Source organism: Pelophylax lessonae (genome assembly GCF_965119305.1).
Source record: "Pelophylax lessonae genome assembly, chromosome: 12".
Classification (NCBI taxonomy): domain Eukaryota; kingdom Metazoa; phylum Chordata; class Amphibia; order Anura; family Ranidae; genus Pelophylax; species Pelophylax lessonae.
Genome location: NC_138779.1, coordinates 197,823,635 through 197,884,582, shown reverse-complemented (window position 1 = coordinate 197,884,582; position 60,948 = coordinate 197,823,635). Strand labels below are relative to the sequence as shown.

The 60,948-nt window shown below is 44.4% G+C and overlaps 1 protein-coding gene across 1 annotated transcript; it reads right to left on the bottom strand.

Annotated features, from left to right (window-relative positions):
• Positions 1 to 1,508: 1,508 nt before the first annotated feature.
• On the bottom strand, positions 1,509 to 50,078 carry LOC309567691 (phospholipase A2 inhibitor gamma subunit B-like). The gene is made up of 5 exons (XM_082273128.1): positions 49,903 to 50,078; positions 12,885 to 13,004; positions 7,614 to 7,766; positions 4,600 to 4,743; positions 1,509 to 2,607 (listed from the first exon to the last, which is right to left on the bottom strand). The coding sequence occupies exons 1-5, from the start codon at positions 49,952 to 49,954 to the stop codon at positions 2,411 to 2,413; spliced, it is 666 nt and encodes a 221-aa protein (XP_082129254.1). The 5' UTR covers positions 49,955 to 50,078; the 3' UTR covers positions 1,509 to 2,410.
• Positions 50,079 to 60,948: the final 10,870 nt, after the last annotated feature.

Here is a 60,948-nt window from a genome sequence, read left to right as displayed (position 1 = left end):
GAGACTCTGACAGTAGCTAGTTTCCATGAAAAGATATATGTAGACGTTCTTTAAAAATGTATTTAATTAATAATTTATTGTTTCCAGAAGGAAAAGAAAGAAAGCAAAATGCAATTGCAGTCACATTTCAGGAATACGTTGTTACCCTCCCCCTTATATAACCGTGTGTAAAGGGTGAGGCTGATTATAATCGAATGTGAAGATCAAAGACCTTGGGTTGTCTTGGTGTTAGAAAAGCCAGAAGTCCCAGCATACTCAGCCATTAGGAAGAGCAGAGGTGACTCCAGCATGACCGGAGTGACGCTATTGCATCTGTAAGGCCTCGTTCACATGGGCGGACCACTGCCTATGCCCGTGCGAGCGCTATATTTGCTTGCAGGGGGACCATGCAGGCAGTCCCATTAATGTCAAATGAGACTTGGCGGTTGCACAGACACAGCCGCTGCTCCCAATTTGTCAGCCATGTGGGTGCGCACTATCTGCGTTCAGGGCTGTGCATGTACCCGGCTGTCAAATTGGGAGCAGCGACTGTGTCTGTGCAGCCACTGCATCTCAATTGGAATTGATGGGACTGCTGCCACAGGTATGCACGAAACACGTGTGCATCCCCTTGTGGGCAAACGCATCACTCGCTGTGGTCTAAGAGAATAGGTGCAGGAACTTCCTCCTTTTTGAGTCATCTTTTATTTTCTCCGCCCCTACCCACCTCCGAGCACCATTCCTTGGTTTCACCCCCCTATTCACCTCCCAGTACTGCCCCGTTTAGAGAATACAGAACCAAGTATCATTTTTTGGTGCTAAGTAATTTGTATGGAATATAGTAATGATAACAAGGAAAGCAGTAAAATAGATCCCTTGCAGCCAGTAACAATAGGGCCCCTGCAAGCAACAATAGATCCCCTAACAACAGTGGACCACCCGCAACAAAATTTCCCCCCTAGCAACAATAGACTCCCTGCAGCAACAACAGATCTCCCCACAGCCAGCATCAATAGATTCTCTATCAGCCAGCAATTATAGACCCCTGCCTTAACAGTATATCTCTCCCAGCGACAACTGACCCCCCCCCCCCCCCCCCAGCAATATAAGACCCACCGTGACTGATTTGTACTAAGTGCGCTGCTTAGGCTCGATAGATGGGGGGGGGGGGACCAAACTGGTGCATCTGCTACTGCTGCTGAGAGTGCTGGCAGGGGTTGAAGCCCATCATGGCTCTTGGAAATGGCTCAAAAGAGAAATGGGGTACCCCTGAAAGCCCCACATCTAAGTTGTCCTATGGATGTAGGTAGAGTGGCAACCTCAGCTTGGGCTCTGACCAGGCCACGCCTCCAACGTGTATTGCTCCGCCCCCTTGGAGCTTAGTCAGGGGGGGAATATAAGAGCCACCCCCAGCAGCAGTAGGTCCCCCACCAGTAAATATAGACACCCCCGCAAAAATAGATCCCCTCCAGCTAGAATAGATCCCACAGCAGCCAGCATCAATAGACCCTGCAGCACACCCCAGCACCCCTTCCCTTTAAATACAATCAGTGCTGGAGGTGCCAGAACTGCATTCCTCTGCGTTCCCGTTGAGAAAAAGCCCTGGGTACGCCCATGCAAACGAGGCCTGAAGCCCCAGTTTGTTTAATATTTCTTTAGGCCTCACCCTATTGTATACAATGTGCCGAAATTCTACAACATTCCAATCCCTTCCCAAGAAAACATACGCAATGCACTTTATTTAATAAGGCAAAGAACGGTATGCAAGGAGCACTTACCCTTGGTAACCATCATCTTTTCTTGGGTTGTCTTCCTTTGGTGGTTATGGATTACTACACAGCTTAGCTATTTGCGTTATGCTTATTTTTACATGTATATGGCAGGTTTTTATGGCTACTTTTGTACTGGCATTGAGAAATTTCAATAAAAAAAAATAAATAAATTTGACTTACATAATGATAAAGAGCTAACCCATCAAAATGAACCCCTATCCCGAATGTTTCCTTCACCATCCAAGATGACCTCCGGCCTTTCATTGTATGTGTTGCTGTGTAATGGATCATGTCATTTACTTATTTATTTATTCTTTTTGTTACTAAGGTAGCCATGCATTGCTGATACACACATACCCTATCGTATTTTCCCTTTTTTTCATTGTGTATGAGATATACAAGGTTTGGTTTTTTTGTTTTTTGTTTTTTTGTTTTCTGCCTGTGGATATAGGTAAATATTAATTCTGCACATGATGAACATACATACATAAATTAATCGGAGCTGTTATATAGATAGACATGGCTCTGGAAATATACAGTGTAGAAACATGCATTGCCCTGCGTGTAGACGGTCGGAATCATCTCTGCAATGCATCGCGGCTGGTCCAACCCCCCCCTGGGGAAGGATCGGGGTCTCCAGACGTCCCCTCTGATGGCAACTACAAGAGGAGCTTCAGCATGGCTGGGCCGAATGCCACTGGGAGTAACAGTCCGGGCAGCAGAGACGGAGCGTGGCTGCAGTCGAACTTTGTCCCGACAACTTGGTTTTTTGGCAGAGTGGCCACAGAATTCACTGAACACAAATTATTTGTCGCGCATCCCTTCCATTTGTAGATCTTGCTTGAGGTTACATTTGCTGAAAACAGAAAGAATAGGCTGAATAAGAAGAAATCATGATTAAAACAGACCAGCCCCCTATCCAATAATACCACCCATGGCCCGGGACAAGGAGAGGGCAGGAGGGGGCGGCTGTCCTGGGCGCAATGGTTTGTTGCAGGGATGGGGGCACCCTGTGCCAGTTGGTTCTGTTACAGGGCTGACAGGAGTAGTGACAGTGACATCACTGCTAACCCTAAGGGAAGGAGGGGGTTGGGGGCAGTTTGGCATCTTTGCCCTGGGCGCTGAATGACCTTGTCCCGGCATTGACGCAGATATTGTACTGTACATATATAGTATGGATAACCTTACAAAAGGCATAATTACCAAAAACCCCAGGCACATTGCAATGTAACTACCAACCAAGCTTCCTGCTCGCAGGTTCTGACTTACCCCTTTAGTTGGGAATTACTTTAAAGGTTCAGTCAGCAGGAAAGTGACGTAGGATCACAGGATCCTCCAACATGAGCACAGTAGTGTCACCAGAGACAAGGAGGATTTGTTTCATCCTCGTATATCACCTAGTCACTTCACTGGGTATCAGTGGTGGCTGGTGCTCTATGGGCCGGGGGCGGCAGACGGAGCACACCAGCCCGCACACCATATCTCCCCCCCCCCTCGGTTGCTCACTCACCATGAACATGTGGAGGGCAGGCAGGCAGAAGCAGCAGCGGCGGCTTCTGCTCAGTCTCCTGTGTCTCCTCCCTCCTCCTCGGCTAATGGCATGGCTTCTCCTTTCGGCCAATCAGGAAACGAGTCATTCGATATTGTCACACATTTGAGTGGGCTTGGGGCGCAGTGCTCTGCGCCCTGAGCCCTCCCTTTTTTGAAGCCTACTCTAATCACGTGCTTCAAAAAACCCCATTGGAATCAATGCGTCCTGCGCCCTGCATGTAGATTAGGGGGCCGGACGCATGGATAGGGGGGGCGGCGCCCCTGCGCCCCCAATGGACAGGCCGCCACTGCTGGGTATACTGTATGTAAAGCTAGGTTCACACTTATGCAATGCGGGAAACGCTACAAATCCTGTGTGTTTGCCGCATTACATTGCAATCGCACGGCGTCCATGCAATCTTTGGTCTGTCTACTTGGTACATTACATTAGAAAACATGAAACCTTGTGCAGTTTTATTAAAATTAATAAAATTTGGTACTTCAAAGTCTAAACCAGCGAAAACGTTTTACACGCAACATTAGGGAACCACAGATTTTGCTCAGGGCTCACGATTTTTATCGGTTTTACAAAATAAAATTGATAGACAATGTTGATATACTTAAAGTTTTTCACTTGGGGGCTAAGAATATGCATGCATCTGTAGCACTGCCCCCTAGAGGACTGCTGGATTGTTCACCTTGGGATCCCCCTGGGCTACTGTTAGCAACTGCAGCATGCAGAATTTAACTCTTTACTCTGGCTATGTCAATGAATAGTCTAGGGGTTGTAGTTTTTTTTTTGTTTTATTTAAATTAGGGATGGGAGAAGGGAAGAATGGGATACTCCAATTTGAATTATTCACAGTAGATGAGGACTCCTGTCTGAAGATGCAGCCAGGCTGCTAATTCACCTTGCTATTTAGATGAATTTAGGGTTAAGCCTCTATGTAGATGACTTGTTAGGATGAATTATCTTTGGGATACACACCTAGTACCCCCGTTCACTCGAGCTGCTGACACCTGTCCTCTGACTATCCTACACCGGGGTGGCCCCCCTCAGGTCAGGCCCCTAGACACGATCCCCTATACTCACGATACTGTTTTTTGAGGGTCTCCAGTGTCTCTAATCCTCCAGCCAGCTCTCATGGACCTCTGGGTTCAGCTCCTTCCTTCTGGTCCCCAGACCGACTGCCTGTGACTGCGTGCCACTGCTACAGAGGAGGAGGCCTCCGGGACTCTGCTGTGTCTTTTTTTTAAACCTGCCTAACTATGTAGTAGGGCCACAAACATCTGGACAAGGTGCTGGCATTGTACCTACCTTCTTTAGACGTGAAGCTCACACATTTGTCCTCTTTTCCGTAGCACTTGGCTTTGTCTGTGTCGCTGCACTTAGCGATAAACTCGTCGCAGTAAGGGCAACTGAGACTGTTCTCCTTGTCCTTCTCCTTTCTAAGATCTTCGACTGAAAACAAAATACAGATAGATATAGTATGCCAAGAGAGGTCCACTTATTTCCACCCTACTATTGTACGGACAAAAGAGGAACCATCTGGCCTACTCATGGCAACCATGTGCTGCCCACATCTGATTCCCCCCTGTGCGCCAAGGTCCCCCTTTGTCCTCCCCTCACCACCCCCCTGCCCCCCCCCCGCAGCGCCATCGGCTTCCCTCTCCTGTGGGTTGCTGCGGGCACACAGGGGGGATGGAGAGTGGAGAAAGGGGCCGGTAAATGTCATTTACCTTTTTCTGAACTAGACATAGTGAGCAATAGGTACAGATCACTGCTGTGTCCATTCATAACTGTGTCTCCTGTTTATTTCTCTTCAGTGCAACTGAGGCTACAGGGAAAGGAAATGAATAATTTATGTCCTCAATCCCTTTCTCTCTAAGGTCTGAGGTCTGATCTGAGGTTTAAAGTGCATGCACGGAGGCTGGTCTGAGGTCTGACTTGCATGTATTGTGGGTAATCTGAAATCTTACATGAATGCATTGTGGGTGATCTCAGGTTTGATGACATGCATTAGGGCTGATCAGAGGTCTGACATGCATGCATTGGGGCTGATCTGAGGTCTGACTTGCATGCATTGGGGCTGATCTGAGGTCTCACATTAATGCATTGTGGGTTATTTGAGGTCTGATGCACATACATTGGTGTGAATCTGAGGTCTGAGCTGTATGCATGGTGGCTAATCTGAGGTCTGATGTTGCATTAATTGGGGCTGATCTGAGGTCTGATATGCATGCATTGGGGCTGATCTGCGAGCTGACATGCATGCATTGCGGCTGATCTAAGGTCTGATGTGCATGCATTGGGGCTGATCTGAGGTCTGACATAAACACATTGTGGGTGATCTGAGGTCTGACGTGTATGCATTGGGGTGGATCTGAGGTCTGATATGCATGCATTGGTGGCTGATCTGAGGTCTGACATGCATGCATTGCGGCTGATCTAAGGTCTGATGTGCATGCATTGGGGCTGATCTGAGGTCTAACATGTATGCATTGGGGCTGATGTGAGGTCTGACATGCATGCACTGTTGGTGATCTGAAGTCTAAAACACATGTATTGGGGCTAATATGAGGTCTGATATGCTTGCATTATGGCTGATCTGAGGTCTAATGTGCATGTATTGGGGCTGATCTAAGGTCTCACATTAATGCATTGTGGGTGATCTGAGGTCTGATGCACATACATTGGTGTGAATCTGAGGTCTGACCTGCATGCATGGTGGCTAATCTGAGGTCTGATGTTTAGGTCTGACGTGCATGCATTTTTGAAGATCTGAAATCTGACACGCATCCATTTTGGTTTATCTGAGGTCTGACATGCATGCATTGTTGGTGATCTGAGGTCTGACACACATGAATTGTTGGTGATCTGAGTTCTAACATACATGCATGCATTGTTTATGATCTGAGGTCTGACATGCATGTATTGGGGCTGATTTCAGGTCTGACATGCATGCATTGTTGAAGATCTGAAGTCTGACATGCATGCATTGGTGATGATCTGAGGTCTGACATGCATGCATGTATTGTTTATGATCTGAGGTCTGACATGCATGTATTGGGGCTGATTTGAGGTCTGACATGCATGCATTGTTGAAGATCTGAAGTCTGACACACATCCATTGGGGTTTATCTGAGGTCTGACATGCATGCATTGTTGGTGATATGAGGTCTGACACACATGAATTGTTGGTGATCTGAGGTCTGACGTGCAGGCATTGTTGGTGATCTGAGGTCTGACATGCATGACATGCATGAATTGGGGCTTATCTGAGGTCTGACATGCATGCATTGTTGGTGATCTGAGGTCTGACATACATGCATTGTTGGTGATCTGAGGTCTGATATGCATGCATTGGTGGTGATCTGAAGTCTGACACACATCCACTGGGGTTTATCTGAGGTCTGACATGCATGCATTGTTGGTGATCTGAGGTCTGACGTGCATGCATTGTTGGTGATCTGAGGTCTGACACACATGAATTGTTTGTGATCTGAGGTCTGACGTGCAGGCATCGATGGTGATCTGAGGTCTGACGTGCAGGCATTGATGGTGATCTGAGGTCTGACATGCATGCATTGTTGGTGATCTGAGGTCTGACACGCATGCATTGTTGGTGATCTGAGGTCTGACACACATGAATTGTTTGTGATCTGAGGTCTGACGTGCAGGCATCGATGGTGATCTGAGGTCTGACACACATGAATTGTTTGTGATCTGAGGTCTGACGTGCAGGCATCGATGGTGATCTGAGGTCTGACATGCATGCATTGTTGGTGATCTGAGGTCTGACATGCATGCATTGTTGGTGATCTGAGGTCTGACACACATGAATTGTTGGTGATCTGAGGTCTGACGTGCATGCATTGTTGGTGATCTGAGGTCTGACATGTATGCATTGTTGGTGATCTGAGGTCTGACACACATGCATTGGGGCTGATCTAAGGTCTGACACACATGTACTGAGGCTGATCTGAGGTCTGACACCCAAGCATTGGGGCTGATCCTAGCTATCAGGTTCATACATTGGGGCCTGAACATGTTTGTTGTTTGCACCGGTTATCAGTTTCTGTTCCCATAGTTGCACTACTAGTGACACGTAAACTCATTCCATCGTATAAAATAATGAATGAGTAGAATTTGCCATTAGCAGTAAAATGCTGAACACAATGTAAGACTGCGACACGCTATGGTTCACCGATGCTTGTGAATGAGACACTTCATCTGGAAAAGGTTGCTCTAATATTTTGAATTCTTTAAGGGAGAATTTTTAGGAGAACTAAAAGAGCTTAAAGAAATAAAATCCTTCGGGTCAGACTTACCTGACGGCATGTTTGTTTTGCATTTGTCAGATTCGCAGCATGTGACTGACGCATACAACTTGGTGGCGTTGAAAGACATGCTGTAAGTGCTATTGCAGAGCTTCTTTTCTCCGCATGATTTCACCAGGTATTTAGAAGGCAGCTTTTGTTTGTCTGTCAAAACACAGAACAAGAAATATTTTATTACAAAAACCAGGGGCTACATTTATAAAACAAAAAAATTATTGTAATGTGCCTAATATGTTTATTTCCTTCCATCATCTGCTCCATCTAGTGGCCATAAATGGTATTTTCTTGAAATACCTCAAATTAAGAAAATACCGCATTATGGCCACTAGATGTAGCTGACGGTCATAGGACATAAATGTATTAGAAACATTATGGCATTTTATGACTTGCTTGAGGCATTCACACAGCAGTTTTTTTTTTTTTTTTATTTACCCTCAAGATCTTAGTTGCAAACTCCTCCTTTTACGCTCCCTAAAGCCCCTCCTTCGCCTGGAACATTTTTTTTTTTAAATTACAGTATACATACCTTAAAGTGGAATTGTAGTATGGCTAAGGGTAGGCAGCTCTCTCCATATACATACCCCTGAGTGTGCCCATTTTACAGCGCCAGGTACATGCATCATGTATGATATTATTAACCACTTGCTGACCAGCCGCCGCATATATACGTATATATGTGGCAAAGTGGCGCTATTGTGCGAAACGACATACCCGTATGTCGTTTTGTTCGATAGCTACTAGATGGCGCAATCACGTATTTTGATTGGTTTGCACAAAAGTTATTGCGTCCACTAACTAAGGGAAAGATTTATGTCATTTTTATTGATTTTTTATTTTTTTAAAGTAATGGCAGCGATCTGCGATTTTTAGCGGGACTGCGACATTGCGGCGGACAGATTGGACCCCAACATTTTTGACACTTTTGGGGGTACCAGTGACATTACTACAGTAATCAGTGCTAAAAATATGCACTGTTACTGTAGTAATTACACTGGCAGGGAAGGGGTTAACATTGTGGGTGATCAAGGGGTTAAATGTGAGCCTAGGGGAGTGATTCTAACTGTGGGGGGGGGGGGGGGATGTGGCTTGTGAAATGACCATAGAGACATGTGATCCTATATAGAAGGATCACAGGCGCTCTGTGATCATTCCAGGGAGAAGAACGGTCAGCTGTGTTTACAACAGCTGACTGTCCTTCTCTCTCAGCGGGGAACGATCGCTGCCGCTCCGATTGCCGCCTGCCCGCAGCATCAGCTTCCCCGCTGATGAGCGGGAGCGTGCGGCCGGCGGTGTGTGCTTGCCCCCTAGCCTCCTGCTCACGATCGCCGTACAGTTATGACGGTTTGCACATGATTGGCTGCCTGCCGCAGTATATCTGCGGCGGGCGGTCGTAAAGAGGTTAAGGGTAGGCACTGATGTAAATGTACAGTATGCATAAAATGACAATACATTATATAAATATCTGTAATAAAAATAATACAACTATCATTGCAATCCGAGTTGGGTCTAGACATTTTTGAGGTTCCCTCATACATTGGCCATGATGGAGGAGAGTTTGAACTCCCGAAATGTGCTGGCTCCCCCATTGAATATAAAATAAATTTATGAAAACAAAATATAAAAAAAAAATAAAAAAAGTTGGCCTCTTCAAGCATTGTTGTGGCCCCCCTAGGCTAAAGTGGGGTACACACTATAAGAAAATTGGGCGTACGATCGTCCGATTTTCCTCGTTGTTTCAGAGCAAATCGGAACCGATGAACGAAAATTCGTATAAAAATGCTCATACGACAAAGGCTTTTTTTTTTTCGTTGTTTATTGTTTCTGATCATGCGTAGTCTTTCTTTTCTGATTTTTCTTGTACAAAATTCGTACGAAAACGGTACACATTAAACTAAAATTGTTTGTTTTTTCCCATACAAGAAAAATTTTGGAGTTTGTCCCTTCGAGAATTTTCGTACGAAAATTCTGAATCGTCTGTAGAAAGTTCTGTGCACACTATACGAAAATTGTACATAGTTAGATAGTTACATAGTTACATATAGTAGGTGAGGTTGAATAAAGACAATAGTCCATCTAGTTCAACCTGTACAGGTATGTGTGGCCGTAATCATCTCGCATACCCCTGAATGTTCAGATTCTTGAGATGTACGTCTAAGAGTCTTTTGAAAGTCACCATACTTCCCGCAGAAACCACCTCTTGTGGTAGAGAATTCCACAATCTTGTAGCCCTAACAGTAAAGAACCCCCCATGTTGCCTGAGGTTAAAACGCTTCTCCTCTAATCGCATTGTATGCCCTCGTGTCCTCATGCAATCCTTCTGACTGAATAGCTTTTTTTCTATGCTGAGATCACCATTGAGATATTTATAAATTGCTATCATGTCCCCTCTCAGGCGTCTCTTTTCCAGGGAGAATAAATCAAGCGATTGCAGATGCTCTTCACAATTAAGGTCCTCCTTGTTGCCCGAGGTTAAAACGCTTCTCCTCTAATCGCATTGTATGCCCTCGTGTCCTCATGCAATCCTTCTGACTGAATAGCTTTTTTTCTATGCTGAGATCACCATTGAGATATTTATAAATTGCTATCATGTCCCCTCTCAGGCGTCTCTTTTCCAGGGAGAATAAATCAAGCGATTGCAGATGCTCTTCATAATTAAGGTCCTCCAATCCCCTAATTAGTTTAGTTGCCCTTTTCTGGACTTTCTCCAGCTCCAACACATCCCTCCTGAAGACCGGCGACCAGAAATGGACAGAGTACTCCAGATGTGGTCGGACCAGAGTTTTATAAAGTGGAAGGATTATAGTCTTATCTCTGGAATACTTCCCTTTCAAGCTGCCGCTTGACATTGCATGCTATTGCTTAGTCTATCCTCTACCAGGACTCCCAGATCTTTCTCCATTTTTGATTCCCCCAAAGGTTCCCCCCCTAAAGTGTATTGTGCTTTTATGTTTTTAGTCCCCAAGTGCAAAACCTTACACTTCTCCACATTAAACCTCATTTGCCATGTCGTTGCCCACTCCGTTATTTTGTCCAGGTCATTCTGTAGGATATCTGCTTCATGCTGTGCAGTTATTGACCTGCCCAATTTTGTGTCATCTGCAAAAACTGATCTACAGAATCCCGTCCTCAATGCTGTTTATGAATAAATTGAACAGGGTTGGTCCCAAGACTGAGCCTTGGGGGACCCCACTTACCACCTCAGTCCAGTCTGAGTATGCGCTATTTATTACCACCCTTTGGACACGCCCTTTTAGCCAGTTCCGTATCCAAGAGCAGACCTTGCGGTCGATGCCTGCAGACCTTATTTTATAAATTAAGCGCTTGTGGGGAACTGTATCAAACGCCTTAGCGAAATCCAGGTACACCACATCCACTGGTCTGCCCCTATCTAGCTCACAGCTCACCTCCTCGTAGAATGCTAAGAGATTGGTTTGACAAGAACGCCCATTTGTAAACCCGTGCTGGGTACTGCTGATGATGTTGTTGTCTTTAGCAAACTCTACAATATAGTCCCTTATCATCCCCTCCAGAAGTTTACATACTATCGATGTCAGACTGACAGGCCTATAATTTCCCGGGATATGCCTCTGCCCTTTTTTGCATATCGGAATCACGTTAGCTTTCCTCCAATCCCCTGGTACCATCTCCTGTCCTAATACTGTCAGCAAAGATCAGGAACAGTGGTCTAGATATAGTCTTACTAAGTTTTGTGAGTACTCTCGGATGTACGCCATCCGGGCCTGGTGATTTATTTGTGTTAATTTTATCCAGCCTTTCCCTGATTTCACCCTCTGTTAGCCATAGTGGCAAGTCCTGTGTATTACTACTAACCATATAGTCGTGTACGAAAATTCTTTGGACCAAAATGTTTGCCTGATTTTCTTATAGTGTGTACGAGCCTTAACGTCCCTGGCGGCATTCCTGAGTGTGGCTCGGGGTTATTTTTCAGTACCAAAAGTGGTAACCCTGAGCCACACTCAGGATTACCCCACAATGTTACTCACCTTCCCTACGATCCCCCGCTGTCCTCCCCGCCATCCTCCCCGGCGTCCTCACAGTCTGTCCCCGCTCTGTGCACGCCCGATGCCGGCACTTGCCTTCCGGTTCGCTTCCCTGTGAGCGTTGTGACGCAGGGTAGTGGAACCGGTGGCAAATTCAAAAGTGTAAATACACCAAATGACATGATACAAAGCTGTGATCCTAGCGGATTACACTGTATCATCCCATTTCACCACAGGATTTCACCTGGTGACTTTTCCAGTGCCCTGCCTGTGCATTTCCAGTGCTTTGTGCCTGGAAAATTTTGAACGACCATGGCGTCCAAAAAGTGTTTTTTTTTTTTTGCGCAAAAGCGCTTTTAGATGAGCTGGAAAAAAAATGACAGTGAAACGGAGTTACTTGAAGAACTGAGCGATAGCGATTCTTGGGAAAATTCGTCATCAGGTACGGAAAGTGACGACAGCGACGATTCTGATGTCTCTTTCTGGCACATAGCTTGTGGAATTTGGGAAGTACATCAAATGATTCTTCAGAATTTCCAATGTTCCTAAATAGAAGGCGCACAGGCGCTCTGAGAGAGAGAACAACGGTCTGCCGTGTTTACAATAGCTGACCGTCGTTCTCTCTCCATGGGGAGCGATCGCGGGTGCCTGGCAGCAATCGCGGGCACCGGCCCCGTGGAACGGCATCCTTGCTGCCTAATGGGGGCACCCCCAGGAGCGCTCCCGCAAACGCCGTACAGGTACGGCGGTTCATGCAGCCAAGCCAGCCTGCCGCAGCCTGCGGTGGGTGGTCGGCAAGTGGTCAAGGTGGCAATTAAACTCACTTAGCGCCTTATGTGTATAATATCAGCCTCAGAACCTGTAAAATACGTGCCCTGGTTTAAAGGGATGGTGTGGCAACCCTAGTCTTCTCCCCTCAGCCGTCCTCTTTGAGGAGAAGATCAGAAACCTTGCTGAATATTTTGGTGTCCTCGTCCTCTAGGGTTGCCATCTCATCCCTTTAAACCAGGACACACATTAATTACACAGGTTCTGAGGCTGATTAAGGTGGTAATTAAACTCACTTAGCGCCTTATGTGTATTATATCAGCCTCAGAACCTGTAAAATAGGATGTGGCAACCCTAGTCTTCTCCCCTCAGCCGTCCTCTGAGTAGAAGATCAGAAACCTTGTTGAATATTTTGGTGTCCGTCTCCTCACAGTCACAAATTATACCGTGTGTGTTTTCGATGGGGGGGGGGGGGGGGTGCAGGTCAACTTACCTGTCTGAATCTCGGTGAGCGTAGTAACACACGTGTCTTGCGGCGGTACACAGGGCCTCTCCTTTTCTTCACAGTTGTCTCCATTGTTGTTGTTACAGTGAAAGCAAGTCAAGGAGAAAGCTGAAAAACAAACAAAGTTGGTACATGTGGGTCACTGTTATGGCTCTTAACAAGAAACAGGAATGCTCTGTCCCATTGGTGGGATTTCCCCTCACTTCCTGTCCCATAGCCAAAACAGGAAGTGAGAGGAAATCCCTCCAAAGAGAGGTGATCCCTGGTTGTCACCAGAACTAGTGTCTCCATTGGAAGATTGCCCCTCTATTCCTGTTCTGGTGACAACCCAAATTTTGGTATTTTCTTGATCACAGTCACCATTCAGAGGGTTAATCACAGACAGCAATAAAACCCTTGACAGGTGTTCTAATCCCTCTCCACTCCATCCAAAACAAAAATAAAATAGTTTTGTCTTTAATACCTTCAGCGCCGGAAGGTTTACCCCCCTTCATGACCAGGCCATTTTTTTGTGATACGGCACTGCGTTTCTTTAACCCTTTGCAGGCTAAACCTTTTTCTGACATTTGATGTTTACAAGTTAATATCAGAATTTTTTGCTAGAAAATTATTTAGAACCCCCAAACATTTTATATATATATACATATATATATATACTGTATATATATATATATATATTTAATATATATATATATATATATATATATATATATATATATATATATATATATATATAATATATACATACAAATAAACATGAATATATATATATATATATATATATATATATATATATATATATATGTATATATATATATATATATATATATATATATATATATATATTAGCAGACCCCCCCAACCAAATAAATAAATAAATATATTATAGCCTTTTACTGACATTTGTTGTTTACAAGTTAATGTCAGTATTTTTTGCTAGAAAATTATTTAGAACCCCCAAACATTTTATATATATATATATATATATATATATATATATATATATATATATATTTAAATATAAATAAATATATATATATATATATTTTAATATAAATATATATATATATATATATATATATGAATATATATATATATTTTAGCAGACCCCCCCAACCAAATAAATAAATATATATATATATATATATATATATATATATATATATATATAATATATACAGTAAAACCTTGGATTGCGAGCAGAATTCGTTCTGGAAACATGCTTGTAATCCAAAGCGAATTTCCCCATAAGAAATAATGGAAACTCAGATAATTTGTTCCACAAGTCCTTTGGTTTATAGTCTATATACAAAGATTATAGCAATATGATAGGTTGAGTAACCATAAAATGTCCATCCACAATATGCAGTCTTCCCAAGGGGACTAGAAGCAAAATCTAGCAGAGCTACAGAATATAATAGAGATGAGAGGCACCTCTAAGTGTAGCAATATGGTTACATTTAATGAAGGTTCAACATTTAGCAACTCACATGGTTGATCATTAAAATAGGCACACCTAAGTATGCAGGCATCCGGGGTAAAGCTGTCCACATAGACCATCTTCTGAATCACCGGCTCTCACCACTGTCAGTCTGCAATCCTGACCGGGAAGAATAGCCTGCAGTAGAGTGATCTGAAAGTGAGGCTTTGAATCACTCGTGGAGTGCAGCGGGGAAGGGTGTGATGAAGATGGCTGTGCAGAGGATGGGTATGTGGACAGCTTTACCCCGGATGCCTGCATACTTGATGTGCCTGTTTTAATCATCAAACATGTGAGTTGCTTCACTTTAGAGACTCCTCTCTTCTTTTTTATACATGACGCTACTTGTATATCAAGACATCGCTTGTATATCAAGTCAAAATTTGTTTAAAAAATTTGCTTGTCTTGCAAAGCGCTCTCAAACCAAGTTACTCTCAAACCAAGGTTTTACTGTATATATTTTTTATCAGAGACCCTAGAGAATAAAATGGCAATTGTTGCAATATTTTATGTCACACGGTATTTGCGCAGCGGTCTTTCAAATGCAATTTTTTTGGGTAGAAATACACTTTCATGAACTTAAAAAAAAAAACAAAGCAGAAAAGTTAGCACAATTTTTTTCTACAATTTGAAAGATAATGTTACACCAAGTAAATAGATACCCAACATGTCATGCTTTAAAATTGCGCACGCTTGTGGAATGGGGATAAACTACCGTATTTAAAAATCTTCATAGGCGACATTTTAAAAAATATTAACAGTTACCAGTTTAGAGTTACAGAGGAGGCATTGTGCTAGAATTATTTCTCTCGCTCCAGCGACCGCGGTAATACCTCACATGTGTGGTTTGAACACCGTTTACGTATGCGGGCGCAACTTGCGTATGCGTTCGCTTCTGCACAGGATGGGGCACTTTAAATTTTTTTTTTTATTATTTTATTATTTTTTTTTTTTATTTTTACACTGTCCATTTAAAAAAAAAAAAACGTATCACTTTTATTGCTGTCACAAGGAATGTAAACATCCTTTGTGACAGTAATTGCACTTTTCCACTGCAAGTACCGGCTAGTACCGGCTCGGCTCTACTCGGCCCTGCTTGGCCCGGTTTGCTTTTCCACTGCGGTACCGCATGGTATAGTGTCGGAACGGTTCGGTACGGTACGGCATAGGTTTGCTTTTCCACTAAAGTAGTACTAAAGTTAAGTGGGTGGGATAACAACGGGGTGGGTGTGATTCTCTGACCAATCAGTGGCTAGTAGTGACTGCATGCAAAGGATTGTGGGATATGGTACCAGTTTGGTACCTGTTGGAACCACAATCGAGTAGGTACTGTTTTTTCAGAGCCGTACCGTACCGTTCGGTTCCATGCAGTGGAAAAGCAAACCTATACCGTACCGTACCGAACCGTTCCGACACTATACCATGCGGTACCGCAGTGGAAAAGCACAAAAGCGTGCCGAGCCGGTACGGTTCTATGCAGTGGAAAAGCGCCATAATAGGCAGTGACAGGTACTCTTTATGGAGGGATCGGGGGTCTAAAAGACCCCAAATCCCTCCTTTGCACTTAAAAGCATTTAAAACGCCAAGTTTAGCTGTTTTGAATGCTCTCATTTAAAAAAAAAAAAAAATCGGGTGCCTTTAAGGCTCCAATACCCGAAAATGATGTCATAACATCACTTCTGGGTTTTTACATCGGAGACCTGTTCAGAGCCGAATTTGGCTTTGTTCGGGTCTATAGCCAGCCAGCAGACGTGGCGACTTTGCGCAGACAAATTAGACACATTTGTGACACTTTTTGGGGATCAGTGACACTAATACAGTGATCAGTGCTAAAAAATATGTGCTGTCACTGTACTTATGACACCGAAAGCTCTATTTGTGGGAAAAAAGTGATCAATTTTGTTTGGTACATCGTCGCACGACCGCGCAATTGTCCGTAAAAGTAATGCAGTGTCGAATCGCAAAAAATGGCCTGGTCATTAAGGGGAAAAACCTTTCCGATCCAGAAGTGGTTAGGTACCCAGGTGGGATTTCATGTCATTATTCAAATCCCATTTTTGCAGATGGGACCTGTTTTTGCATGCACACTATTGTATCATGCAGGTGTCGGAAGATGCGTTTCACCTCTAATGTCCTTGTATCATGTTTGGTAGATCTGGTGTACAATTACTATTTTTAGAGGATAAATCAGGAACAGGCTGTGATGTCCTCCGTCCTTGTGATCTGAACACACTGAACTAAGTCAGCACCAGAGGGAGATCCAGATTGTGGCGTATTAGTAAACTAATTGTTATAGAGGACAGGAAATTTCCACTATGTTCCACCCTTCATTTATACAGTATGCAGATATCATTACAGTGGGAAAAATAACCATTTGATCCCCTGCAGATTTTGTAAGTTTGCCCACTTACAAAGAAATTAAGGATCTATATTTTTTTTTTTATCAGAGGTGTATTTTAAATGATACAGACAGAATATCAACCAAAAAACCCAGAAAAAACACCTTACAAATGTTATAAATTAGGTTGCAGTTCAGTGAGTAAAAGAAGTATTTGATCCCAAAGCAAAACATGACTTAGTACTTGGTGGAGAAACCCTTGTTGGCAAACACAGACGTAAGACGTTTCTTGTGGGGATTGAACGATTATCGGCAAAGCCGATATATCAAGGGCCGAAATGCCCTTTCCCCAATATATCGGAATCGGCCCCTGAGGTTACCGATATTTCGGGAAAGTGCTTGTACCGGAGTAATGCCTGCAGCTAGAGTCATCACCCCGGTACCGGTGTCCATAGCCGATGGTGGGCTGTCTTGTAATGACAACCGATGCGGCTGAGAAGCCACTCAGATGGCATTACAAGGAGCGGCAGGGGTTGCCCCCCCCTTCCCGCTGCCTTACGCGCAGAGTTGTATAAAGTACTCGAAACCCATACTTGAGTAAAAGTACAAGTGCTCGATCAAAAAGTGACTTGAGTAGAAGTGGAAGTGCTCGATCAAAAAGTGACTTGAGAAGAAGTACTAAAGTATTCAACATTTTTTGTACTTAAGTATTGCAAGTAGTTTTTTTTTTAATTTTGCTACTCAAGTACTGAAAGTAAAAGTACCAGTAGTTTTTTTTTTTTTTTTTAATTTGCTACTCAAGTACTGAAAGTAAAAGTACAAGTACTGTGTTATGTAGTTATTAAAGAAAGAAGTCAAAAGTTTATTAAAGTTAAAGTTATTAAAGCAAGAAGTCAAAAGAAGTCAAAAGTCAAAAGTACACATGACATTATACACATTTTTTTGAGCTTCATGAAACCTGCCATCTACTGTTCTGGCAGTGGTAATTTTTATAATTGTAACGAGTAACTATGCAGCGCAAAAAATAAATATCGGAGTAGAAGTATTGAAATAATTGAAAAAATGTAGTGAAGTAAAAGTGGAAGTAGGAGAAAAAAATTCTACTCCAGGAAAGTACAGATGCCGCCTTTCGGTACTTAAGTACAGTAGTGAAGTAGTTCTACTTAGTTACTATACATCTCTGCTTACACGGCTCGCCCGGGGCTCCCGTCCCATCAGGAGACTCGGGCAACCAGCCTGCACGGCCGCCGATGAGGAGACCCAATCAAAGCCGCATTCGGCTCTAATCAGGTGTCCATTTAAAAACCCAGAAGTGATGTCATGACTTGGGTCATGTTGGGTACTCTGCGCCAAATTCAAAAAAATTACAGCATTCAAAACAGCCAAACTTGGCGCTTTGAATGCTTTTAAGTGCAGAGAAGGGGTTTGGGGTCTTTTAGACCCCCAGATCCCTCTACAAGAGTACCTGCCGAAATTTTTTTTTTTTTTTAATGTACGAAAATATCGGCCGATACCTATATGCGATTACCAAAATATCGGTATCGGCAATAAAAAACTATATCGGTCGATCACTAGTTTCTTGTAGTTGGTGACCAGGTTTGCACACATCTCAGGAAGGATTTTGGTCCACTCTTCTTTACAGATCTTCTCTACATCCTTAAGGTTTTTTGGCTACTCGAAGTTTCATCTCCCTCCATTAATTTTCTACAGGATTAAGGTCTGGAGACTGGCAAGGCCACTCCCGGACCTTAATGTGCTTCTTCTTAAGCCACTCCTTTGTTGCCTTGGCGGTATGTTTTGGGTCATTGTCATGTTGGAAGACCCATCCACGACCCATCTTCAGTGTTCTGGCTGAGGGAAAAAGGTTCTCCTCCAAATTTTACAATACATGGCCCCATCTATTGGCCCATCAATGCGGCAAATTCGGACTGTACCTTTAGCAGAGAAACAGCCCCAAAGCATAATGTTTCCACCTCTATGCTTGACTGTGTGGATGGTGTTCTTAGGGTCCTAGTCAGCATTTTTCTTCCTCCAAATACAGAGAGTCGAGTTAATGCCAAAGAGCTTAATTTTGGTCTCATCTGACCACAGCATTTTCTCCCAATCCTTCCCTGGAATATTTAGATGTTCATTGGCATGACTGTACATGTGCCTTCTTGAGGAGGGGGACCACCATGTTTGGAGAAAGAAAAATGATGACTATGATCTCAAGAAGCCATCCCTACAGTCAAACACGGAGGTGGAAACATTATGCTTTGGGGCTGTTTCACTGCTAAAGGTACAGACCAACTTTGCCACATTGAGGGGCCAAGTATTTTAAAATCTTGGATTAGAACCTTCTTCCCTCAGCCAGAACATTGAATATGGGTCATGAATAAGTCTTTCAGCATGATAATGATCCAAAACCTACCGCTGACTGCTAAGGCCGACACCTGACCCTTGATAGTACTCAAGACCTTTTCGTGCTTGGTTGCAGAAGCGGAGGAATCATCCTCACTATGATTCAGGGCGTGTGGTTGCAGACCCAGCAGGGTGACCCACGTCTGCAGTGGCCGAATCAGATTAAGGATCTGAAGAGACTGATGAGGCAGGGGAAAGCGGGGGCGCTTTATGCCAGCTCATCGCCCAACAGCCACCTCCTACCGGAGCACAAGGGACTCCAAAACCGCCGTAAGTGCATCGATAGATGGGTGGCACCTGGAGGGCCCCGAAGCCCCAGAGAGGGGATCAGGTGGGGAGATGTGCTTCAAAGACTCCATGAGTCACCAGAGAGACTCCACAAAAAGCGTAAAACACTGCTAAGGGACAACCCCCACTGCCCTGGCAGCACCACCCGGGTGCCAGTCACAGAGCACCAATTGTTCCTTAGCAGAGAAGGAGAGAATTCCACCAGACTCACTACACCGCAGAAACCAGTCACCGCAGCCACCAGGAGAATCTGCACTGCACGAGCGGTGATCAGGAAATGAAAGGATCCAGGAGTAAGCACCAGGGGATGGGGTGGGGCTCCCACCGCCGAAATTGCCACCCAGAGGGCTCCACTGTCATGGCCGCCACTATTTTCAATGGCAAACCACCCCAAAATGGCTGCTGTGCATTGAGCACACAAGCTACAAGAAAATGGCAGCCCCGCGTGGCACCACAAGGTTTCCAGGGACCCAGGAGGGATTCCAGGCCTCAAGGACAGGCCGAGGCCGGAGCCCCCACCAGGTACAACTCCCCCCCACACAGCCAATCGTCTGGTCGCCAGCGGCGAACCGCCTATATTGCCAGCATAGCACCCTGCCCCCACCCCAGGAGGTGGACCAGGCCACCACACAGACCCAGCATAATGGGAGGGGGGGTAGCATGGGGGGAGAGATGAAGGGGGTGCCTGATGGGAAGGAGGGGAACCTGGGGGTCCGACCGTCCCAAGAAAGAGCCCACGTCCACCCCAAAACCCATCATGGGGAGAGGGGGGACAGCTACATAACCCCTCGCCATCGAAATGGGGGGGCTTCGGCCAGGAGAAAAGCTGTGACTCGGGCCGAGACACGGTCGTATGCGACCTCGCAAAACATTTAACTTGCGGCCGACCTAGCGCTTAGCTGAGGTCTGCACGCGCTTCCTGGCCAGACTGGGGTAACCACTGGATTTAGATTATCCAGCCCGTCGCCCAGTCTGGCAGTTGATTGTAGACCTCACAGGAAAAAAACAGGAGACAAATTCTATCTAAAAAGAAAAAATTGCCAGGACCCCAGAAGGAACTAGGTCCTTACTCCTGACTAGGCATGACTGCCCATAGGTGTAGCCAGACTTTTTTTCTGCCTAGTGTCCTACTTCTGTAGGGGGGCAACATAACCCAATGGTTAAGAAGATCAGGAGCTGTGTCCGTCACTGAACGAAAGAGAAAATTATTTTTCCTACTCTCTACTATAATAATGGTGAATAAACGTAATAAAAAAGTCCCAAAACGTGAAAAACATAATATTGGGTGAATATGATAATAATTCAAATAAACACGTGCTGTGTTATCCTCCTACTGCTGTGCAATGATCCACCACCGCATGCAAATCTGCTTACCAGATGGCACAAGAAATAGGGCCAAACAACCACTAAAGTGGTATGCCAATGTTCAACGGCCTCAGCAGGACCACCAACAAGATGGAGATATAGGGATTATCCCAGAGGAGTGCCCACTATCAGAGGAGGGAAGGCAGTATGTATCACCTCACCAATAGGCTAGCACTCATCCCACGCTCACGGATCCAGAGGGCTCCAGACATCTGCCATAAAAAGAAACAATAGGGGCTCCATAGTGTAAACCAGTTAAAACATTTATTAGAATTAAAGGAAAACCACTTACAAACTGCAGATCAATAAGCGCTAAAAGAAACAAGCCGACCAGTTTAACACTGGTTTTATATCCTTCCGGGTAATGCTTTTGACGTCAGCACGCCGTCATCCAACGGGTTTCGTCACAGATGACGTCTTCCTGGGGTGTCAGCAGTGTGTCGAGTGAAAGGGGGTACTAGGTGTGTATCCCGAAGATCATTCATCCTTACAAGTCATCTGCATAGAAACCTAATCCTAGATTAATCTGGTAGCAAGGGGAATCTGCAGCCTGGCTGCATCTTCAGACGGGAGTCCTCATCTGCTGTGAATAGATCAAGTTAGAGTATCCCACTCTTCCCTTCTCCCATCACTAATTTAAATAAAACAAAAAAAAACCCACTACTGTACATACCCCTGGACTGTTCATTGACTGAGCCAAAGAGTTAAATTGTGCATGCTGCAGTTGCTATCGGTAACCCAGGGGGATCCCAATTTGAACAATCCAGCAGTCCTCAAGGGGGCAGTGCTACATGCATTAGAAGCTGCAGCAAGTCAGATAGAGTCCGCCTCATTTCCTGGCTGCAGGATGTGCCGCATTATCTCTTACCTGTATGCTAATGCCGCCTGCCTAGGAATGCCGTATGCTAATGCCGCCTGCCTAGGAATGCCTACTCCTCCAGACTGACAGCCGCCCATCAAAACATTTTGATTTTTGCATAACTCCTCCCAAGAGCCAACCCACTGATTACATCACAGCTGAGGGCTCTTGGGAGGAGTACTGAGGCAGGGTGCTTTGATGTTATCAGGAAGCTTTGTACAGCACCCTGCCAGGCCCATCCCACCAGTAATGATCTGCCTTCATTGCACAGATAATCACAGAGACCCAGTGATGATATCACTGGAACTAAAAAAAGGCATGTAATGTAAACGGAAAGGTTTTATTTTACATTTTCATTAGCATGTTGGGGAGAGGAACCAGGGAAGGCAAAATATAAGCAGATCAAAATTTTAAATCTGATCGCTTCCAGAACTGTCACCTCGATGAAAGGCTTTGTTGGTGAGTGCGGCACAAACTGTCCTTCACACAGCGATCGTCCGCTAATGCTGAAAACATGTAAAATGAAGCAGCTTTGAGGTCCGATGGGGATTTGGAAAGAGAACGCAGAGAACTGACATCACATTCCTTTTAGCAGGGTATTGATCTCACTTTGAAGAGGCGCTCTCCATCTGGCGAATGTAGATCACAGCAAGGCATTATGGGTAGATGTACATATCATTGGCTCTCTTATTATTAGTGGGGGGGGCAATTTTGGATGGACTTGCACTGTGTGAAATGACTAGCTTGTAGTCTAGAGCAGAGGTCTCCAAACTTTCTAAGCATGAAAGGGCAAGTTTATCATCAATCAGGCTTTAGGAGACTGGACTGTGGCCAGTGTGAGTAGAAAATGCTTGGTGGGGGCAATGGCAGTAAGTAAATTACACAGCCTCTGTAGTCAGTAGAGAAAGAAATCATGCCCCATCATTGGTGTCAGTGGGAGGAATAGTGCCCCATCATTGGTATTGGGGGGGGATAGTGCCCCATCATTGGTGTCAGTGGGAGGAATAGTGCCCCATCATTGGTGTTAGTGGGAGGAATAGTGCCCCATCATTGGTGTCAGTTGGCGAAATCATGCATCATCATTGGTATCAGTGGGAGGAATAGTGCCCCATTATTGGTGTCAGTGGGAGGAATAGTGCCCCATCATTGGTGTTAGTGGGAGGAATAGTGCTCCATCATTGGTGTCAGTTGGCGAAATCATGCATCATCATTGGTATCAGTGGGAGGAATAGTGCCCCATAATTGGTATCAGTGGGAGGAATTGTGGCCCATCATTGTTGCCAGTGGGAGGAATAGTGCCCCATCATTGTTGTCAGTGAGTGGAAAAGTGCCCCATCATTGGTGTCAGTGGGAGGAATTGTGCTTCATCATTGGTATCAGTGGGAGAAATCATGCTTCATCATTGGTATCAGTTTGAGGAATAGTGCCCCATCATTGGTGTCAGTGGGAGGAATTATGCTTCATCATTGGTGTCAGTGGGAGGAATAGTGCCCCATTATTGGTGTCAGTGGGAGGAATTGTGCTTCATCATTGGTGTCAGTTGGAGAAATCATGCTTCATCATTGGTGTCAGTGGGAGGAATAGTGCCCCATCGTTGGTGTCAGGGGAAGGAATAGTGCCCCATCGTTGGTGTCAGGGGAAGGAATAGTGCCCCATCGTTGGTGTCAGGGGGAGGAATAATGCCCCATCGTTGGTGTCAGTGGGAGGAATAGTGTCCCATTGTTAGTGTCAGTGTTAGGAGTCATGCCCTATTATTGGTGTCAGTGGGAGGAATAGTGCCCCATCATTGGTGTCAGTGGGAGGAATAGTGCCCCATTGTTGGTGTCAGTGGGAGGCATTGTGGCTGATTGTTGGGGTCAGTGGAAGGAACAGTGCTTCATATCAGTGGGAGAAACAGTACCCTAGAGGCCAGATAAAGGCAAGCAAAGGGCCACATGTGACCCACGGGCTGCAGTTTGAAGACCTAGAACATACACAAACTCCCACAAGTAGACTAAGGCTAAGTTTAAAAAGAAAAGAGCGACAATTCTGAAAAAAAAAAAAACTATATTTTTCACTTTCTGTTATATAACATTCTCTTTAAAAATCAAAATTTTTTAACCTTCCAGGCCAATTTGTTTTCTGCTACATATTTTTGTTTAAAAAAAAAAAAAAAGTGACAATTCTGAAAAAAAAAAAAAATATTTTTCACATTCTGCTATATTACATTTCCAATAAAAAATTTAAAAATCAAAATTTTTCATCCTTTTAGGCCAATTTGTATTCTGCTACATTTTTTTGGTAAAATAAATCCTAATAAGTGTATTTTAATTGGTTTGTGCAAAAGTTATCGCGTCTATAAACTAGGGGAAAGATTTATGTCATTTTTATTTATTTATTTATTTTTTTTACTAGTAATGGCGACGATCAGCGATTTTTAGTGGACTGTGACATTGCGGCGGACAGATCGGACCCCTAACTGACATTTTTGACACCTTTGGGGGGACCAGTGACATTACTACAGTAATCAGTGCTAAAAATATGCACTGTTACTGTAATAATGACACTGGCAGGGAAGAGGTTAACACCAGGGGCGATCAAAGGGTTAAATGTGTCCCTAGGGGGTGCTTTCTAACTGTGGGGGGGGGCTTTGTGCATGAACGGAGAGACCTGTGTTCCTAAATAAGAGGAACACAGGATCCCTGCGTTCATCACTCACAGAACAGCGGTCTGCCGTGTTTACATTGGCAGACCACCGTTCTGTCTCCACGAGGAGCGATCGCGGGTGCCCGGCGTCAATCGCGGCCACCGGACCCGCTGATCGGCTTCCTCTGTGGGGAATGGGGGCATGTGCGTCCCGCGAAGCGACATACAGTTAGGTCATTTTGCGGGACAGACCCGACCTGCTGCAGTTAAACTGCGGCGGGCGGTCTTTAAGTGGTTAGCGTATATCTAAACCTAATGTAATATAATGCAGCTTACCAGTTCTAATTGTGGTGACTGCATTGCATTACTTTAGTTTTTTTTAGCATCTTTTTTTTCCTTTACAGTCCACTTGGTGATCCTGCCAGTAACACACTTCCTGTCAAACAGGACCGCAGAACCCCCCCTTCTCTTAACCGTTTGCCGACCGCCACACGACTATTTACTGCGGCAGTCAGCCCCGTACAGGCAAAGCGACGTAGGGCTACGTCGCTCGCCTACGAGCCTCTAGGGGGCGAGCGCACGCCGCCGGATGTGCGCTCCCGCCCCTGCTCGTTCCCTGACATGTCCGCGCGAGTGACCGGCGGCTCCGATGTCCCCTTGGAGAGGGAGAAAGGCAGGCGGCTGATGTAAACAAAGCCGCCTGTCATTCTCCCTGGTGTAACTGCAGAGACTATATGATCCTGCTATGTAGGATCATATCTCTCTGCGGTTACATCACAAGCCACGCCCCTTTACAGTTAGAATCACGCCCCTAGGGACACACTTAACCCCTTGATCACTAATAAAGTTAACCCCTTCCCTGCCAGTGTCATTTTTGCAGTAACAGTGCATATGTATAGCACTGATTACTGTAGTAATGTCACTGGTACTCCCAAAAGTGTCAAAAATGTTAGTCAGGGGTCCGATCTGTCCGCCGCAATGTCGCAGTCCCGCAAAAAAAATCACAGATCGCCGCCATTACTAGTTAAAAAAAAAAAAACAATAAAAATTACATAAATTTCCCGTAGTTAGTAAACGCGATAACTTTTGCGCAAACCAATCAAAATACGCTTATTGCGATTTTTTTTACCAAACATATGTAGCAGAAAACAAATTGGCCTAAAATGTTAAAAAAATTTATTTTTTACATTTTTTTGGGGAATTTCATATAAAAAAATGTGAAAAATATTGCTATTTTTTCAAAATTGTCGGTTACTTTTACTTTCTGTTATAAAACATATCCAATAAAATAATTTTTTTCATAAATGTAGGCCAAAATGCATTCTGCTGCATGTTTGGTAAAATAAAATCCCGGTAAGAAAAGGGCGATTGAACAGCGAGGAACCCATGAAGGTTATCCACTTGCCGACCGCCAGCAGTCCATATACTGCTGCAAGTCGGCACTGTCCTGCGAAACTACGTAACTGTACCACTAGAGGGGGCGCGCGCCCGCTGCCAGAGGTGTGCACACAGGGGGAGCCAATCAGTGGGTCCGGCAGGCACTCGCAAATGCGCCCTGTGGAGACAGAATGGCGGTCTGCCGTTGCAAACACGGCAGACCGCTTTTCTGTCAGTTATGAACACAGGAAGCCTGTGCTCCTCTTATTTAAGAACACAGGTCTCTGTGTCCATGTAGCAAACCCATCCCCCATACAGTTAGAAAGCACCCCCAGGGGACACATTTAACCCTTTGATCGCCCCTGGTGTTAACCCCTTCCCTGCCAGTGTCATTATTACAGTAACAGTGCATATTTTTAGCACTGATTACTGTAGTGATGTCACTGGTCCCCCCAAAAGTGTAAAAAATGTCAGTCAGGGGTCCAATCTGTCCGCCGCAATGTCGCAGTCCCGCAAAAAAAATCGCAGATCGCCGCCATTACTAGTTAAAAATATAAATAAATAAACATGACATAAATCTTTCCCCTAGTTTGTAGACGCGATAACTTTTGTGCAAACCAATCAAAATACGCTTATTGGGATTTTTTTTTACCAAAAATATGTAGCAGAAAACAAATTGGCCCTGGTGTTAACCCCTTCCCTGCCAGTGTCATTATTACAGTAACAGTGCATATTTTTAGCACTGATTACTGTAGTAATGTCACTGGTCCCCCCCAAAAGTGTCAAAAATGTCAGTTAGGGGTCCGATCTGTCCCCCGCAATGTCGCAGTCCTGCGGGAAAATCGCTGATCGCCGCCATTACTAGTTAAAAATATAAATAAATAAAAATGACATAAATCTTTCCCCTAGTTTGTAGATGCGATAACTTTTGTGCAAACCAATCAATAAACACTTATTGGGATTTTTTTTTTACCAAAAATATGTAGCAGAACACAAATTGCGCCAAAATTATGAAAAAATTAGATTTTTTTACATTTTTTTTATTGGAAATATTATGAATGTAAAAAAATATTGTTTTTTTTTTCCAGAATTGTCGCTCTTTTTTTGTTTATAGCGCAAAAGATAAAAATCGCAGAGGTGATCAAATACCACCAGAAGAAAGCTCTGTTTGTGGGATAAAAAGGACATCAATTTTATTTGGGTACAGCATCGCACGACCGCGCAATTATCAGTTAAAGTAACGCAGTGCCCTATCAAAAAAAATCCAGTGGTAGTAGGTTAAAGGAGCGCCCCGATGTCAAAAAATAAGAATGCAACTTGGATCAAAAGATCATCATTTTAATGATAGTAACAGAACATGCCAACACGTTTCGGGTGAACAGAAACTCCCCCTTCTTCAGGGCTATTGGAGACAAAATTAAAAAAACATACAAAAAGGTATACAGTAACTTGTATATAAAACATGGTATACATAAATTAAAATACAGATAAAAGCCTATAAAAGTCAGACAATTGCGTAAAAAAATTGCATAAAGAAAACAGTTTCCATATCCTGTATCTTGGGGGGGGGGGGGGTCAAAATATAATTCTAATAAGAAACACACTCCTTATAAAAAAATAAATATAAATAATAATAATAATAATAAATAAAAATATAATATAAAATTAATAAAAAAATAAAAAAAGAATTTGCAAAAAATTTCCTGGTCATTAAGGAGGAAAACCTTTCCGGTCCAGAAGTGGATATAGTCAAAAATAAGAATCCAACTTGGATCAAAAGATCATCGTTTTAATGATAGTAACAGAACATGCCAACGCGTTTTGGGGGCACAGAAACTCCCCATTCTTCAGGGCTATTGGAGACAAAATTAAAAAAACATACAAAAAGGTATACAGTAACTTGTATATAAAACATGGTATATATATATATTAAAATACAGATAAAAGCCTATAAAAGTCTGACATTTGTGTAAAAAAATTGCGTAAAAAAAAAAACGGTTTCCATATCCTGTATCTTGGAAAGTCTTGGGGGGGGGGGGGGGGTCAAAATATAATTCTAATAAGAAACACACTCCTTATAAAAAATAAATATAAATAATAATAATAATAATAAATAAAAATATAATAAAAAATTAATAATAAAAAAAAAATCTTAAAAAATTGCCTGGTCATTAAGGGGGAAAACCTTTCTGGTCCAGAAGTGGATATAGTCAAAAATAAGAATCCAACTTGGATCAAAAGATCATCGTTTTAATGATAGTAACAGAACATGCCAACGTGTTTTGGGGGCACAGAAACTCCCCCTTCTTCAGGGCTATTGAAGACAAAATTAAAAAGACATACAAAAAGGTATACAGTAACTTATATGTAAAACATGGTATACATATATTAAAATACAGATAAAAGCCTATAAAAGTCCGACAATTGCGTAAAAAAAACTGTTTCCATATCCTGTATCTTTAGGGGGGGGGGTCAAAATCTAATTCTAATAAGAAACACACTCCTTATAAAGAAAAAATATATAAATAATAATAATAAATAAAAATCTAATACAAGATTAATAGAAAAATTTAAAAGAAATTTGCAAAAAATGGCCTGGTCATTAAGGGGGTAAACCTTTCCGGTCCAGAAGTGGATATAGTCAAAAATAAGAATCCAACTTGGATCAAAAGATCATCGATTTAATGATAGTAACAGAACATGCCAACGCGTTTCGGGGGAACAGAAACTCCCCCTTCTTCAGGGCTATTGGAGACAAAATTAAAAAAACATACAAAAAAGGCATACAGTACCTTGCATATAAAAAATGGTATACATATATTAAAATACAGATAAAAGTCCGACATTTGCGTAAAAAAAATTGCGTAAAAAAAGCGGTTTCCATATCCTGTATCTTGGAAAGTCTTGGGGGTAAGGGTCAAAATCTAATTCTAATAAGAAACACACTCCTTATAAAAAAATAAATATAAATAATAATAATAATAATAAATAAAAATATAATATAAAATTAATAATTTAAAAAAAAAAAAATTGCAAAAAATGGCCTGGTCATTACGGGGGGAAAACCTTTCCGGTCCAGAAGTGGATATAGTTAAAGCAGTAGAATACCGCTGGAAAAAAAAAACTTGCAAGACAATAGCATAATGTGCCAGTGTGTATCGCATACTAGCACATTATGAAATACTTACCTTAGAACGAACCCCCCGCACTGGTTTCTGGTCACTGCTGAGGAAGCTGACATATTCCCTCGGCGTTCGCAGGCTCTGGCGTTGTAAGTGGCCCCAGCCACGATGACGTCACCTCGCACTTGCGTGCGGTAGCCCTTCGTTCCGGCAAGGAGCCCTTCGTTCCGGCAAGATACGCTGGACCTTCAGAGCGCATGCATACAGGGCGAATATCTCCTAAACCGTGCAGGTTTAGGAGATATTCATTTTACCTACAGGTAAGCCTTATTATAGGCTTTATTATAGGTTTACCTGTAGGTAAATATCACCAAGCGAAGTATACTACTGCTTTAAAAAAAAAAAAAAAATTTGAAACTGTGAAAAAGTAAAAGGATTTTTAAAATGAAAATGAAAAGCAAATCATATTTCCTAAAATTTTGTGATGGTTCTTGAAGAATGCTTCACAAGACGTCTAATTGCAGTCCCGGAGAAAACCATGCGTAGGCGACACCCTATGGCGGCGCTTTCATACAAGACAGCCACAAAGTGATGCTATTTTCAGACTGTACCGCAACGCCCATAAAAGAGAAGATAAAATTAGATGTTTTTCAGCCTTTTCTCCCCACTAAAGAAGAAACAAGCTTCTCCATATCCAGGCTGACTCTGATAGGAATCTCTTTCCCTTTCTACAAGGGCTGTACCCAAAGTAATGCAAAAGCGGGCATAGCTTCTTTATTAACCACTTCTGGACCGGAAGATTTTCCCCCTTAACCACTTAAGCCCCGGAGGATTTGGCTGCTCAAAGACCAGGGCCGATTTTGCGATTCGGCACTGCGTGACTTTAACAGACAATTGCGCGGTCGTGCGACGCTGTACCTAAATGAATTTGACGTCCTTTTTTTCCCACAAACAGAACTTTCTTTTGGTGGTATTTGATCACCTGTGCGATTTTTTGATCATGCGCTATAAACAAAAAAAGAGCGTCAATTTTGCAAAAATAACAATATTTTTCACATTTTTTTATATGAAATTCCCCCCCAAAAAATGTAAAAATCAGAATTTTTAACATTTTCAGCCAATTTGTTTTATGCTACATATGTTTGGTAAAAAAAAATCGCAAAAAACATATTTTGATTGGTTTGCGCAAAAGTTATCGCGTTTACTAACAAAGGGAAAGATTTTTGTCATTTTTTTTTTAACGCGTAATGGCGGCGATCTGCTATTTTTTTTGCGGGACTGCGACATTGGGGCGGACAGATCGGACCCTTGACTGACATTTTTGACACTTTTGGGGTTACCAGTGACATTACTGCAGTAATCAGTGCTATACATATGCACTGTTACTGTAAAATGACACTGGTAGTGAAGGGGTTAACTGTATTTGAGAGGGAGGGGCTGTGTGTGTCCCTAGGGGTGTGATTCTAACTGTGATTGGCTGTGGCTTGAGCTGTAGAAACAGTGATCAACGGTCCTACATAGTTGAACCGTATGATCACTGTTCCTACACAGGGGAGAATGACAGGCGGCTTGTTTACATCAGCCGCCTGCCTTTCTCCCGCTGTCACGGACGATCGTGAGTGAGCGGCGGACATCCGGCGGCGCGCGCTCGCTCACCAGAGCCTCACAGGCTACGTCACTTTGCCTGTGAGGGGCTGACCGCCGCAGTATATGTACTTGCGGCGGTCAGCAAGTAGTTAAACACTTCTGGACCGGAAGATTTGCCCCCTTAATGACCAGGCCATTTTTTGCAAAATGGCACTGCGTTACTTTAACTGACAATTGCGCGGTTGTGCGACGTTGTAGCTAAATAAAATTGATATCCTTTTATTCCCACAAACAGAGCTTTCTTTTGGAGGCATTTGATCACCTGTGCGATTTTTATTTTTTGCGCTATAAACAAAACAAAAAAACTAAAAAATATTATGAATATGTTTAAATATGTATGTATATATTTTTTGTACATGCATGAAATGTCCTTATCCATGCACATATATGAATGGCCATATTTATGCAGGTGTATGTAATTGTTACCATTTATGTTAATGTTAAACAAATATTTCATAAATAATAAAAATCCATTATCTTCATTTTTATTTATTTTTTCCATCATCGACTGCCTCATATAAAGTCCCAACATCCCCTCATGTGTTCTATAGGAACTTAACTATTTTATATGCATTCATTTTACTACTGCCAGTACCATGGCAATTATGTAATTTTATTAACCCCTCCTTTTTAACATATATATTTAGTTGCCATTACCATGGCAACTTTGCATGAATATGTTATTTTTCCTTTTTATTATTTTCATACCTAACTTATCCCCCCCTTATACCACATTTACAATTTTAATTTTTCCCTTTTCCCCCTTCCCCCATTTTTTGATTTTATAAACAAAAAAAGAGCGACAATTCTGGAAAAAAAAAAAAACAATATTTTTTGCTTTCTGCTATATAACATTCCCAATAAAAAAAATTAAAAATCCAATTTTTTTTCATAATTTTTGGCCAATTTATATTCTGCTACATATTTTTGGTAAAAAAAAATCACAATAAGAGTATTTTGATTGGTTTGCGCAAAAGTTATCGCCTCTACAATCTAGGGGAAAGATTTATGTAATTTTTTTTTTTTTTTTTACTAGTAATGGCGGCAATCTGCGTTTTTTATCGGGACTGCGACATTGCGGTGGACAGATCGGACCCCTAGCTGACATTTTTGACACTTTTGGGGGGGCCAGTGACATTACTACAGTTATCAGTGCTAAAAAAAATATGCACTGTTACTGTAATATTAACACTGGCAGGGAAGGGGTTAATACCAGGGGGCGATCAAAGGGTTAAATGTGTCCCTAGGGGGTGCTTTCTTACTATGTGGGGGTTGTATTTACTAAATGAACACAGAGACCTGTGTTCCTAAATAAGAGGAACGCAGGATCCCTGTGTTCATAACTGACAGAACAGCCGTCTGCCGTGTTTACAACAGCAGACCGTTGTTCTGTCTCCACGGGGAGCGATCGCAGGTACCCGGCGGCAATCGCCGCCGCCGGACCCGCGAATTGGCTTCCCCTGTGGTGAATGGGCGCACACGCGCCACCACCAGAGGTCCTGTGAAGCGACGTACAGTTACGTTGTTTTGCTGGACATAGCCGACCTGCCGCAGTATATGTACTACTGGCGGTCGGCAAGTGGTTAACCAATTCTGGGCCACCTCCTGTTGAGACCCCCCTGTGATCCTGGGCCCCCTAGAAGAGGACTGACTGTCCCCCTCCCTATCAGTGGCCCTGCTCACAGGTAAGCCTTAGATTGCCCCTAGATGTTAACCCCTTCCCAGCCAGTGTCATTAGTACAGTGACAGTGTACTCATACAGTACCTCCCAACTCCCTGATTTTGAGGGACTGTCCCTGATTTGAAATAAAGTCCCTCTGATCCGCTTTCCTCCTCATTTGTCCCTCATTTTTGTATATTGTTAAAAGATTACCACTATGTGTGGTCCCGCAGGGATCTCCAAACTACGGCCCTCCAGCTGTTGCGGAACTACACGTCCCATGAGGCATTGTAAAACTGACAACCACAGACTGACTAGGCATGATGGGAATTGTAGTTCCTGAACAACTGGAGGGCCATAGTTTGTAAGGCATAGCTCCTGACTGTCCCTGATTTGGAACAAAGTCCCTCCTTCCTCTTCCCTTGTCCCTCATTTTGGTCTGATCTATATACTTGTATATAAAATGCACTATTTATCTTTCAAAAAGTGTTTCCCAGTGCTAAAAACTTTCATCCAATTTCTATATTGCTACATTTGCAATGTTCAAAGAAGAGTATAAAGGAATAGTAGTGGTATAAAAAAGGACTTGTGGGTTTAACCACTTCCCACCCTATAGGCAAATGACGGGGCGAAGGTGGTTACATTATCCTGACCGGACGTCATATGACGGCGGCAGGATAATGCGCCCCTGGGGGCGCGCAGAGCGGCGATCGGTGATGCGGCGTGTCATCCTGACACACCGCATCTCCGATCTCGGATGTAGGCTCTTTACCATGTGACCAGCTGTGTCCAATTACGGCTGGTCACATAGTAAATAGGAAGAGCCGTTGATTGGCTCTCCTCAGTTCGTGCCTGACAGGCACGAGTAGAGGAGAGCCGATCTGCGGCTCTCCTGACGGGGGGGGGGGGGGGGTCGGTCTGCACTGGTAATCAGAGCATTGATTACCAGTGCAGACCCTTGGGGGGGGGGGTGCCACTAGAACCACCAGGGATGCCCACCCATGACCCTAGGAATGGCCACCCATAACCCCACGGATGCCCACCATGGCCACCAGGGATGGCAATCAGGGCTCAGGGAGCCTGTCAGTGCCCTCCCTATCAGTGCTGCCCACCAGTGCCCATCATTGCCATCTATCAGTGCCGCCCACCAGTGCCCATCAGTGCCGCCCATCAGTGCCGCCTATCAGTGCCCATGATTAGTGCCCATCAGTGCCCATTAGTGCCGCCTATCAGTGCCCATCAGTGCCGCCCATCAGTGCCGCCTATCAGTGCCCATGATTAGTGCCCATCAGTGCCCATTAGTGCCGCCTATCAGTGCCCATCAGTGCCGCCTATCAGTGCCCACCAATGCTCCATATCAGTGCTACCTATCAGTGCCACATATCAGTGCCCATCAGTGCCGCCTATCAGTGCCCACCAATGCTCCATATCAGTGCTACCTATCAGTGCCACATATCAGTGCCCATCAGTGCTGCATATCAGTGCTGCCTATCAGTATCGCATATTAGTGCAACCCCATCAGTGCCTCCTCATCATTGCCTGTCAGTGCGGCCTCATCAGTGCTCATCAGTGCAGGAAAAAACGTATCTATTTACAAAATTTTATAACATAAACAAAAAATCTTTTTTTTTTTTCAAACTTTTCTGTCTTTTTTTATTTGTTTAGCAAAATAGAAAAAACCTTGCGGCGATCAAATACCACCAAAAACCGATCAAATACGAAAACTCTATTTGTGGGGAAAAAAATTACATAAATCTGATTTAGGTAAAGCGTCACACGACCGCGCAATTGTCATTCAAAAGGCAACAGCGCTAAAAGCTATAAATTGGCCTGGGCAGGAAGAGGGAAAAGTGCCCGGTATTGAAGTGGTTAACTAATAATTTTTGTTGTATAATTCTCCTTTAAGGGGGCGTGGCAGGGGGGTGTGCCCTATGCCTACATACCATCTAAAAAAGTTGGAAGGTATGATGTATAGCAGGGATCCCCAAACGACGGCCCTACAGCTGTTGCAGAACTACACATCCCATGAGGCATAGTAAAACTCTGACATTCACAGACATGAAGAGGCATGATGGGAATTGTAGTTCCTGAACTACTGGAGGGCCGTAGTTTGAAGACCCCCTAAATAGTATTAGCACTGTTCACTGTATTAGGCTCCGTTCACATGTGAGCGTATGGATCGCGGGCAGAACCGCCGCGGTTCCGCCCGCGATCCGGAGACTTATTGCAAATCGCGGGACGCTTAGCACAAGAGCTTCTTTGGAGCGTATTGCGTCCCGCGATTTTGTTTGCGCGATGTTGCCGCGATTCGGCAGGCGGAAATCGCGGCAACATCACTCGGCGTTTGGGGGGCTATTGCAAATCAACGGGCAACGCTAGGCCACGCTAGGCAAACGCTGACATGTGAATGCAGCCTTAGTGTCACTTGTGATGTTAGTGTCATTTAGTCAGTTCCTACCCAGTGTCAGTTAGTGTCAGAGTTTCCGCCGCACTATCACAGTCCCACTATAAGTCACTGATCATCGCCATTACTAGTATGAAAAAAAAAATAAAAATAAATTCCAGTATGTATACCATCGTTTGTAGACACTATAACTATCACGCAAATCAATTGCTGATCACCGCCATTACTATTATAAAAAAATAAATAAAAAAAAATAAATAAATAAATAAAATAAATAAATAAAAATTCCAGCATATATACCATAATTTGTAGACGCTATAACTTTCACACAAACCAAATAATAAATGCTTTTTGGGATTTTTTTTTTTTTTCAAAGAAATGTAGAAGAATACATTGTGGTTTAAATTTATCAAGAAATCTTATTTTTAAAATTAAATTTTTTTTTTATTGAATATGTTTTATAGCAGAAAGTAAAAAATATTGTTTATTTTCAAAAATTTTGTCTTTTTCTGTTTATATAATACAAAATAAAAAAACTCAGGCTGCATTCACATGCCGCGGTTCCGCCCGCGATTCGGAGATTTATTGCAAATCGCGGGACGCCTAGCGTTGCCCGTTGATTTGCAATAGCCCCCCAAACGCCGAGCGATGTTGCCGCGATTTACGCCCGCCGAATCGCGGCAACATCGCGCAAACAGAATCGCGGGACGCAATACGCTCCAAAGAAGCTCTTGTACTTTTTTGGAGCGTATTGCGTCCCGCGATTTTGTTTGCGCGATGTTGCCACGATTCAGCGGGCGTAAATCGCGGCAACATCGCTCAGCGTTTGGGGGGCTATTGCAAATCAACGGGCAACGCTAGGCGTCCCGCGATTTGCAATAAATCTCCGAATCGTGGGCGGAACCGCGGCGGTTCTGCCCGCGATTATACGCTGACATGTGAATGCAGCCTCAGTGTTGATCAAATACCACCAAAAGAAAGCACTATTTGTGTGAAAAAAATGATATAAATTTAGTTTGGGTGCAGTGTAGAATGACCCTGCAATTACCAGTTAAATATAGCGCAGTGCTGAATAGTACAAAAATGGCCTGGCCATGAAAGGGGTAAAACCTTCCGGAGTTGAGTTGAATAGGTTATTCAAATTTCACGTGTTAGTAGAGTGACTTTTCCTCCTATTTGCTGCACCAAGGAGAGGAGGAAAATCTAAAAAAAAAAGGAAAACTACGTAGGTAGTCCTTATAAAGGACCTTTAACCACTTGTCGACCGCCCTGCGCAGATTTACTGCGGCAGGGCGGTTTAGCTGCGCATAATCAAATATTCATCACATAATCACATATATATATATAATAAGTGCATATTATTTAGCACTGATTACTGTAGTAATGTCACTGGTATCCCCAAAAAGTGTCAAAAATGTCAGTTAGGGGTCCGATCTGTCCGCCGCAATGTCGCAGTCCCACTACAAATCGCTGATCGCCGCCATTACTAATAAAAAAAAAAAATCTATCCCGTAGTTTGTAAAAGCTATAATCAATTAACCACTTTCCAACCACCCGCCGCAGTTATACTGTGGCAAGGCGACCCTCCTGCGCAAACGGACGTAGGTATACGTCGGTCGCACGCCTGCAGCTAGGGGGTGAGCACGTGCCGCCGGCGGTGCGTTCCTGCCCCGACTCGGCAGCGGGGATGCCGATGCACGGGCCAGGTGGCTCCGATTGCCGCCTGACACCCACGATCGTTCCCCGCTGAGAGAGAAGTACAGTCAGCTGTTGTAAACCAAGCTGACCGTTCTTCACCCTGGAATGATCATAGAGCTCATGTGAACCTTCTATATAGGAACACAGGTCTCTGTGATCATTTCTCAAGCCCCGCCCTCATACAGTTAGAAACACGCCCCTAGGTACACATTTAACCCCTTGATCACTTACTGTGTTAACCCCTTCCCTGTCATTATTACTGTAACAGTGCATATTTTTAGCACTGATTACTGTAGTAATGTCACTGGTACCCCCAAAAGTGTCAAAAATGGCAGTTAGGGATCCGATCTGTCCGCCGCAATGTCCCGCAAAAAATCGCAGATCGCCGCCATTATTAGTAAAAAAAAAAAAAAAAAACAATAAAAATGACATAAATCTTTCCCGTAGATAATAGACGCGATAACTTTTGCACAAACCAATCAAAATACGCTTATTGGGATTTTTTTCTTTTACCAAAAATATGTAGCAGAAAACAAATTGGCCTAAAATGTTAAAAAATTTTGATTTTTAAATTTCTTTTTTTTTGGGAATTTTATATATAGCAGAATGTGAAAAATATATATATATATATATATTTTTTTTCAGAATTGTCCCTATTTTTTTGTTTTATAGCGCAAAAAATAAAAAATCACACAGGTGATCAAATACCACCAAAAGAAAGCTCTATTTGTCAGAAAAAAAGGACGTCAATTTTATTTGGGTACATCGTCGCACAACTGTGCAATTGTCCGTTAAAGTAACGCAGTGCCGAATCGCAAAATATGGCCTGGTCATTAAGGGGGAAAATCCTTTCCGGTCCAGAAGTGGCTAAAATACGCTTTTTGGGATTTTTTTTTTTTTACCAAAAATATGTAGCAGAATACAAACTGGCATTAACTGATAAAAAAAAATAGTAGCAGAATGTAAAAAATATTGGTTTTTTTTTTTCAAAATTGTCGCTCTTTTTTTGTTTATAGCGCGTGGTACAGCGCCGCACGATCGCGCAATTTTTTGTTAAAGTAACACAGCGCCGAATCGCAAAAAATGGCCTGGTGATTAAGGGAGCAAATCCTTCCGGTCCAGAAGTGGTTAAAATACGCTTTTTGGGATTTTAATCATAATTTAATCAAAAATATGTAGCAGAATACAAATTGGCATTAATTGATAAAAAAAATGAGTTTACATTTTTTTTATTGGGAATGTTTTATAGCAGAAAGTGAAAAATATTGTGTTTTTTTTTCAAAATTGTCGCTCTTTTTTTGTTTATAGTGCAAAATCTAAAAACCGCAGAGGTGATCAAATACCACCAAAAGAAAGCTCTGTTTGTGGGGATAAAAAGGACATCGATTGTATTTAGGTACAGCGTTGCACGAATGTGCGATTGTCCGTTAAAGTAACGCAGTGCCGAATCGCAAAATATGGCCTGGTCATCAAGGGGGCAAATCCTTCCGGTCCAGAAGTGGCTAAAATATGCTTTTTGGGATTTTTTTTTTACCAAAAATATGTAGCAGAATACAAATTGGCATAAACTGATAAAAAAATTCGATTTTTAAATTTTTTTATTGGGAATGTTTTATAGCAGAAAGTAAAAAATATTGTGTTTTTTTTTTTAAATTGTCGCTCTTTTTTTGTTTTTAGCGCAAAATCTAAAAACTGCACAGGTGACCAAATACCACCAAAAGAAATCTCTATTTGTGGGGATAAAAAGGACATCAATTGTATTTGGGTACAGCGTCGCACGATCGCGCAATTTTTCATTAAAGTAATGCAGTGCCGAATCGCAAAAAATGGCCTGGTCATTAAGGGAGCAAATCCTTCCGGAGCTGAAGTGGTTAAAGTCCCACGACTTCTGTTCTCTGTTTGCATAAACCAATAGGGATGGAGGCACGTCATTGTGTTTGCTTCGGATCATATTCTTCTATCTTTGCATAACTTTTTTTCATTACTCACGTAGGTCATTCAAATTTTCACATGTTGGTAGAGTAACTCTTCCTCTACAGGATCGCTTATTCTTCATTGCAGGTAAATCATGGATTCCAAGCAGAAGCAACATGCCGTCATTGAGTTCTTGATGAAGGAGGGATGTAGGCTGGCCAACATCCATAGAAGGCTACAAAATGCTTACAGAGATGACACCATTGACAAGAGCAATGTCTTGTCATTAGTGGCTCTTGTCAACGGTGACATCTCTGTAAGCATCTTGTAGCCTTCTATGGATGTTGGCCAGCCTACATCCCTCCTTCATCAAGAACTCAATGACCGCATGTTGCTTCTGCTTGGAATCCATTAATTTACCTGCAATGAAAATGAAGAAGAAGATACCAAACCCATCAGGAGCCTTACTTAATTGCAAACCTGATGGGATCTCTAAAGCTCAATTTTCCCTAATGATTGATGTCCTCATGGCTGCAAAACAAGTAGAGTCAAAGTCCTGGCTAACAAGAAACATACCTTTTGCTGAGGTCAAATCTCACATGCATTGGACCATGGTCAACGAAAACTAACGACAGGTCTCCAAAACTACATGGCCAAATTCTGTAAAATCTAGGACCCCACAAGGCCTTCCATCCAACATCCTATGACCATCGCTTATTGGACCTTAAGAGCCGGTTCACACAGGCGCGACCCGACTTGCCGGGGCGACCTGTGAAGACCTCGGAGCGGCCGGCACGGACTTCATATCATTGAAGTCAATGCAGGTCGCTCCGGGTCGCCCCAAAGAAGCTCAGGACCCTTTTTCTAAGTCGGAGCAACTTGTGTCGCTCCTATTAGAACGGCTCCTGTGCTACTCTATGGCAGGCGACCCACGGCGACTTGTCAGACGACCAAGTCGCCTGGCAAGTCGCCCCAGTGTGAACGGGGTCTTAATGATCACTTATGGCATCCAACAACACAAGCCGCTGAGCATTGACCCCCCCCCCCGGTCAACCACCCGTTTCCCACCTTTAGTCCCCTAAACTTTTGCTTTCTTCCCTCCCCTCTTGCGTTCCATCTCTATCTTCTCCCCTCTTCTTATATCTTTAGTCTTTCTTCCCCCTAAGACCCCGTTCACACTGGGGCGACGCTACTTGCCGGGGCGACCTCACAGGTCGCCCGCGACCTCGGAGCGGCCGGCACGGACTTCATATCATTGAAGTCAATGCAGGTCGCTCCGGGTCGCCCCAAAGAAGCTCCGGACCCTTTTTCTAAGTCGGAGCGACTTGTGTTGCTCCTATTAGAACGGGTCCACAGCTACTCTATGGCAGGCGACCTACAGCGACCTGTCAGGCGACCAGGTCGCCTGAGAGGTCGCCCCAGTGTGAATGGAGTCTAAAGGGTAACTCCACTTTCGTGGGGAAAAATAAAAGCAAAAAAATTGTAAATAAAAAAAAAATATTATAACATATATAACTGCTACACAAGTCAAATTGTAAGTCCCCGTTCACACTGGGGCGACCTGGTCGCCTCACAGGTCGCCGTAGGTCGCCTTCCATAGGGAAGCTGCGGACCCGTTCTAATAAGAGCGACACAAGTCGCTCCGACTTAGAAAAAGGGTCCGGAGCTTCTTTGGGGCGACCCGGAGCGACCGTCATAGACTTCAATGTTATGAAGTCCGTGCCGGCCACTCCGAGGTCGCGGCGCGCTGCTCGCACCGCGACCTCGGAGGTCGCCCCGGGAAGTCGGATCGCCCCAGTGTGAACGGGGCCTTAGAGTCGGTTCACACTGGGGCGGCACGATTCTGTATTACTTCGGGGGCGACTTGTGAAGTCCTATGCACCGCGACTTCGGAGCGACTTGCACGGACTTCACATAATGGAAGTCTATGCAAGTCGCTCCGAGGCCGCCCCGAAGTAGTACAGGACCCTTTTTCTAAGTCGGAGCGACTTGTGTCGCTCCTAATAGAATGGGTCCTGTAGCGGTCAATGGACCGCGAGGGAGCGCGACTTGTTAGGATGACCAAGTCGCGCTAGTGTGAATCGAGTCTTATTGAATGTTATTAAAAATTTGTTTTCCTTTTCAATCTGCAGCTGCTGTAATTTTTTGTAAAATGCAATATCACAACCTGGAGGTGACATTACTGTGTACAGAACGTGCCCCCCCCCCCCCCCGAAATGTAATTTCCTGCTTGTGTGATTGGCTCACTGATTTTCTCAGAAGTCTTCACGAAGATACAAGTCATATTTTTGGGCATCCCCTGCAACAATCATGTCATTTTTGGTGAGATACTCCCAAAGGAAATCAGGTCTAAGGAGATGCAGACCCTGGCACTTTCCTCATTAGAACACTGCAGGTTCAGCAGCTGATTGATAATTATAACATCACTCCTATACAGGTTCCCTTGGCACATGGACACATACAAACAAACAGCTATTTCTTTAGAATAATAAAAATTAGGAATCTGCAGCAAAGTTTGTTAAAATCCTTGTAATGTACAGAAATCACCCAGAGGGGAATGTTTTATGTTTTTTTTTTTTTTCAGAATTGTCGCTCTTTTTTTTGTTTATAGCGCAAAAAATAAAAATCGCAGAGGTGATCAAATACCACCAAAAGAAAACTCTATTTGTGGGAAAAAAAGGACATCAATTTTATTTGGGTACAGCGTTGCACAACTGCGCAATTGTCTGTTAAAGTAACGCAGTGCTGAATTGCTAAAAATGGCCTGGTCATTAAGGGGGGAAATCCTTCTGGTCCAGAAGTGGTTAATGCACATTATCCTACTGCTATGGTTTGTTATGAATTTTCTGTACTGTTTCCTTTGAGACCTAAAAAAAATGATTGAGCAAGAAAAAGAAGAAGAGTTCATAGGCGTGCGCACAGGGTGTGTCGGGTGTGCCTGGGCACACCCTAATCACCTAGGGCACATTAGCATTATCGCTCTGTTTGCCAGTCTGGAGATGGGAAAGATCTCCCTCTGACCTGCTCTGCCATAAGAGAAGTGCCACGCACTTCTATTTCACTGTGCCAGCAGGGAGCGCAATGTACCAGGGCCATATACATGTAGGCACACATATGCATGTGTATTTAAACTTTGGGGTGCACACCCTAATGCAATAGGCTGGGCACACCTATGGAAGAGTTACTGTAAAAAAGGAAGACTTACTCTACCAACATGTGAAATTTGAACAACCTATGTAAGGTAATAAGGAAGGTGTGCCCACTTTTGTATATGTCTGTTGGGAATTGGTTGCTGAATCATTGATTAGCTTTTGCCGACCGCCCCATAATAGATTTACTGCTACAGGGCAGCCGCTGTACATATTACATGGCTGGCTCTGCACTCTCGGGTAGGGAGAGCGCTGCTTCTGCTGCGATTAGTCACAGCAGAAGCCGATCAGCGGGTGCCGGCCAATGGAGGTCCACCGGCACACGCTGATCGGTTAGGAGACACACTGGACCGGAGCTCTGCCTATGTAAAAACAATACAGAGCTCCATCCTGTCAGCAGGGATGTGCTGGATTTTGTTGCCCTCCAAAGCAGGGAGTAAAATCCAGCACATCCCTTAGAGAAAGCACCACACATACTACACAAAAAAACACTGGCTAGGCACACAGTTAACCCTTTGATGCCCCTAGATGTTTAACCCCTTCCCAGCCAGTGCCATTAGTACAGTGACAGTGCATATTTTGTTTAGCACTGATCACTGTATTAGTGTCACTGGTTCCCACTAACTGTCAAAAGTGAAATTATACTTTTTTTTGTTTTTTTTTTCTGGAGTGGGGTGGTGGGTGGTGGTGGTGGGTGGTGAGGATGGTGGTGGGTGGTGGTGGATGGGTGGGTGGTTATGGTGGGGGTGGGGTGGTGGTGGTAATGGTGGTGGATGGGTGGGTGGTGGTGGGTGGTTGTGGTGGGGTTGTGTGGTGGTGGACTGGTGGTGGTGGTGGATGGGTGAATGGGTGATGGTGGTGGTGGGTGGTTGTGGTGGGGTTGTGTGGTGGTGGACTGGGGGTGGTGGTGGTGGTGGATGGGTGGGTGGTGGTGGTGGTGATGGTGGTGGGTGGTAGTGAATGGGTGGGTGGTGTGGTGATGGTGGTGGTGGGGGTGGGAACTTATACATTTCAAAGCTGAACTCCAGCTAAAAACAAGATAAAGATGAATAGACCATTACAACTAAACCATCTTTCGCTGAAAGATTCACCTTTAATCCGGAGCTTTCCTCCGCAATACTTTTTCTCTGCCACTAGATGTCCTCAGTCTGAAGGTCAACCTACAGTAGTTGAACTTGCTTCCCCTGAGCCCAGGCTTTCCTGGACCCGCCCCAGCCTGCAACTGGGCAGTGATAAGCAGCCCATCGATGATGTCATCTCTATATCGCTGTATTTTCTTCTCCTATCAGCAGGTTTCTTGACTGCACACAACCTCCCCTTTGTATTGGAGGTTGTACCATCTCAGTAAAGCCCTGTGCAAATTATTGGTGCTATATAAATCTTTTATAATAGTGAACTGATTGGCTCCTTGTGCTCCCTCTCCCTCTTCCAGTCTGAGCTCTGCTGTACAGGGACTATAATGCCCCATACACACGTACCGATTGTCGGCCGTAAATATTCGGCCGACGACCGATCGGCCGATTGTAGGCTTGTTAGTATGATGCTTCCGACAGCCGACAGCGCATTTTCGGCCGAACAGAATCTGTCGTGCAGGCATTAAAATTTTTGTATGCCGACACCAGAGCGGCGGATTGTTCGCCAGTCAGTACAGAATTCGGCCGACAATCAGCAGATTTGCAAGACTGGGCATGCTCATAGAAGAAAAACACATGGAAAGTTAACCATCACATGACATCACTTCTGCAGTCGGCTGTTGTTGGCCGAAAAAATTAGTGTGCAGTCTTTTGCACTTTTCAACCGACAGGACAGCCCTGGACAAAAGACGGCCGATCGGTCGGCCGACGACCGGTACGTGTGTACGTGACATAAGTCCCGGTTCACACTACCGCGACTTTTCAGGCGACTTGGCCGCCTGACAAGTCGCGGTCCATTCAGTGCTATGGGAACCGTTCTAATAGAAGCGACTCAAGCCGCTCCGACTTAGAAAATAGTTCCTGCACTACTTTTGACCGAAGTTGGAGCGACTTGCATTGACTTCCATTATGTGAAATCCGTGCAAGTCGCGCCGAAGTCACGGTGCACGGCGACTTCACTAGTCGCCCCCCGGATCGCCATAGTGTGAACCGACACTAAAAGGCCGATGCAGGTACCCACTTACTCTCTTTGCATTCATTCTTGTGTTTTTTTATATCAGCACAGGAGTTCAGCTCCCAAACAATTTCTAAATAATTGAATTAAAACAGTAAAAAAAAACGAAAAAAAAAAAAGGAGTCAAGTAGCAAACGCAGAACAATAAATAATAAAATAAGCCGGTCTGCAGCTGGAACAGTTTCAGCAAGTCAATTATTCTATCAGCCTGACGGGGGTTTATTGCCAAATGACTTTCCATTTGCTATCTCGCTAATGGCTGTGAGGTCAGCGGGCTGTCTATTGGGGGATGAGATCTCAATTAGATGTTATCGTCTACCTGCAGTCCCCAAGGAAAAAAGGGGGGGGGGGTGCTGTACTTCATGTACTTGGCACATCCGGAACAGGGACGGGAACCTTGGCTGTATGGAGGTTGCATATTTTTGCATTATATTATATAATGATATATATATATATATACACACACATATATACAGTATATATATAGAGAGAGAGATAAATTAGATAGATAGATAGATAGATAGATAGATAGATAGATAGATAGATAGATAGATAGATAGATAGATAGATAGATAGATAGATAGATAGATAGATAGAGCTATCTATATCTATAAATATATACTATATAGATATATAGATCTATATATCTATAGATATACAGTATACTATGTCTAATTCTGTATGTCTGCCTCTAGAATTTTCTTTGTCTCTCCCTATCCCTGTCTGTATCTCTCCCTATCACCCTGTCTGTATCTCTCCCTATCCCTGTCTGTATCTCTCCCTATCACCCTGTCTGTATCTCTCCCTATCCCTGTCTGTATCTCTCCCTATCACCCTGTCTGTATCTCTCCCTATCCCTGTCTGTATCTCTCCCTATCACCCTGTCTGTATCTCTCCCTATCCCTGTCTGTATCTCTCCCTATCACCCTGTCTGTATCTCTCCCTATCCCTGTCTGTATCTCTCCCTATCCCTGTCTGTATCTCTCCCTATCACCCTGTCTGTATCTCTCCCTATCCCTGTCTGTATCTCTCCCTATCCCTGTCTGTATCTCTCCCTATCACCCTGTCTGTATCTCTCCCTATCACCCTGTCTGTATCTCTCCCTATCCCTGCCTGTATCTCTCCCTATCCCTGTCTGTATCTCTCCCTATCACCCTGTCTGTATCTCTCCCTATCCCTGTCTGTATCTCTCCCTATCCCTGTCTGTATCTCTCCCTATCCCTGCTTGTATCTCTCCCTATCACCCTGCCTGTATCTTTCCCTATCACCCTGTCTGTATCTCTCCCTATCACCCTGTCTGTATCTCTCCCTATCACCCTGTCTGTATCTCTCCCTATCCCTGTCTGTATCTCTCCCTATCACCCTGTCTGTATCTCTCCCTATCCCTGTCTGTATCTCTCCCTATCACCCTGTCTGTATCTCTCCCTATCCCTGCTTGTATCTCTCCCTATCACCCTGCCTGTATCTCTCCCTATCACCCTGTCTGTATCTCTCCCTATCACCCTGTCTGTATCTCTCCCTATCACCCTGCCTGTATCTCTCCCTATCCCTGTCTGTATCTCTCCCTATCACCCTGCCTGTATCTCTCCCTATCCCTGTCTGTATCTCTCCCTATCACCCTGTCTGTATCTCTCCCTATCCCTGCCTGTATCTCTCCCTATCACCCTGTCTGTATCTCTCCCTATCCCTGTCTGTATCTCTCCCTATCACCCTGTCTGTATCTCTCCCTATCCCTGTCTGTATCTCTCCCTATCCCTGTCTGTATCTCTCCCTATCCCTGCTTGTATCTCTCCCTATCCCTGTCTGTATCTCTCCCTATCACCCTGTCTGTATCTCTCCCTATCACCCTGTCTGTATCTCTCCCTATCACCCTGCCTGTATCTCTCCCTATCCCTGCCTGTATCTCTCCCTATCCCTGTCTGTATCTCTCCATATCCCTGCCTGTATCTCTCCCTATCCCTGTCTGTATCTCTCCATATCCATGTCTGTATCTCTCCCTATCCCTGTCTGTATCTCTCCCTATCCCTGTCTGTATCTCTCCATATCCCTGCCTGTATCTCTCCCTATCCCTGTCTGTATCTCTCCATATCCATGTCTGTATCTCTCCCTATCCCTGTCTGTATCTCTCCCTATCCCTGTCTGTATCTCTCCCTATCACCCTGTCTGTATCTCTCCCTATCACCCTGTCTGTATCTCTCCCTATCCCTGCCTGTATCTCTCCCTATCCCTGCCTGTATCTCTCCCTATCACCCTGCTTGTATCTCTCCCCCTTCTCTATTTCTTCCCCTCGCTCTCCCTGTGATAATCTGTCTCATTTTCTGTATCCCTGCAGTGAGGACATCCAGCAAGCCTGTTCGATGTGCGTCACAACCAGACATAACCCAGACACTGAAAACTGCGCACTTACAAACTTGGAAGCAGGATTGGACCCAGCTATTCATATCATAACCCATCCTATAGATCCACTTTGGCTCTTGCTGTCACCTGTTCACCTGTTAGATTGCAAGCTCCTTTGACCGGTTCACTCGATCCTATTGTACATTTCTCGATCCTATGGTGCATTCATTGATCCTGTTTTTTTCAATACCTGAATAACAACTCTAAACCTCCTGTCGTCACCCATCCTACAGATCCCTATGGCTCTTTCTGCCACCTGTTCATCATTTTAGATTGCAAGCTGAGCGGGTCACTTGACCCTATTGTACAGTCCTTGATCCTATTGTATCTTCCTTGATCCTATTTCTTTCAAAACCTAAATAATAACCCTAAGCCTCCTATCATCACCCTTCTTACAGATCATTTTGCTTCGTCCTGTCACCTGTTAACGCTTTAGATTGCAAGCTCCTTTGGCTGGTTCACTTGATTCTATTGCACAATCCTTGATCCTATTGTATCTTCACTGATCCTATTTCTTTCAAAACCTAAATAATAACCCTAAGCCTCCTATCATCACCCTTCTTACAGATCATTTTTCTTCGTCCTGTCACCTGTTAACGCTTTAGATTGCAAGCTCCTTTGGCTGGTTCACTTGATTCTATTGCACAATCCTTGATCCTATTGTATCTTCACTGATCCTATTTCTTTCAAAACCTAAATAATAACCCTTAGCCTCCAATCATCACCCTTCTTACAGATCATTTTGCTTCTTTCTGTCACCTGTTAACGCTTTCGATTGCAAGCTCCTTTGGCCGGTTCACTTGATCCTATTTTACATTCCTTGATTCTATTGTAGATCCATCGATCCTATGTCTTTCAATACCTGAATAGCAACCCCAAGCCTCCTGTCGTCACCCATCCTACAGATCCCTTTGGCTCTTTCTGCCACCTGTTTATCATTTTAGATTGCAAGCTGAGTGGGTCACTTGACCCAATTGTACAGTCCTTGATCCTGTTGTATCTTCCCTGATCCTATTTCTTTCAAAACCTAAATAATAACACTAAGCATCCCATCGTCACCCATCTTGCTGATCCCATTGCTTCTTCCTTTCACCTGTTCATTGCTCTAGATTGCAAGCTCCTTTGGCCGTTTTACGCAATCCTATTGTACATTCCCTGACCCCATTGTAGATTTATTGATCCTATACCTTTAAATATCTGAATAGCAACCCTAAGCCTCCTGTTGTCACCCATCCTACAGATCCCTTTGGCTCTTGCTGTCACCTGTTCATTGCGTTAGATTACAAGCTCCTTTGGCCAGTTCACTCGATCCTATTGTACATTCCCTGACCCCGTTGTAGATTCATTGATCCTATTTGTTTCAATACCTATAAAATAACCCTAAGCCTCCCATCGTCACTAAGCTTAAAGATCCCTTTGCTTCTTCCTGTCACCCTATTCATCGCTTTAGATTGCAAGCTCCTTTGACCAGTTCACTCAATCCTATTGTACGTTCCTTGATCCTAGTGTTGATTCATTGATCCTATTTCATTCAGTACCTGAATTATAACCCTAAGCCTCCAATCATCACCAATCCTACTGATCCCTTTGGCTCTTCCTGTCACCTGTTCATCGCTTTTGATTGCAAGCTCCTTTGGCCAGTTTACTCAATTCCTTTGTACAATACCTGAATTATAACCCTAAGCCTCCCTTCGTCACCCATCCTACGGGTCCCTTTGGCTCTTCCTGTCTCCTATTCATTGCTGTAGGTTGCAAGCTCCTTTGACCAGTTCACTCGATCCTATTGTGCATTCATTGATCCTATTTCTTTCAATATCTGAATAATAACCATAAGCCTCCCATCATCACCCATCCTACAGACCCCTTTGGCTCTTTCTGTCACCTGCTCATCACTTTCGATTGTAAGTTCCTTTGACCGGTTCACTCGATCCTATTGTACATTCCTTGATCCTATTGTAGATTCATTGACCCTTTTTCTTTCAATACCTGAATAATAACCTAAAGCCTCCCATCCTCACCCATCCTACTGATCCCTTTGGCTCTTTTTGTCCTCTTTTCATCGCTTTAGATTGTAAGCTCCTTTGACCGATTCAGTCAACCTTATTGTACACTCCTCGATCCTATTGTAGATTCATTGACCCTTTTTCTATTAGTACCTGAATAATAACCTAAAGCCTCCCATCCTCACCATCCTACTGATCCCTTTGGCTCTTCCTGTCCCCTTTTCATTGCTTTAGATTGTAAGCTCTTTTGACTGGTTCACTCAATCGATCCTATTGTACATTCCTTGATCCTTTTATACATTCCTTGATGGTATTGTAAATCCCTTGATCCTATTGTAGATTTCTTGATCCTATTTCCTTCAACTGTTTTATCATGTTGCTGTAAAAAAAAAAGAATGGGGATGGCCCAAGCAACAAGATGCCAACTGCTATTTTACATTCCAAGATACAATAGGGTAAGGTAGAATATGCTTCAGGCAACACCCAGTTATCATTTCCCTTCCATTTGTCTGGGTGTTTTTGGGGAGGTACTACAGGTAGCAGCATGCTGGGTGGAGCAGGTCTCCAGCTACAATTCCTTGTACAAACCTTACTATGTGTAATATATTAATATAAAAAAAAAATGGCAGTTATATTCAGCAGTTATTCCAGCTGCAATTCCTTGTACAAAACCTTACTATGTGTAATATATTAATATAAAAAAATGGCAGTTAAATTCAGCAATTATTCCAGCTACAATTCCTTGTACAAACCCTACTATGTGTAATATATTAATATAAAAAAAAATGGCAGTTATATTCAGCAATTATTCCAGCTACATCTTCTTGTACAAACCTTACTATGCGTAATATATTATTATAAAAAAATGGCAGTTATATTCAGCAAATATTCCAGCTACAATTTCTTGTGCAAACCTCACTGTGCATAATATATTAATATAAAAAAATGGCAGTTATATTCAGCAATTATTCCAGCTACAACTTCTTGTACAAACCTTACTATGTGTAATATATTAATATAAAAAATGGCAGTTATATTCAGCAATTATTCCACCTACAACTTCTTGTACAAACCTTACTATGTGTGATATATTAATATAAAAAAATGGCAGTTACGGTATATTCAGCAATTATTCCAGCTACAACTTATTGTACAAACCTTACTATGTGTAATATATTAATATAAAAAAATGGCAGTTATATTTAGCAATTATTCCAGCTACAATTTCTTGTGCAAACCTCACTGTACTTAATATATTAATATTAAAAAATGGCAGTTATATTCAGCAATTATTCCAGCTACAACCTCTTGTACAAACCTTACTATGTGTAATATATTAATATATAAAAATAGCAGTTATATTCAGTAATTATTCCAGCTACAATTTCTTGTGCAAACCTCACTGCGCATAATATATTATTTTAAAAAAAATGGCAGTTATATTCAGCAATTATTCCACCTACAATTTCTTGTGCAAACCTCACTGTACATAATATGTTAATATTAAAAAAAAAAAAAAAGGCAGGTATTTACAGTGATTACCCCCCCCCCATGCAACAAATTTGCCAGTTTTGCCCCCTTTTTTTTTTTTTTGCACTGTCCCTGTCCCAACGATATAAAGAACGCCGCCCATAACCGCTACCGTTTTCGTAGGGAATGAGGAACAATTGGCGCGGTCGCAAGATGTGTTGCCAATATTACCCCTCATGCTGAAAAATGTCTGCAGCCAAATTTTTGCTCAAAATTGAATGAATGGCCCTTTAAAACTTTGGGAACAGTCGTTCCTCTGCGATCCTTTATTCAGTTTATGTAATCATGCCGAAATATAATTATCAGTTCTATAAAGAACCTTTTTTTTTTTCCTTCTGCATTAATAGTGGCTTTGGGTCGAGGACACTGAACAACGTATGCAGGGGGTTACCTGTTGTTTTTTTTTTTTTTTTGTTTTTTTTTTTGGGGGGGGGGGGGGTGGATTGGAGGTTGACTCCTATTGTGGATGCATTAATCAATAATACATACAGATTATTTTAAGATACCTTGGTAATTTATAAGGTAAGATGCATGCAGGTGCCTATAGAGGGAACAGACATGAATGGATGGATGGATGTTCAGCTAGCAGAGAAAGTCCTCACCTCCTCCCAGAAAGGCAGCTACCAGCCAGAGCACGGTGACAGACGCAGCCATGGTGCTTGCAGAGCTTTGGGTTACTGCGAAGCTGCTTCAATGCTCTCGATCATCCCATCCTAAAGGGTGTGGCATTTTATACGCAGAATGCAAGGGGGGAGATGGAACAGATTTTGTACAGGCAGAACAGGGGAGGGTGGGGTGGGGGGGAGCAGACCAATAAGATTTCGGCCAGAGGAAGATTTGTGCGTCATTTTACAAAATGCAAAACCGTCTTAGTAGCAGAATCATCGGGCCTGGATCACTTTACGACCCCCCACCCCCCCCCGAGACCCTCCGGATTTTGTCAAGGCACATTAAAAAAAAAAAAGGTGGGGGGACCTGCCCCATTTTTAAGAACCGTAGACCCCCTTATTTTTATGCGCATTTGGATAATAACTCTTTCGCTGCCGCGCCCGTTCAATGGCTGTCAGGAGGACTTTTATTTTATTACCAAAAAAAAAAAAAAGTTAACGGTTTCAGTGCCTCTGTTAGCACAGAGGAGCAGTCTCAGAATTCTGCTGAGCAATGAGATGAAATGGCGGGTTTACCCCTTGCGTGAAAATGGCAATGGAGGCGGCAGTCAGCTGCAAGGCAGTTTAAAGGGGTCCTGTCTAGATGAAGAAAATAGAATATAAAAGAAGCCCTTCCTTAGGGCTCATTTATTTTATTTATTATTGGTCCTTACACTCATCGGCCACTTTATTAGGTACACCTTGCTAGTACCGGGTTGGACCCCCTTTTGCCTTCAGAACTGCCTTCATTCCTAATGGAATAGATTCAACAAGACAAGGGGTGGGCAGGAGGGCCAGTTGCCCTGGGTGCAATGGTTTATTGCAGGGATGGGGGGGCATCTTGACCCTAACCCTAAGGGAAGGGGGGCTCAGTTTGGCATCCTTGCCCTGGGCGCTGGATGACCTTGTCCCGGCACTGTAACAAGGTGTTGGAAACGTTCCTCAGAGATTTTGGTCCATAGTGACATGATAGCATCACGCAGTTGCTGCAGATTTGTCGGCTGCATCCATGATGCCAATCTTCTGTTCCACCACATCCCAAAAGTGCTCTATCACAGGGGTCTTCAAACTATGGCCCTCTAGTTGTTCCGGAACTACAATTCCCATCATGCCTATTTTCATGTCTGTGAATGTCAGAGTTTTACAATGCCTCATGGGATGTGTAGTTCCGCAACAGCTGGAGGACCGTAGTTTGAGGATCCCTGCTCTATTGGATGAGATGTGGTGAGTGTGGAGGCCATTGGAGTACATTGACCTCAGTTCAGGAACAGTGGCGGCTGGTGCTCAAAATTTGGGGGGGGGGGGGGGGCGCAAACAGAAAAACGGAATAGGCATTGCTTTGCGGCAAAAAACGCTGTAATTGCGTGACTTTGAGGTCGCAAGAGTGTGAAAGGGGCCTTCAGTAAATAAAATATAGTGTGCCCCCTTTCAATGCTGAGAGACCAGCGTGCCCCCTTTCAATGCAGAGAGACCAGCTTGCCCCCTTTCAATGCAGAGAGACCAGCGTGCCCCCTTTCAATGCAGAGAGACCAGCGTACATGCCCCCTTCAATGCAGTGACCAGCGTGCATGCCCCCTTTCAATGCAGTGATCAGCGTACATGCCCCCTTTCAATGCAGTGACCAGCATACATTCCCACTTTCAATGCACTGACCAGCGTACATGCCCCCTTTCAATGCAGTAACCAACGTACATGCCCCCTTTCAATGCAGTGACCAGCGTACATGCCCCCTTTCAATGCAGTGACCAGCATACATGCCCCCTTTCAATGCACTGACCAGCGTACATGCCCCCTTTCAATGCAGTGACCAACGTACATGCCCCCTTTCAGTGCAGTGTCCAGCGTACATGCCCCCTTTCAATGCAGTGACCAGCATACATGCCCCCTTTCAATGCAGTGACCAGCTTACATGCCCCCTTTCAATGCAGTGACCAGCGTACATGACCCCTTTCAATGCAGTGACCAGCGCGTACATGCCCCTTCAATGCAGAGACCAGCGTGCACTTCAATGCAGTGTGGGCCCCCCCCCGAGACCAGTGCACTTACGAGGAGCCCTGGAGCAGCCACGGCGACGGCTTCTCTTCAGTCCCGGCGGCTTCTCCTCACTGTGTCCCCCGGCGGTGCGGCTCCACTTTCCTCGAGTCCTCCCGCTCCCGCCTCCTCCTCGGCCAATGGCATGGGGTTTGCCTTGCGGCCAATCAGGAAGCCGGTATTAAACCGTCTTCCTGATTGGCCAGGAGGAGGATCGGTGTGACAATAGCGAATTTTCATTCGCTATTGTCACACAATGGGTGGGCTCGGGGCGCACTGCTCTGCGCCCCGGAACCACCCTTTGCATCACCCTATTAGAGCCTCTGGCTCTAATCAGGTGATTTAAAAAAAAAAAAAAACCCATTAAGCTCCATGCGTCCGGCGCCCCTGCATGCAGATTAGGGGGCCGGATGCATGGATGGGGGGGGGGGGGGCGGCGCCCGTGCGCCCTCAATACACCGGCCGCCACTATTCAGGAAACCAGTGGTGAGATATTTGAGCTTTGTGACATGGTGCATTATCCTGCTGGAAGGAGCCATCAGAAGATGGGGACACTGTAGTCATAAAGGGATGGACATAGTCAGCAACAATACTCAGGTAGGCCGTGGCGTTTAAACAATACTCAGTTGATACTAAGGGGCCCAAAGCGAGTCAAGAAAATATTCCTCACACTATTGACCACCACCAACACCACCAGCCTGAACCTTTGATACAAGGCAGCATGAACCTGTGATACATGGCAGGATAGATCCATGCTTTTATGTTGTTTACACTAAATTTTGACCCTACCATCTGAATGTCGAAGCTGAAATCAAGTCTCATCAGACCAGGCAACGTTCTTCCAATATTCTATTATCCAATTTTGGTGAGCCTGTGGGAATTGTAGCCTCAGTTTCTTCTGCTGTAGTCCACTTCAAGGTTCGATGTGTGTGTATTCTGCATACCTCGGTTGTAATGAGTGGTTATTTGAGTTACTGTTACCTTTTTATCATCTTAAACCAGCCGAACCACACTGGCTCAGAGACAAGCCCAACTCTCTGCAGATACCTCACAGTTCAACCTACCAGTTAAACCACCATTAACTGGTATTCCACATGGGACTCCATACCTTAGATGGGTCCCAAATATGATAATCACAGAAGATTTTACAATGCCTCCAAAGACCCCAGTCCAAAGACCCCAGTGTAGGGTCGGGAGGGTGGGAGCTTTCTTCTCCAACGTTCTTCCTCCAATGGCTGAACTTTGCAATCCCACCTTGAAGACCCCTTGGTGTCCCATCTTCCACTGTGTACCCTCCCTTCACTGTACGTGTAACCTCCTATCCTCATCTTATAAAATTAACCCTCTCTATCCATGATTCCCCTGCTTGCCCAGTCATGTTAGCCCTTCACTATTTTTTTTTTTGTTGCTTCGGGCTTCTCTTTCTCTGTAAACCCTAGAGTTGTTTGTGCATGAAAATCCCAGATGATCAGCAGTTTTTGAAATACTCAGACCAGCCCGTCTGGCACCAACAACCAAGCCACGTTCAAAGTCACTTAAATCCCCTTTCTTTCCCATTCTGATGCTCAGTTTAAACTTCAGGAAGTCGTCTTCACCATGTCTAGATGCTAAAATGCACTACTGAGCTGCTGCCATGTGATTGGCTGATTACCAATTTGTGTTACCAAGCAATTGAACAAGTGTAGCATGTCCAGAACCAGAAAAAAATGATTATTTTTCTTAGAATTTCAGTAGCGCAGGGATGGTGTTACCCTTCTTTCACACCTGGGCTTTTTTGTTTCAGGCGTTTTTCAGGCGTTTTTTGAAGGCGTTTGGAGGCAGGCATGACATCTGAACTTCTGTATAGGGGGTATATATATATATATATATATATATATATATATATATATGTGTGTGTGTGTGTGTGTATGTATATATATATATATATATATATATATATATATATATATATGTGTATGTATGTGTGTATATATATATATATAAATATATATATATATATGTGTGTGTGTGTGTGTATATATACATATATATACACATATATATATGTATATACAGTATGTATACCCCTAACCCAAAACCTGCATAGTGGGGTCACCCTGACATGGCAGAGTTCGGTCACCCTGGTATGGCAGGCAGAGTCAGCTTAACTACACTACGGTCACCCTGACATGGAAGAGTTCGGTCACCCTGGTATGGCAGACAGAGTCAGCTAAACTACACTACGGTCACCCTGACATGGAAGGGTTCGGTCACCCTGGTATGGCAATTGGCAGGCAGAGTCAGCTAAACTACACTATGGTCACCCTAACATGGAAGAGTTTGGTCACCCTGGTATGGCAATTGGCAGGCAGGGTCAGCTAAACTACACTACGGTCACCCTGACATGGAAGAGTTCGGTCACCCTGGTATGGCAATTGGCAGGCAGAGTCAGCTAAACTACACTACGGTCACCCTGACATGGAAGAGTTCGGTCACCCTGGTATGGCAGGCAGAGTCAGCTAAACTACACTCAATGTGGCCCAGAGAAGCCAAAAGGTTGGACACCGATGGTCTAAACTGTGTCTGAGCAGAAGCCGGTTCCATGTCCCACTGGAGACTGGCCTCAACCAAGCTGCCCCAGCTCCCCCCAACTGCTCCCTTCGGCCAGTGGGTAGAGAGTACCTGGAACCAGTGGCGGCTGGTGCATAGGGGGCGCCAGGGCGCCGCTCCCCCTAAAAAGAAGAAAAAAAAAAATTACAAAAAGAACAAATAAAGTTTATAAAAAAAAATTGCGTTCGCCGGCCTGTGGTGGCTATGGGGGGGGGGGGGGGGGTGGGGTTTACGACCCAGAAGAGGCGCCGATTGGCTGCCTTCTGGGGGCGTAACCTGGGCGCAGGTCATTGCGCTTGGACACCCCCACTTTCGTGATATCCTGGCTGTGATTGGTCCAGTCTCCAGCCTGGACCAATCATCATCCAGGACATCCAATTGTGACGCCGCTGACGTCGCAATGGGGCGGTGCCGGTGCGTGCATCAGTCACTCACCGTCACCGCCCGGTCAGCTTCTCGCCGCTGCAGAGGAGTCCAGTCCCGAGAAGAAGCCGGCGCCGGTCACCTTCCCGCCGCCCGTCACCCGCCGCATAAGAGGCCGAGAGGGAGAAGCGCCGCTCACCTTCCCGCCGCCGAACGAAGAAGAGGAGAGGGAGAAGCCGCCGTGACTCACAGGTAAGTGCACTGCTCTCAGTCGGGCACGCACGCATAGCTCTGCATTGGGGAACATGTATACTGGCTGCACTGGAGGCACGCATCACATGCATAGCTCTGCATTGGGGAACATGTATACTGGCTGCACTGGAGGCACACATGCATAGCTCTGCATTGGGGAACATCCATACTGGCTGCACTGGAGGCACGCATGCATAGCTCTGCATTGGGGAACATGTATACTGGCTGCACTGGAGGCACGCATGCATAGCTCTGCATTGGGGAACATGTATACTGGCTGCACTGGAGGCACGCATGCATAGCTCTGCATTGGGGAATATGTATACTGGCTGCACTGGAGGCACGCACGCATAGCTCTGCAGTGGGGGACATGTATACTGGCTGCACTGGAGGCACGCACGCATAGCTCTGCATTGGGGGACATGTATACTGGCTGCACTGGAGGCACGCACGCATAGCTCTGCATTGGGGACATGTATACTGGCTGCACTGGAGGCATGCACGCATAGCTCTGCATCGGGGGACATGTATACTGGAGGCACGCATGCATAGCTCTGCATTGGGGACATGTATACTGGCTGCACTGGAGGCACGCACGCATAGCTCTGCATTGGGGGACATGTATACTGGCTGCACTGGAGGCACGCACGCATAGCTCTGGATTGGGGGACATGTATACTGGCTGCACTGGAGGCACGCATGCATAGCTCTGCATTGGGGAACATGTATACTGGCTGCACTGGAGGCACGCATGCATAGCTCTGCATTGGGGAACATGTATACTAGCTGCACTGGAGGCACGCAAGCATAGCTCTGCATTGGGGAACATGTATACTGGCTGCACTGGAGGCACGCATGCATAGCTCTGCATTGGGGACATGTATACTGGTGGTCACTGGCTGCACTGGAGGCACGCATGCATAGCTCTGCATTGGGGACATGTACGCTGGTGGTCACTGAATTGGAGGCACGCACGCATATCTCTGCATTGGGGACATGTACACTGGTGGTCACTGCATTGGAGGCACGCACGCATAGCTCTGCATTGGGGACATGTATACTGGTCACTGCATTGGGGACATGTATGCTGGTCACTACATTGAAAGGGGGCATTTATATAGGTCACTATATTGAAGGGGGCATGTACTGTGGGGTTTGTGCTAGGGGCCTGTACTGTGGGGTTTGTGCGGGGTTTGTGCTTGAGGGGTTTGTGCTGGAGGGGTCTGTACTGTGGGGTTTGTGCCACTCTCAGTGCATGTATCCCATAATAGGATGTCTCTCACAGTATATCCCATAATAGGGCCCCTGTTCCCTATTATGGGATATACTAGTACTGATGGACCCCTTAATATGTGATATATTGGGAGAATTGGTTCACGCAAGCAAAATACAGGGGACAAAATGGGTGGAGTCTATAAGGGGTGTGGCTTCTGATAAATGGGAGGGGTCAAAATGGAAGGGCGGGGTCTTGTGCCCCCCCATCTTAAAACTTCACCAGCCGCCACTGCCTGGAACGGAGCTTCAGCCTGAAATGGGGGTCAGAAAGAGGCTGGGAAGAGGGAGAGTGGGAGGGGGCAGAGTCGCTGCACCATGGGCCTCTGGATTGTACTTGCCCCCTGGGCCAAAAGTTGTCAGTCAGCCCTCAGCGATCTAGTGAACAAGAAGGAGGAAGAGCAGAGCTGGTGACTGACAGTCAGCAGCTCTCTGCTCAGGGAGCTCTGAGAATCGAGTAATCAGCGGCCTTTGATCGTTCGGTTCTCAGTGTACAGTTGCCGGGGGACAGATGCAGCATCGGACCGATACTGCATTCACCTAGGTAAGTATGATTCAAAAACAAAAATTTTCCATACTTCTCTTTCAAGCTGGCCATACACGGTTTCATTTTTGTTCAAATGTTTGTAGAGAAATGGTTCATCAGAACATTCCATCTTGCTGTCACTGAATCAACTAATTTCATTCAAAAGCCCTTAAAATTTTGGCCTGCTATAATTTATGCTTTAAAAATAAAGTGCTCTCAATTAAGAAACCAGTGAGCGGGACTAGGTGTAGACAGATGCTGACTGACAAGGTACAGACCTGTGAATTAGCACTGACAATGCTGAAAGCCATGCCCCCGGCAACATCTTCTTCTTCCATTATAGTGCATGTAGGCACAGCTTACATGAAAGTGACAACTCTGCTCTGGATTTAGGAGCAGTGCAGCATTGTTGCCGCCCCATCACAGGAAGCTGCATTAGGAAGAATTTACTGGCAGGATCAACTGGTATTTGTGGGACTTTGCAGCGGAACTAAGAGAAAATGTAAGCACAGATGCATTTATAGCATATGTGCAGCCAAAAACAAAATTAGCACAAGGGACATAACTTACAGTAGGAATGATGTGCAGCGAGGGTTATACACTAAGGGGCTGTCAAGCACTCCCATGAAGAGAGCTTGGCTATGCCTACCCTTTGTTCCAGGTCCGCCATTCATAGAAGCCATACTACAGCTTTCTATGAATGACAAAGGATCTCCGAATTGAGGGGCAGAGCTATCAATTATCCTCCCATTCCCCATCCTCCATTCACAGATCCTGTGTCATTCATAGAAGCTTTCGTACAGCTTCTTTGAATGGTGGAGCTGGGTGGAGAGGGTGGACATAGTCAAAGCTCTCTTGCTTGTGGTGATGGGAGGGGTGCAGGACCAAAGAGGATTGCTACTAAAGGAAGAATTTCAGCATAAGGGACACATCATACTAACTGTAAATTATGTCCCTTGTGCTGACTTAGTAGAAAGAATATAAATCCAATGGTAAAAAAAAACTTGTGTTAAAGGAGAACCACAAGTCCCAGCATGCAGATGGAGGAAAAATCTTCTCACGGGAAAACAGAAGAAAGCCATCAGTGGAATATGTACAAACAAATGGCCGCTTATCAGATTTTAATGGCCTCAAAATTCATGGAAAAGCCAAAAACGCTTGAGGGGGATTAAACCTACTAGTTAAAGATCATAATAGACATCAGTTCAGGTACACTTCCAGGGAGACATGTGAGAACCGAATGAACATAGAAGGAATACAAGGGTACATAGCATAATACCGTTTAAAACAAACTCTATTTATTAAAAGATAGTGCACTCACATTATACAATAGAATTCCACGCATATCGATATATCCAAAAGGGAAGGATCAAAGTTGTAAAGCCGGCCAGGGGGCGTGGTGACATCACGTCTGGTCCCACGCAACGCGTTTCGTCACACAATTGACATCGTCAGGGGCGTGGCTACCAGACGTGCACCATGTCATTAAATATCCCCATAATAGAACGACAGTCGTAAGTGATGTCGTCCATTTACATCACGGTAAGGGCGGAAGCGCTGGATCGTGCGTGTAAACAAAACAAGTAGGGCGGAAATGGTGTCATTCAGCAGCATCATTATAATGGCAAAAACACTTGATCATGTATATGATAAACTGATCCAAGGCTCACAGACTGACATTCTGAAAGCCAAAAAATGTACTGCCTTATAATACCTCCTTCCCCAAATTAAAAAAAAAAAAGCAAAATAAAAAAAGGTTTTATTATATGGACACAATCGGCTTTGTTTGAACTAACTGAAAATATGGCAATATCATATGCTGGTGATAGCACCATCTAGTGGCAAAAACTAAAATATTCCAGATGATATATAATTTAAACCAGGGGTGGGGAACCTACGGCCCGGGGGCCGTATGCGGCCCTCATAGTCATTTGGTCCGGCCCCCCGTGCAGCTGAGTCTGTGTCTCTCAGCTGATCTGTCAGAATGGAGCCGATGCTTCCTGTATAGTTCCGGCTCTGTTCTGACAGTCTGAGTGAGTCACAGGCGGAGTGATATCAAATGCACTCTGCCTGTGACCAATACAGGAAACATTGTCTCTTCCTTCAGCGCGGAGCCGCTGCTAACCAGCATAACGCGCCAGCAGCACACACAGCAGTACCAGCTAGAACCAGCAGTACCAGCAAGAACCAGCAGTACCAGTCAGAACGAGCAGTACCAGCCAGAACCAGCAGTACTCACAGCAGTACCCGTCAGAACCAGCCAGAACCAGCAGTACCAGCCAACAGTACCCACAACACAGTAGCAGCCAGCAGTACCAGCAGTACCCACAGCAATACCTACAGCACAGTACCAGCCTGAGTCAGCAGTACCCACAGCAGTACCAGCCTGAGCCAGCAGTACCCACAGCAGTACCAGCCAGCAGTACCATCAGCACAGTACAAGCCAGCAGTACCAGCCTGAGCCAGCAGTACCCACAGCAGTACCAGCCAGCTGTACCCACCAGCAGTACCAGCCAGCAGTTCTTTTCAAAACTTACTTACCACCACAAAGAGTCGACTGCGCTCCAGACTGACCGACGCAAACCTGGAAAACCATTTTCTAATTAGCAACATCATCAATACCAGCTAACATCACACACCTCACCAAAGAGAAGCAGTTGCAGTCATCACATTAGGGGTGAGTTAATTAAATGTTTAAACCAAATCTAACAGGCACATTTTTAAGCTGATAAATTTTGTACAGCCCCCGAATGATTTTATAAATACCCAAATGGCCCTTGGCAGAAAAAAGGTTCCCCACCCCTGATTTAAACCATTTCACCCCGATAATAGTGTGACATCACTTTCGCCCGTAGTTCTATTATGGGGATATTTAATGGCGTGGTGCATGTCATGACGTGTTAGGTATCTATTTACTCGGCATAACTTCATCTTTTTTTTTTCTCCAAAAATAAAATGCGTTTGAAAAATTGCTGCGCAAATACCATGTGACATAAGTTTCAACGACCACCATTTTATTCCCTAGGGAAGTGATGGCGAACTTTGGCACCGCAGATGTTTTGGAACTACATTTCCCATGATGCTCATGCACTCTGCTGTTTAGCTGAGCATCATGGGAAATGTAGTTCCAAAACATCTGGGGTGCCAAGGTTCACCATCACTGCTCTAGGGAGTCTGCTAAAAAATATATATAATGTTTGGGGGTTCTGAGTAATTTTCTAGCAAAAAAATGATGATTTTTACATGTAGGAGAGAAGTGTCAGAATTGGCCTGGGTGGCAAGTGGTTTATTACCATAAGTAAGTAACATACAAATAATTATCATATATTGTTTTTAAGGCCATTTACTATATTTTTAAAAACTGTACTCAAGCAGGTTGCTTAACGGACAAATTACCGAAGATTGAAGTTATAACTTCAAAGCAGTAATTTCACAGTAATTAGATGAATAATAAATTATTATGTTATACCATATAGCATACTAATATATTATTTTGCCTAATTAAAAAAGTACCTTTTCAGCAGCAGCAGATTCTCCCTCTTAACTGTGTGAGAAAAACATGGGATTTGGGGTAAACCTTATACCAATAAACCCATGTTTTTTCCTTGTAGTTAAAGCGGAGTTCCACCCTGGGAACGTTTTTTTAACAAAAATACCCCGGGACAGTCAGGGCTAGTACATTCCACAATGGCTAGCCTCTGATCTGTCCCGGGTTGCACTTACCTTTTAGAAGAAATACTTACCTTGAAAATGTATTGTCCAGCGCTGCCATCTCAGGTGTGGGCAGCTTGAAGCCAGCGCGATCCTCTTCTGTGTCCTCTTCCGTCTTCTTCGGTCCCATGATGCACTGCACCGGCCCCGCCGTCACTTCCGGTGCTGCAGCGTCATCCCTCCACAGCTTCTGGGCATGCCCAGAAGCTGTTTAGCAAGGAATGACGGCGCCAGCACCGGAACTGACGTCAGAGCCG

Excerpts from the sequence above, each read along its gene's own strand:
- LOC309567691 (XM_082273128.1), bottom strand. The coding sequence starts at position 49,954 with ATGGCTGCGTCTGTCACCGTGCTCTGGCTGGTAGCTGCCTTTCTGGGA. Across the intron at positions 4,744-7,613 it reads CAAAACAAACATGCCGTCAG|TCGAAGATCTTAGAAAGGAG; the intron begins GTAAGTCTGACC and ends TTTTGTTTTCAG. Across the intron at positions 2,608-4,599 it reads GAGCTTCACGTCTAAAGAAG|CAAATGTAACCTCAAGCAAG; the intron begins GTAGGTACAATG and ends TTCTGTTTTCAG.